The 72,089-nt window shown below is 38.1% G+C and overlaps 5 protein-coding genes across 6 annotated transcripts in view; 3 read left to right on the top strand and 2 right to left on the bottom strand.

Moving 5' to 3' along the window:
* The first annotated feature begins 6,939 nt into the window (after nt 1-6,939).
* Nucleotides 6,940-13,254, top strand: LOC110457148. The gene is made up of 2 exons (XM_021508259.1): nt 6,940-7,021; nt 10,662-13,254. The coding sequence occupies exon 2, from the start codon at nt 10,782-10,784 to the stop codon at nt 12,456-12,458; it is 1,677 nt and encodes a 558-aa protein (XP_021363934.1). The 5' UTR covers nt 6,940-7,021; nt 10,662-10,781; the 3' UTR covers nt 12,459-13,254.
* A 3,801-nt stretch (nt 13,255-17,055) lies between these two features.
* On the bottom strand, nt 17,056-21,322 carry LOC110457140. Its single transcript, XM_021508249.1, has one exon. It carries the CDS (start codon nt 20,860-20,862, stop codon nt 19,153-19,155), a length of 1,710 nt encoding a protein of 569 aa, XP_021363924.1. The 5' UTR covers nt 20,863-21,322; the 3' UTR covers nt 17,056-19,152.
* Nucleotides 21,323-27,874: 6,552 nt separating this feature from the next.
* LOC110457144 lies at nt 27,875-29,757 on the bottom strand. The gene is made up of 3 exons (XM_021508252.1): nt 29,021-29,757; nt 28,401-28,527; nt 27,875-28,162 (listed from the first exon to the last, which is right to left on the bottom strand). The coding sequence occupies exons 1-3, from the start codon at nt 29,755-29,757 to the stop codon at nt 27,875-27,877; spliced, it is 1,152 nt and encodes a 383-aa protein (XP_021363927.1).
* Nucleotides 29,758-50,463: 20,706 nt separating this feature from the next.
* Nucleotides 50,464-59,216, top strand: LOC110457146 (calmodulin-like). Its single transcript, XM_021508257.1, has 5 exons — nt 50,464-50,699; nt 55,928-56,110; nt 56,463-56,606; nt 57,663-57,920; nt 58,720-59,216. Exons 2-5 carry the CDS (start codon nt 55,948-55,950, stop codon nt 58,755-58,757), a joined length of 603 nt encoding a protein of 200 aa, XP_021363932.1. The 5' UTR covers nt 50,464-50,699; nt 55,928-55,947; the 3' UTR covers nt 58,758-59,216.
* Nucleotides 59,217-65,343: 6,127 nt separating this feature from the next.
* The window catches only part of LOC110457153 (CST complex subunit STN1-like), a 35,201-nt gene continuing 28,455 nt past the window's right edge, over nt 65,344-72,089 (top strand). Inside the window, exon 1 of one of the 2 annotated variants that reach the window (XM_021508267.1) lies at nt 65,344-65,431. The gene's annotated coding sequence lies outside the window, so the exon portion shown is untranslated. Of the gene's footprint in view, nt 65,432-65,948; nt 66,064-72,089 lie in introns of those variants that run through there. The other variant, XM_021508266.1, reaches the window with a different exon arrangement.

Here is a 72,089-nt window from a genome sequence, read left to right on the forward strand (position 1 = left end):
CTGCTTTAACACATATAAAGAGGCCATTGTGTCTACTGCTATGATAACACATATAAAGAGGCCATGGTGTCTACTGCTATAACACATATAAAGAGGCCATGGTGTCTACTGCTATGATAACACATATAAAGAGGCCATGATGTCTTCTGCTATAACACCTTTAAAGAGGCCATGGTGTCTACTGCTATGATAACACATATAAAGAGGCAATGGTGTCTACTGATATGATAACACATATAAAGAGGCCATGGTGCCTACTGCTATGATAACACATATAAAGATGCCATGGTGCCTACTGCTATGATAACACATATAAAGATGCCATGGTGCCTACTGCTATGATAACACATATAAAGATGCCATGGTGCCTACTGCTATGATAACACATATAAAGATGCCATGGTGCCTACTGCTATGATAACACATATAAAGAGGCAATGGTGTCTACTGATATGATAACACATATAAAGAGGCCATGGTGTCTACTGCTATAACACATATAAAGAGGCCATGGTGTCTACAGCTATGACACATATAAAGAGGCCATGGTGCCTACTGCTATGATAACACATATAAAGAGGCCATAGTGTCTACTGCTATGATAACACATATAAAGAGGTCATGGTGTCTACTGCTATGATAACACATAGAAAGAGGCCATGGTGTCTACTGCTATGATAACAGATATAAAGAGGCCATGGTGTCTACTGCTATAACATATATATAGAGGCCATGGTGTCTACTGCTATAACACATATAAGAGGCCATGGTGTCTACTGCTATGATAACACATAGAAAGAGGCCATGGTGTCTACTGCTATGATAACACATAGAAAGAGGCCATGATGTCTACTGCTATAACATATATAAAGAGGCCATGGTGTCTACTGCTATAACACCTATAAAGAGGCCATGGTGTATACTGCTATGATAACACATATAAAGAGGCCATGGAGTCTACTGCTATGATAACACATATAAAGAGGCCATGGAGTCTACCGCTATAACACATATAAAGAGGCCATGGTGTCTAATGCTATAACACATATAAAGAGGCCATGGTGTCTAATGCTATAACACATATAAAGAGGCCATGGTGTCTAATGCTATAACACATATAAAGAGGCCATGGTGTCTAATGCTATAACACATATAAAGAGGCCATGGTGTCTAATGCTATAACACATATAAAGAGGCCATGGTGTCTAATGCTATAACACATATAAAGAGGCCATGGTGTCTAATGCTATAACACATATAAAGAGGCCATGGTGTCTACTGATATAACACATATAAAGAGGCCATAGTGTCTACTGCTATAACACATATAAAGAGGCCATGGTGCCTACTGCTATGATAACACATATAAAGAGGCCATTGTGCCTACTGCTATGATAACACATATAAAGAGGCCATTGTGCCTACTGCTATGATAACACATATAAAGAGGCCATAGTGTCTACTGCTATAACACATATAAAGAGGCCATGGTGCCTACTGCTATGATAACACATATAAAGAGGCCATAGTGTCTACTGCTATGATAACACATATAAAGAGGCCGTGGTGTCTACTGCTATGATAACACATATAAAGAGGTCATGGTGTCTACTGCTATGATAACACATAGAAAGAGGCCATGGTGTCTACTGCTATGATAACAGATATAAAGAGGCCATGGTGTCTACTGCTATAACATATATATAGAGGCCATGGTGTCTACTGCTATAACACATATAAGAGGCCATGGTGTCTACTGCTATGATAACACATAGAAAGAGGCCATGATGTCTACTGCTATCTATGATAACACATATAAAGAGGCCATGGTGTATACTGCTATAACACATATAAAGAGGCCACGGTGTCTACTGCTATGATAACACATATAAAGAGGTCGTGGTGTCTACTGCTATGATAACACATATAAAGAGGCCACGGTGTCTACTGCTATGATAACACATATAAAGAGGTCATGGTGTCTACTGCTATGATAACACATATAAAGAGGTCATGGTGTCTACTGCTATGATAACACATAGAAAGAGGCCATGGTGTCTACTGCTATGATAACAGATATAAAGAGGCCATGGTGTCTACTGCTATAACACCTATAAAGAGGCCATGGTGTATACTGCTATGATAACACATATAAAGAGGCCATGGAGTCTACCGCTATAACACATATAAAGAGGCCATGGTGCCTACTGCTATGATAACACATATAAAGAGGCCATTGTGCCTACTGCTATGATAACACATATAAAGAGGCCATGGTGGCTACTGATATAACACATATAAAGAGGCCATGGTGTCTACTGCTAGGATAACACATATAAAGAGGCCATGGCGTATACTGCTATAACACAAATAAAGAGGCCATGGTGTCTACTGCTAGGATAACACATATAAAGAGGCCATGGCGTATACTGCTATAACACAAATAAAGAGGCCATGGTGTCTACTGCTAGGATAACACATATAAAGAGGCCATGGTGTATACTGCTATAACACATATAAAGAGGCCATGGTGCCTACTGCTATGATAACACATATAAAGAGGCCATAGTGTCTACTGCTATGATAACACATATAAAGAGGCCACGGTGTCTACTGCTATGATAACACATATAAAGAGGCCATTGTGCCTACTGCTATGATAACACATATAAAGAGGCCATAGTGTCTACTGCTATAACACATATAAAGAGGCCATGGTGTCTACTGCTAGGATAACACATATAAAGAGGCCATGGCGTATACTGCTATAACACAAATAAAGAGGCCATGGTGTCTACTGCTAGGATAACACATATAAAGAGGCCATGGCGTATACTGCTATAACACAAATAAAGAGGCCATGGTGTCTACTGCTAGGATAACACATATAAAGAGGCCATGGTGTCTACTGCTATGATAACCCATATAAAGAGACCATGGTGTCTACTGCTATAACATATATATAGAGGCCATGGTGTCTACTGCTATAACACATATAAAGAGGCCATGGTGTATACTGCTATAACACATATAAAGAGGCCATGGTGTCTACTGCTATGATAACACATATAAAGAGGCCATGATGCCTACTGCTATGATAACACATATATAGAGGTCATGGTGTCTTCTGCTATGATAACACATATAAAGAGGCCATGATGTTTACTGCTATGATAACACATATAAAGAGGCCATGGTGTTTTAGCTGAGGGCTGGCTCCTGCAGGGTAAAGGATTAAAAAGTCACCGGGCGTCGTCACTTCTGTATTAATTTCTTTTTCCTCTACAACAAGTTTAACTAGTGATAAACCCATTTTGACAGGAAAGCCAGCCCTTTTTAACGTTGTTATAGGGACATCGAAATTTTAGGAACATTATAATTAATTTTAACAGATATCCTATCTTGTAGGACGTTGAACGAGGGAGAAGGTAGTTTACTATGGACAGCATTTCAACTTTAACAGACACCATGCAATAGATCAATATTCCAAACCTCATGGTTCATTTGAATAGGTCGTTTGAAGGTTTTATTACATTTTAAATTCTTATTATTAGTTTTAAAAAAGAAAGCAATAATCCCAGCAAGCTTCATGGCAAATATCATGATGCTAACCATTATGATTAGTTAGATTTGAGATTTAAACCCATGTAACATTAAACATAAGTTAAGCTTACTTATTTTAACAAACATGACGTCACGTCGTCCTAGAAAGCTACAGGTGAGCTTTAATAAGCCTTTAAGATAGCGTTAATAGTAAGTTGTTGTTTGATTAATGAAAGAAACTTTACATTAAGATTCAAAAGCAAACGGGTTTTAATAACCCGTTTGAATATTTCAACATTATCTGATTGCCTTGACCTTTACTGTTGGTCAAGATATGTTTAAACAAATTTGATACCCCTGACTTTAAGCAAGATACTTGACAGAAATCATCGCTCTAGATCTTATGTATCTTTATATGGCGTTTAAAGTTTTAATCATATTTTAGCTAATGAGAGTTGGTCATGACAATTTACTTTTACTTTTCCTCACGACAAGCCACAAAGTAAAACTCACTATTCTAGGACCTATGGGCTTGTTTGTTTGACGTGTTTATTGTGTCATCGACACAAACTGGTACTTAAGAGCTAAAAACGATAAACAAGTAATATAATGGATCTTTAGAAATGTGTCGGGTGAAGATTTTATATTATTTTGACCCTTTTGACCTCGAAAGTGGGTCAAAGTTGTAAACATTTGCAAACTTGATGACACCTTTACCCTAGGAAAATACGAGCTCTGTAACCTTGAAATTCAGTACAAGTCACATATTTGATTATAGAACTTCGTATCAGCAAGCTACAAGCTAGATTGTTTTTATTGACTATTTAAACTACGTTGACTCCTACCCTATACAGACAGCCAAATGCAACCCTCAATACCTGCAAAGAGAAATATACAGCCATCATGTGTTATCAACATAAAACAAGCTTTTCAAAGAAAAAAATCTATAAATGGCCGGCATCACGACAAATGATGCATCATCGTATAGTTCACACGCAATTCGTGTCAGCTTAGATAAAACATTCACCGGCTATTTCTATAGCAATGAAAGCAAGCTTTTGAGAAAGTATCATACAATGAAAGTGCATACCTATTCTCATTCTGTCAGTTTATAATTTCTGCATTTCCACGGCTAGGTCAAACTGGGAACGTGTCGTAAATTCGGAGATATTCAATTGCCCAATACACATTTACATTTCTCTTGTATTAAATTCTGAATGATTAAATTGCCCAATTCACCATTACTATTTCTAGCTGTCTTAAATTCTAAATGATTAAATCGGCCAATACACCATTTACATTTCTATTGCGTTAAAATCTGAATTACCAAATCGCCCAATACATCATCTCTGTCTTTAGTCGGGTAGATAGCTACAGCACCTACCGTAATGCTGGGATGATCAGCAATTATTGTACCGTCACACTACTGGATGGGTGGATATGTCATTTATAGGTTTAAGAACATAGAACATAGATCTTCCACCTGGACATCCAAGAACTGGAAAACAAATTTGCTGTAAGTTGTGACATACATGGTCTCCTCCGACGTGTGTACCTTTCTCGGGTGTTGCTGTTCATTGTAATAGGGTGACATCGAAATCAGGATGACGATATGTGACTACTGCAAAACATATATCCATATCATCAAGTTAAAAAATTGTAAGATAGCACTTCAGCGGGTCACTGACACACACATCGACGACACGGGATGTGAGATTCATTTTCCTGTCAACCTCCTTGAAAAATCTACCCGGAATATGCCTTGATCCAAAACAGAAATCCTCAGGTTTTAAAAATGTGTCATCCCAGTTCAAAGTCCGGGACAAACCGCGACAGGCCATAATTGGTCAGCTGGATCAGCTTCTTGAAAAGGATCATCCTCTACATACATGTTGTCAAGCAGAAGAAAGGAACGTCCAGCCAATTGTATACCTCGTTCGCAGAGGCTAAGGTGTTTGGAGGTATTGCAATCTTCATGATTTATTATCTACGTATGTTCCACCATGCTTTTGTACTGGCCAATCTGACAGTAGCACCTTAACTCTCCTGGAAAGGAAGGGAAAATAATACAGGAGATTAAGCAAAATACCGAGGTTATAGACATAAAACCAACACACTGTCTGTGGATCTGTGACGAGGAAAGCAACATCACAGAGGACGACTGCTGCACAGATTCAACACCATGAAGGACTACGGTATATCCGAATCATAGAGAGTATGCATAACAAACACGTTTCAAAATGTAATACAAAAGGTTAATTATTTCATACTCCATCAGCTGGAGGAATTACGAACGCTTAGTTTATTCACCATATTCACAGAGGATTATAGAGTGTCCTGTTACTCAAAGAATAGGAATGATATTATGTACCATCGACCTGTCGGTTTTTTTTAAAATGCGTCTATATATTACAATATAGGTAAAAGGAACATTCTTAAATCGAAACATAAAGGGTAATAATGCAAACAAAATAACTATCTTCACAGAAAAACAAATAAGTGATACTATACAAATAAAAACTTGTATGACGGTGAATATGATAATATGACCATGAAAAAAAATATATTGATCTACGCTAACTTAACAGGTTCATATCACACCAACACCAAAAGCAAAAGTGAGGTACTGCCAAGGAAGGCATTAGGAAATGAACAGGTTGTTAGGAAGAAGAGAGAAAATAAAAGATCCCACATGTTCCAATGATTGTAATACCTTTGGTCACTTTTGGGTCCACAAGAAGAAGGCACAAAAGCAGATCCCCATTTCTGCATGCATTGGGCTCCGTCAGGTTACGAGAACATTTGAACAAAGAATATCAGCAAATTCTCATTTGTATGCTTATTGAAACATCCATAACGGATCTTACATGAGTTTTCATTTCACATGAGATTTATGAAACGAGTCTAATAAGTTTTCAATTAAGCGAGGTTTTGCGAGCTAAAATGACAAATTCGTGACAAGTTTGATGAATTTCATATGAGATGAAAACGAGTGTAAAACCCTTTTTATCACATAATCAAGATTTGTGGCAATTATTCGTGTAAAACGACAATTTGCATGCAACCTTGAAATGTAAAAAGCCGCAATGTTGACTCCAGTGCGTAAGTCTGTGACGTCACAATTGAAACAAGTGAAATAAACAAACCAATCACAGGACTGAAAGGTCATATTACATGAGTTAATGCGCAAAATATATGAGTATATTCAGTGGATAACACAGTACGTTATGTGGTCAATTAGAATATGTACTTGCAGTGCATTCTGTCAGCTTGTTAAAATTCTGCGGCAACGTCGCAGAAGCGGAAGGTATTTAAAATTCTCAATATTGAACAAATAAAACATTCAATACACCGCCCATAACTCCCGGCCAGCCTTTACACCTAAGATCTGGCCAGGTAATTTGTGAATACAGTCTGTTACGGTCGCCATACGGTGCTGTTGTATTCTGTATGTGGATGGCTTGGCATTAAATAGAAGGTGAGTAACTATATATGACTTCTATAATTTCTGTCATATGTTGTTTAAATTTTTGAAATATATGGAATGAAAACGTTTTCAGTAAACAAAATTAGATGTTTTTGTTGCCTTTGTTACGGTTCCATTCGAGAGATTGACTGTATGTCCGTTACAGATTTTCATCCCCTTCTATATCGAGTCCATCTCCCTGCCGGCCTATTTAATAACTGTCTTGGATACTGTGAAGTGTACCAAGTTCTATCGAAATCTACATCTGCAGTACATTAGGCTAGATAGTATGCAAAACAGGATTAGGTGTGATCTGGGTTTTTTTTATTTATCTGTAAACTCATGTGCGATGAGCCTAAATATCCCATTATACTATATCCTAAAGAATATGTTCACTTCATCTAAAATCTCAACCATTGCCACTCCGTCTGTAGTGTCACTATATCCCAATCCCCCATATCCATAGCCTCTAAGTCTGCAGTCTCATTATATTCCCCAAACCTCTCATCCATGCCCTCTTCGTCAGTGTATCACTATATTACCCCCCTCCCCCTCTCCGTTATCCATGCCCTCTCCACCTGCAGTGTAATATTACCATGTGCTCCCCTTATCCAGTCCCTTTCCGTTTGTTGTTTCACTATGAATCCATCCCTCCATCCTTATCCACGTCCTCTTAATATGTAGGTTCACCACCTTGTGCCCCCCTCAACTCTACGCCCGCCCCATTTTGATAAATATACATGAAGCTATGTCCCTTGATGTGTTCCAATCACTTCCTATACAGCTCATCATATACAACCCTCATTTATCAGAAAACTGGCAATGCGTCCTATCGCTCTATTTGTAATGCACCACGTGTCCTCTGTCTACCCTCTTTCCGCACATTTACCCCTCCTCGCTCTTATAGTTACAAGTCCCTTCTTAAATCAACCTACCTCTGTATATCCGTACCATCATATGTCCCTTCTCCTTATTCCTCTACCTTACTGTTATGTTGCCTTACAATCAATGCGTCACCAACCCTTATACCCCTACCCTACCCACCTGTAGCCTTGACATGATGTGTCCCTGCCCCTTATTCCCCTACCCTACCCGCCTGTAGCCTTGACATGATGTGTCCCTGCCCCTTTTCTCTCTATACTTACCCCTGTGTAGCTTTACCATCATGTGACCTCACCCCTTATTCCTGTACATTACACATGTGTGTAGCCTAACTGGCCTATGTCCCTACCCCTTAATAATATTCAGCGCTCCAACCCAATAATTATGGATAAACACTTGTTATGAGTTATCAGCAAGTCACAGAAATCATATTGACATCACTGATCTATAATAATGCAAGCGACTGTCTTGGTAGTGGAAATGATTATCAGTTTGTAGATCAAAGGGGTCTGTTTATGTTTGCAGACGGATGTGTTTTAACATATCATGAAAACAAATCAGCCATGACGGTGAAAAATATACACAGGTTATAGGACATTCAATCACATGAAAAAAATGCACCATAATACATTCACTAGTAAAATGCTACATAAAGTGGTTTTTAAATTGTACAACACAAATATAGACTTCTGAATAACGTTTTATTATTTTTAAGTTGATATCTATGGCCATTAGCAGATACATGTATTTATTATATAGACACCATTCCTAGACAGTTTTTAACAATTACTTAAAACATCCTAAGAGGAGACAGGGGTACATATGTAGGTGTCAGATAGTTATCTGTGCTGTATATATAAGTGTCTAAAAATAACTGTACGTACATAGGCCTATTATAGTCAACACTAGAGGCTCGATGGACATGAATCACTTAGCTGGTTTCATTCTCACACTTGTAACCGTAAAAGTAATTATGAATTTAAAAAACAGGACGACTTTGAAAATGAATCTGAAATTCCTTGTACTCAATTATACCTCGAAAGTAAGCCAGCGTTGAAAATAGGCTGTCCTTGAAATATACCTTCAATATGGTGTCAATTTCCCGTAAAAATGAATGAGCTGCCAATGTATTTGTCATATTTGTACATACCTGATTTACCAGGGATAATGCTGTTTCCAAGTTGTTTCGCAACAATAAACATGTAAATCGTTCTTTATATTTACACGAAACCATTAATATGTTTTTAATAGAAGATTGATTCAAATCAAAAGTAGGGTTTAAGGAAGAATATATTATATACACTACCATTGTAACTTTATATTGGCAAGTTGACAATAGTAAATAAATTTAAATTTGTGCAAATTTTGTATGTTTTTCTAATTAAAAGTATCACTAAGCTTACTTCATGTACATATATATGCATTAAATCAGAAAAAAACATGCAAAGTCCTTGCGATGGCTAAATATAAAGAAAACAAATGACAAGAGTTTCTTGGTACCTCCCTAGCGGTTTCACCTCTTTAGAGGTTCATCGGGGGAACCTATTCTATACACTATCATAATTCATTTTCAAAATTAAATCCCCTGATGAATTATGAAATGGGCTAAATTAAGCTAAAGGCAAAGTATCATCAACCCAGGCCATTTGTCTATTAAAGAGAGATTGTTTACTAGGATCACGGTTTTGAAAATGGGTCAAAGTCATTCATTTGAATCAGCTTTATAGGCCTTTAATTCAGCATACCGCTGGTAAAAAAACATCATGCTGGGACCTGTGGTTAAAGAGAAGTTGCCCTTTTTTAATTTTTAATAGGACAAATTATGGTATGGGGAGCGTCCATCCGACTACCCCAGGTTTTAGCAACATAACTTGCTTAAAAATCGTTCGATTTTGATGAAACCTGCTATGAATGTAGATGGTAAATAATAACACATTGTAAAATCTGTATATATGACCAATATAAATAGCTTTGGTTTCAATAGGTTGAGATGAATCGATAACTTGCAAAAAGGGGCAATTACATTTTCTATTTTAACGTTTTGAAATTATACAAAGGGAGACAATTCCTATGAAAATCAATTTTGCATATAAATTAGAAAAATTGAGAATTTACGAAGTTCATAAATCGGTCAAAATAAGAACAAATTGAACGATTTATCAGTGTGTCAAGATTAAGTTTACGGTTACTGTTATGAGTCAGTGTTTCACGCGGTTTTAGAACAATACAATACAATTCATCATCATACATGGAAGTTGCTACTGTGATACAAATCTAGATACTGTTGTCAAGAATGGCAGTGTTTGAATGTGGGGACCAAAGGGGACTTGTGATGTCATTTGCATAAACAAACAAAAGGGTTCAGATACAATCAACCGAATCATGGTCGTTTCTTCCATCTCTTTAAAAAATCTTCTTTACCTAGATCATGTTTGTGATTTACAATTTTTTTTATTAAGATATTATCATAATCTCATTTTGTATCTAAGTGCTAAAGTTGATAATGGAGTATGAAGTCATAACGCTTTGTTTGAATACATATAATTATATATTACGAACAATACAATTCATTGTCTAGATACTAAAAAGTCAATTTTGTTTGAATGTTTGAATACATATAATTATATATCACGAAAAATACAATTCATTGTGTAGATACTAAAAGGTCAATTTTGTTTCTGTTTCCCAAACAGTAAAATACATCCAGTAAAAAGCCAAACACTTCGAAATTACTCATTTGCATTCCATATTTAGTTTTGTTCTATTTCAGATATACAAGAAAGTATGGACCAGCCACTTGAATTAATGTGAACACCGGTTTTCTATCATGGTCCATGGTGCCGACACAAACTTTCCTCAGATACTGTTTTAATCAATTTCGGATACAAAAATGACGACATCCCAGTACAAAGGTCAGGTTCCTTTTCGGAACAAGGGTCAAACCACCTGTATACACCACAAAGGGACACAACTAGACCATTACTGTGAAGAATGTGAAGTTCCTGTTTGTATCAACTGTGTATCCACTATTCACAAGAGGCATTCGTTGTGTAGTCTAAAAGAAATTACTCCCCAAAAGAAAAAAGAGATTCAAAAATTTATAGACAAATCTGAGAAATTCGACCTGGTACAAATCGACAAGTATATCGCATCTACTGATAAACACCTAAAGGACAATGCCAGCCACTTTGAAGACCTTTCTCAGACGTTAACGATGCAAACAAACAAACTTAAAGACGACCTTGACCTACTTACAGCTGAGACTCTGTCTCGCTATCAGAAAATGGAGGAGGATAACATCAAACTATTGCAAACCTACAAACAGGACCTAGAACTATATGACAGACAGTTAAAACAACAAGTAAAAGAATGTAAGGTTGTACTTCAGCGTGGCTCTGACATACTAATCTACGACGCAGGATCTGAAATTCAATCTTCTGTCACACTCCCTGTAAAACCAACCCTGGGTACCGCTAGCTTCAGTCCGAACCGAAATCCTCGCGGTCACCTTGAACAAGCTTTGGGAAAAGTTAACATCTCAGATCAAGGTCATGGTCAAGCCTTACAAGAACAGGAGCGTTCAGTAGGATCATCTGCTGGACAAGGATTATTCTCTACACAACCTCAGTCAAACCTAAAGGTTAAGACACCCTCTACTCAACAGATATCAGAGCCACAAGGAAGAAAAGCCCCTGCACAGCAAATGACAAAAGGAACAAAGGAAGTGACCAGACCAGTACACACCCTGTTGTCTGAGACCGATATGTTGGAGGAGTGGACGTCTCAATGTGACATTATGTCTGTATGTCCCACGACTGATGGCCAGGCATGGACCAGTTACTCTATGAGTGGCACATTAACTCGCCTGGATAAGAAGGGCAGAGTATTACAGAAGGTCAAACAAAATACTGGGATCAGTGATATAAGTCTTTCACCAACAAAAAGAAACCTTTGGGCATGTGACTTGGAAAACAACATCACAGAACTCGTGTCAGGGCGACTAGTTAATAGATTCAGTACACACAAAACACCACTGTGTATCTGTATCACAGGTGATACTCATGTCATTGTGGGGATGACCAAACACATTTCAAAATTTACATCAAAAGGTACATTGGTACTTACTACGTTGGCTGCGCGGACTGGGAAATCATTGGTGTGTACACCACACAGGATCTCAGAGTGTCCTGTCACTCACAATGTCGCAGTGGCTGACATGGATATCAAACGTGATGGTGGTGAAGGAAAACCGCATGTTGTTGTCATGGACACAGATTTTAAGAAACTATTTATGTATGATGGTGGAATCCCCCAAAAATATCAACACACGCCACAGACAGGAGGTCGACAATTTGACCTCTATGGTGTGGTGTATGACAGTGTGGGTAACCTCGTCATAGGAGATCATGAAAACAACCGTGTCTTTCTTATCAGTGGGAGTGGTGAGTTCCTCAGACTCATACACTCTAGTGACTACAGTACATTTGCTATTGGTGTAGACAGGGAGGACGTCCTGTGGGCGGTGTTTAGGGGTAACAATGTCAAACTCCTACAGTACAGAAGTTAGAAGCATCTAGACATACTACAATGTCTATACCTAATTGCCATGACAACGATTGCTCCAATTAGGAATTTGTGTCATATAGTGTCGAAAATATTCCTTCATAAACTCGACATTGAGCTCTTCTGTCAACACAAAAGACTATTTCCTAGACAAAAAAATACCCTAACTAGTTTGCAAACTATACATTTCTTGACTTGCAGTAAATTTAAGGCACCCTTCAAGTAATTCAAGACCAAGTAAAATACGGCATTTAATGAGCTGAGAAATTGTTCCCATCACAATTCACAGCGAGTCAGATCGCTCAGACCCCGTGTTAGTTTTTTCTTATTTTTAGTTGACCATAATATTTACAACTCATATTAAAATGTTAGTAACAGCAATTCAATTATACATCTTGTGTAATCAATCGCACCCTCATCTCACGTACTCACCTCATATATTTAATTTCTATTTAACATTCTTCGTTTTTGTAGAAACGATAATAGTGTTTAACTTAACGAACCAGAAGAGTTATGTTTAGCATCAACATAAATGTATTAAGTTTTTATAATCATGACATTCCTACTGCAATGTATACTTTTTGTATGTTAAAGTTTGTATGTAGCATTCTTCGTTATTCTCAAATTACATTTTATTGAATAAGACAACTTGTTATGTCATACAAAGAAAGCAATCTGTTTATAATCATACTTATTATTGTATATTGGACCCATCATAAACCCCTTTATGATCAGGTCTGGACCATTTTCTAGTTGTAATGTATTTGATTACACATATCTTATGTGAAATAAAAATCCATTTCGTCCATCTACTTTTTTATATTTACAAAGAATGAATGGTTGAATTATTACTTCTACTTTAATTGTTTTGAATGTGAGAGTATGAATGCCTTTGAATATTTAAATCTGTAAAGGTTTAAGCAGAGCTGAGTAGATTAAAATGTTTTCTTTAGTGTTAAAACACTTTCTCTACCAGTTCACAGTAACATCGACCTTTGACCTAAACAAAAGTGTTAACATTTCCCAAAGGTTGACCGTGATGATCCTGGGAATTTTGGTTTGGATGAAGCTTGATGACCAAGGGAAGGTATTACAGGGAATGTGACAGGAGAATAAATCGCACATCCGGTTTCGTAGATTTGTATGTCAGATCCGCGCTGTAGTGCTATCTTACATTCCTGTATTTGTTGTTTAAGCTGTGTGCTGTACATTTCCAGGTCCTGTTTAAAGGTTTTAAGTATATTGTTGATATCATGTTCTGAGACAGAGTCTCAGCTGTCAACAGATCAAGAGTGTGTTTTAATTTTGTTATATATCTCTAACTGGTTTGAATGCCATTTCAAAGTTACTGGCGTTGTCCTTTAGATAAATATATATCAGTTGATGTGGTGTATTGTATTTGTACACGGTCAACTTGCTCAGTTTTGTCAATGTAGTTTTGAATGTCTTGTTACTTTTATGGCGTTGGGGTAATTATGTTGTAGAATATATTGTATGTATAGAAACCACAGTACATTTGTAGTCACGTATAATCACTCGCCTTCTTTTCTAGGTCATGCCGTCCAAAGACAACGAACGACAACACATTAATATCATACATACCCATAAAAGTAGACTATGCCTCAACAATATAATAGAAGTTGTCTGTTATTAGTTCACGTCTAGGTAGACATTTGTAAATCACATAACAGTGTTTATCCGGGCAGAATGTGGATGTTAAGGATCTTGCCGGTTCAATAGTACTAATACAATACAGTCAAGGCAGTTAAATTAGTATGATATGTATTCATCTCCCTAGCCTTACGATAGGGGTGTAATTATCTACCTGTCTATCTATAGGGGTGGTGTATTATAGGTGATTTAATAGATTGGTGTGCAGCAGTGCATGTAATAGTTCCTTGTTGTGCGACGCTGCCGACGACCTGCAAAAATGATCAGGTGACAGAATGTGAATAATCTGTTTACATAAAGAATGGTAGCAGCCGAGACTTTGTCATGGTCGTGGACTTTTAAATTTCAGATCTACTGTGGTCTACACTAAAATACAAACATAGCATGTTCTACTTATTACAAAGATAAATGCTGAATTGTTTTATGTGGGTGCTGGCCTCTTTCACCACTACTGGTGTATGGTTCTGCTTCACTCTGTATCAGTGAAGACACATTTTGCGTTGACAAATATACACATCTCACTTAGTCGATTCACATAAAACTTTTAAAAATGTCTCTTCCGATTAATGCATAACTTCACTTTGACATAATCCCTAAATCAGATTGAAAGATTCACAAGACGCAAAATTGTACATAGGCCCTCCTAATTTTAAATGCGTTCATTACATCTGACAATATATGCACTTTGTAAAGTTAGCCCACCTGACTTTAAATATGCTTATTAGATACGATGTGTGCACTTACAATCTACCTGTATATATCTGAAGGTCTGCAGCAATATTGCCCCATAGCTTGCAGTGTTAGATACTGAAGTATTAAATTACACAATACATCACTCCTGTATGTCACCGGGTAAATAACTACACCATCTCACCTTGTGTCCAGGTAAATAACTACACAACATAACGCCTGACCAGAAAGTTTGTGATACACCCACTTCAGTCCTGGGGAATACTAAGTGTGTGATATAAAGTTTTATAACAGATGTTAATCGACCTGTTATTTATTTAGAACTTGTAGAAAATGTGCAGCGTGTTGTGACCAATATACTGATGGACATGTATTTATCACATAATGTACGGTGTTATCCAGTGAATATATCCATGCCATATTTTTTTTTGCGTATCAACCCATGTTATATGACCTATCAAACCTGTGACTCATTGTAAGATTCAAATGTTTCAATTGTGACGTCACGCCCAGGATAAGTTCATGATGTCACAGACTTCCGTACTGGAGTCAAAATGGCGGTTTTAACATTTCAAGGTTGCATGGAAATTGTCATTTTACACAAGTAAAGCCACAAATCTTGATTATATGAGAAAAATATCTTACACTCGTTTTCATTTCATAGGAAATTTATGAAACTCGTCACGATTTTTTCATTTTAGAGGCTCACTAAATTCAAACAGACTGTATGTCCCTTTAGCAAAAACAAATATGTTTAAACGCTCTTTTAGCTACAGTTGCTCAGTTTTATGGAATGCACTTAGCGATGTTATTAAACAGTCGTGCAGTGTAGATGTTTTTAAAAAGAAATACATAGAAATGTTTTACAGTAAGTAATAAGTGTGATACACAATGGTATATGTGATATTTATCAATTTATATATGCATCATTTATTAAGATTGTATTTATTATCATTCTACTATTATAATTGTCTTATTAAGTCTGTACATATATGCATAACAGGGCCGTATTGTAAACTAAACTATGTCTAAATATGTAACCCTGTAAAAATAAAAGATATTATTATTATTATTATTAAAATTACTTAAGACTCATTTCATAAATCTCATATGAAATGGAAACTCATGTAAGATTCAAGATATATAACGTGTTGTTGTTAGTCGTGTATGGTCAGCCTGATATTGAAAACAAAATGAGTGATTGTGTTACAGTGTTTCACAATATCGAGTGTTCCCCATAATTAATCAGACGGACGAAGTTGAACTACTACAACAAACCCAGTTTTTTTTCATTTATATTAGTTTTCACACTACATAATAAACTACATGACATTATATAAATATTACTGTGAACAGTGATGTCAGAATTTCATATAATATGTTTGGCGTCAATTGAAGAGATTATCTTTGTTTCATTTCCTGAGAAAATTATTAGAGTCCCATTCCTTCCATCTCGTTCCAGATCAAACTCCCTCCACATGCTGATTGTACCATTCTGTGGTAACCTAGTTGTATTTTCGCTCCGTTGCATTGTCGAGGTGCTCACTGTTATTAAATGTCGGTACATTCACGATGCTATATTTCTATAACACACTAAATAAATTGTCAAATATTGCAATTTATGTCTAAATTTGTATCGAGTTATTATTTATGATTTATTACATTTTAAGGCAAAAACAAGTAACATCGACTTTTCAAAGATGTTAACCTGACCTGTACAGGCAATTCTCTGAACTATCAAACAAAGAATAAGCAAATGCAGGCCTTCTTTTTTTATAAAGGTACTTCAAACAATACTGTGACGGTGACAACAAGTAGGACAATCAAAAGTAGTCTATATAAGCAGGATTATATGGGGCAAAGAAGTAATTCCAACAGTGTGGACAAGGTTAGGTTGTCAAATTTCGGAGCGATCCACTCCTTTTTCAAGACACAGTGAAACAGAACAGTTTCATGTACATATACATCATATTACAAGAAGATAGAATTGATATACTATAATTGAAAATATAGCTATTATATAAAATCAATAGTCCCCTCGGCTAAAGACAGCCGAAGGCAGCAATTAAGCTGAGAGCATCGCGGACAAGGAACGCTGGTGTAGAGGACCTATTCTTGCGCAAGATGCACTGTCATATAAAGCAGGATTATACTCACACATCTCAAAAGGATTGTCTGATATCAGGATTATACTCACACATCTCAAAAGGATTGTCTGATATCAGGATTATATACACGGCTAATAACAATATCTAAGAAACATGTTTCTGATTTGGCCTCTGTAACTCACAAATCAGTTTAATATATAATAATGACGATATAACAGATATTACTTATTTTAAAATATTAAATGAAAGCGTTGTTAGTCCCGTAAAGTGCTGGTAACCGGTTACTTGAACAATCTTCCGATCGAGTAACCGTGCCGTAATATGTGTACTTTTCAGATTATATTTACATCTCATATGTAAAAACGAGCTCTGAAACTTGATATTTACACTTTTGATTGAGATTGTTTATGGTGTTAGCGGCCTCTCTTTGCCAATTTTAACAATAGAGTACAAAAACAATACTTACAGGTCAGCATGAACACTGCTTTTATAACAAAACTGTCCGATTTTTGTCGCATCTACAGATAATTTGTTGGTGTACGTCAGGGTAACATGGGGCATACGAAAGGATTAAATAAATGTCCAACTATTCTGCCTTCCGACCGAGAAACCGGCTAACCGGCTTACCGTTGATAACCCTTCTAAATAACAAGTATCTCAAGATATTATATTTTTGTTTTTATTTCATTTTCAGTGCTTTAAGGGACTAATTACAGAATTCAGTGAAATCTCCGGATCTCCTAACTACATGTGGAAACGAAATGTTGTAGCTTTGGACACAATACAAAGCTGTAAATCAGCGTGTTTCGTCACTGAAGAACCCACCATATAAAACCGATAGTCCTGAATGGTTTTACACTACATTAACACGGCCTTACCTCTGTGCAAAAGTCAGATCCTTTTCAGAATTAACGGTGAAACCATTTGTACCCACTCAAGGAGAGATGAGTGAAACTACAAAAATGATGTAAGAAACTTCTTCTCAATGAATGTCTATATAAAGTAGTCATTCTTTGACAATTTACTTCATATCCGAAACGAAGTTTAGGGGAAGTTACTGCTTATAGAAAACACAGCGCATTGGGGCAGGGATCCTTAAGATAATAAATCTATTTTTTAATCATAAAAAATAGAGGAAAATAAAGATCTACAAATATGACTTTTGAAAAAGTATTTTATTATCTTTGATATTATATTATTTTTCAAACTTAAGTTATTTGCTACAAAGGGCATATAGTGAGTCTTATGTTGAACTATGCTGAATTCGCCAGAATGTGTGTAAAAGAATGATGATAATGATAATGTGTAAAATAAATCATAAGTGTTAGTTATAATTACGTCTGTGTTATAAGTATATTTGAGAATCACATTGTGGATCCCTTTAAATTGCTTAACAACCATCGCAGACCAGGAACTACTTGGGGCTAAGGCGTCCCCCAGAGCCCCGGCCGAAGAAAAGGTACCTTCTATATTCTAATCAATTGTTTTTATCCACATTTCAGGTCACACAAAGTATTTTACAATTGTCAAATGACAATGTTTAATGAAACCTGATACCTTGAGTAAGGATATAAAAGTTGCCGGGATGAACTTTTTGAACATAAACGATTTTCAATATAATTTTCACTATGGGCTGTAAATTGGGATACTAGAATAATTATTTCACAAAGACGATAATCTATTGTTAATTGAATGATAACAATCTGGGTCCTTTACTATACTGTTATATGAGTAAATAGACCAAACAAACAGAATAGCTGATCAGTAAAGTTACCTATCAACATGTAAAATACATATATACTGAATAGATTATTAAGATTATAAATACATAAAATATATAGATTTCAAATATATTGCAAATGCAAAATGTATCACACGACAAACAGTATAACAGGAGCATTTTCGCACCCCAAAAATATACGCTTTTACAGTAAAGAATATTGACCAAGAAAAAGAAAAAATACGAAGTCAAACACTTCAGACTGAATTTGTTTTTTTCCCTAATAAATTAAACACTATTGTCAAACATAACTATTTTTGGTTATGGTGATGTTTCTTAGTTATTTTTTATCATTATGATATGTTGTTTTTATTGTCTGTTGTGTTGATACACTTCCCAGGTCCGTAGTTTATATCTGTTGTTAAAGTTTATTAAGTGATCCTGACAACTTCCATAATCCTGTCAGTGTTAGTTGTCATGGTTACTATATATACACATTGTAGTTTGTGTCACACACTGCTGTACCGTAGTAGTTTGATTACGTAACCCCCAAACACTGCCCACAGGACATCCTCCCTGTCTACACCAACAGCCTCTGTACAGTAGTCATCTGTGTGTATGATCCTGAGGAACTCGCCACGCCCACTGATGAGTAGGATACGGTTGTTGTTACGGTCCGCTATGACTAGGTTACCCACACTGTCATACAACACACCCTGGGGCTTAAATGGTGCACATCCTGACTGTGATGTTGATTGATATGTATGTGGGACTTCACCATCATATACAAATAGTTCCTTGAAATCTGTGTCCATGACAACAACATGTGGTTTCCCTTTAGCATCACCCTCACTATACCAGGCAGCCACTGCGACATTTTGAGTGAAAGGACACTCTGAGATTCTGTGTGGTCCTCCAACTGATGTATTATGTACCGATTTACCTTTTGTTGAAAATTTTGAGATGTTGTTCATCATCCCCACTATGACATGGTTACTAGCTGTAATACAGATACATCGTGGTTCCTCCCTGGTGCTAAATCTGTGAACTAGTCGTCCTGACACGAGCTCTGTGATTTTGTTTTTCTCGTCACAGACCCACAGTGTGTTGGTTGTAGGTGACAGACTTATGTCTGTGATCCTATTATTGTGTTTAACCTCCTGTGTTACATTGCACTTCCTGTCCAGCAGAGTTAAGGTGTCACTGTTATGGTAACTGGTCCACACCTGACCATTAGTGGTTGGACATACAGAATATAGAAGACATGGAGACTCCCACTCCCCCAACACCTTGGTCTGAGACAGCAAGGTATATACTGGACTGGACACTTCCTTTCTCCCTTTTGATCTCTGTTGTGTTGAGGATGTCCTTTCTTTTCTTTCTGACCACTGTTGTGAAGGTGATGGTCCAGCAGATGTTCTTGGCAGAGAACGACGTACGCCAATTATATAGGGTGTCCTTCCTTTTGGTTCTGACCACTGTTCGAAAGGGGATTGTCCCTGTCCAGCAGATGATCCAATTGACCGATCATGACCTCGTGAAGCTTGACCCTGACCTTCACATGAGGTGTTGACTTCTCCAAAAGCTTGGTCAAGGTGACTCTGGGGATTAAGGTTTGGAGTGAAGCTAGCAGTACTCAGGGAAGGTTTTACAGGGAGAGTAAATGAAGATTGAATCTCACATCCTGTGTCGTAGATTTGTATGTCAGAGCCGCGCTGAAGTGCCATCTTACATTCTTGTACTTGTTGTTTTAGCTGAGTACTGTACATTTCCAGGTCCTGTTTGTAGGTTTCAAGTAGCTTGGTGTTCTCCGCCTCCATTTGCTGATAGAAAGACAGAGTCTGAGCTGTTAGCAGGTCCAAATCTTCTTTTAATTTGTTTGTTTGTGTCTTTAACTGGTGTGAATTTTTTTCAAAGTTGCTAGACTTGTCCTTTAGTTGTTTATCAGTAGCAGTGATGTACTGGTCAATTTGTACCAGGTCAACTTTCTCAGTTTTGTCAACGAAGTTGTGAATGTCTCGTTTCTTTTCAGAGGCAATTTCACTAAGTCCACACAAAGGATGACTATTGTGTACAGTTGATAGACATTTTATACAAGCAAGTTCTTGACACTTTTTACAATAAAGGTCCAGTTGTCCCCCTTTGTGGTGTAAACAGGTAGTCTGACCTTTGGTACGGAAAGGAATCTGACCTTTAAATTTGTATAGGGATGTAGCCATTTTTATAAAACAAAATTCAGAGTTCAGGATTATTGACTTTAGAAAGTTGATCTCACAGTGAAGCAGTTTGTTGTATAGCTGTTTTAAAAAGTTTGTCTCTACATCAGGAATAAAAAGTATTCTCAAAATCCTTAGTGTCTACTAATACTCTTTGTTTCACTAAATCCAGTGGTTGGCGGTGTGGTTATTACCCGTTAGGGTAATTATGTTGTAGAATATGTGTATGTAAAGGAACCACAGTACATTTGTAGTCACGTATAATCACTCACCTTGTTTACAATGTCAGGCCGTCCACAAACAACGAACAACACTTTAATATACACATCCATTAAAGCAGATTGTTACGATAGAGTTAATGTCTTGGTAGAACTGTTAAAATTTGTTATTAACATAACAGTATTTACCCGGCCAGAAGGTTGGTGTTTTATGATCTACCTGGCCAGAAGGTTGGTGTTTTATTATCTACCCGGCCAGACAGTACTATGACAACACAATCTAGCCAGGCATGAGTGTGTATTGATCTCCTTATCCTGACGTTAGCGGTGTAAGTATCTACCTGGCTATCTATAGGGGTAGTGTATTTTGGAGGATTTACTAGATCAATAGTTCCTAAATGTGCGACGTTGCCGACGATCTGCAGAAATGATCAGCTGACAGCATGTGCATGTTAAGTTTACAATAAGTATGGACTTTGTCATGGCCGTAGACTTTTGAGTTTTAGATTTACTGTGGACTACATTAACATTAATGATTAGATTTGATATAAATTACAGACATTGCATGTACTACTAATTACACAGGAGAATTTGTAACGAAACCCTGTGATCTGATCGCTGTCTCGAGTCAGTCTGAATATATTTTATTGTTGGGACGAAGTGACGTTTTTTTTATTTTTTTATTAGTCCATTTCGTCCTTCGCGAACATCTAGTCAACTGAACAGTGTAAACTAACTACGTTTTGTCGATATTACGTCACCACATCCAAACGTCAACCTCTAATATAACCTATCGTGCCTGCTTTAACTCTGGAGGTCAGTTTTGTGTTTGCCGCCATTAAACAAGAAAGAGCTCTTCAAAGGCCAGTAACTCTTGTCCATCAATAGTTTATCTCTTCATTTTTTTATATTTTTTTTTAATTATCAAAACAATTGTTTGGAGTTAAAAAAACAAAAACTCATCGCATTCATTTACAAATAATTTACATATGAAACAAATATAACAAAAAAAACAAATATCTTTATTGTCTTGCTCATATCCGGTTACTTTTTCTAATAAAATGTGGATCATAAAACGAGTGCCTGTAAATCATGTTCCTCTGAGTCTAATCCCCCACCCTCTACAATGTAAAGGTCCATGACAACAACACATGGTTTTCCTTCACCATCACGTTCAATATACCAGGCAGCCCTTGCGACATTGTGATCCTCTCTATCTTTGTTGATAGAGAGATAGAGTCTTAGATGTAAGCAGGTCCAAATCTTCTTTTAATTTGTTTGTTTGTGTCTTTAACTGGTGAGAGAGTTTTTCAAAATTGCTACAATTGTCCTTTAGTTGTTTATCAGTAGCAGTGATGCACTTGTCAACTCTTACCAGGTCAACTTTCTCAGTTTTGTCAATGAAGTTGTGAATGTCTCGTTTCTTTTCAGAGGCAATTTCACTAAGTCCACACAAAGGATGACTATTGTGTACAGTTGATAGACATTTGATACAAGCAAGTTCTTGACACTTTTTACAGTAAAGGTCCAGTTGTCCCCCTTTGTGGTGTACACAGGTAGTCTGACCTTTGGTACGGAAAGGAATCTGACCTTTGTTTAGGGATGTAGCCATTTTTATAAAACAAACTTAAGAGTTCAGGATTATTGACTTTAGAAAGTTGATCTCACAGTGAAGCAGTTTGTTGTATACCTGTTTAAAAAAGTTTTTCTCTACATCAGGAATTAAAAGGATTCTCAAAATCCTTAGTGTCTACTAATACTCTTTGTTTCACTAAATCCAGTGGTTGGCGGTGTGGTTATTACCCGTTGGAGTAATTATCTTGTAGAATATATATGTATGTAAAGGAACCACAGTACATTTGTAGTCACGTATGATCACTCACCTAGTTTACAATGTCAGGCCGTCCACAGACAACGAACAACAACACTTAAATAGACACATCCATCAAAGCAGATTGTCACATCATAACGATAGAATTTCTGTGTTATTAGTTAATGTCTTTGTAGATCTGTTAAAATATGTTATTAACGTATTTACCCGGCCAGAAGGTTGGCAGGTATGAGTGTGTATTGATCTCCTTATCCTGACGTTATGGTGTAATTATCTACCTGGCTATCTATAGGCATGGTGTATTATGGGGGATTTACTAGATCAGTGTGCAACAGTGAATGTAATAGTTCTTACTTGTGCGACGTTGCCGACGATCTGCAGAAATGATCAGCTGACAGCAGGTGAAATCTATGTTTACATAAAGTTTGATAGTAGCCGATACTTTGTCCTGGCCGTGGAACTTTAAAATTCACATTTATTGTGGACTACATTAACATTAATGATTACATATATAAAATACAGACATTACATGTACTACTAATTAAACGGTATGTTAGATGAATGGTTATATTTGTGTGTCGGCCTATTTCACCTCTACTTGTGTATCGTTCAGTGTCACTCAGTTAAGTCACATTGAGTGTTGAAAAATATACACAGAATCAAGTTAATTGTCATCGAACTTTTAAAATCAATCAAAAATTAAGAGTATATCTACCATCAGATAACAACTTTTGTATTAAAAATAGCCCTAGGTGACTCGCATAGAGACGAATAGTATTGTATCTCTCGACTGCTATCAATTTGGTATATGTGACCTTATAAAGGGTGCAGGTCAAAGTATTGAAATAGCTCAAGTTATTTTAAGCACTATGGGTCTTTTTTTGAAGATTTTATTACTTGGTACTTTACACTTTAACTTCCTCTACAAAAACCTTTAACTATATATCAGGCCTTCAGCGATGGTCATTCAGATCCATCACTTCATGACACTTTACACCATTACGCCAACTGATTAGTCCTTGGTTTCTTAGTTATCCAGTTTAAGACTTTTAAATGTTAAACACAATCGACTTCTGTGACCTTGAACATGTGTCAATGTCATGCGTCGGAACAAACTTGAAAAACATCTAATCAGGCAAAATATCATCACGCTAGGACTCATTGTTATTCGGAAGAAGTTTTCCCCTCTTATTTAACACCCATGGGATCCCACTGATCAGTTAATTGATAACTCATCGGGCAATGATGTTCCAGATCAAGTTTGGTCAAAATCCACTCACCGGTTTAGGACAAGGCCTCGATGACAGTTTTCCGGCTGGCGCCTGATAAGGCTTGCTCCATAAGCTCCTGACATATTTGCTAAATCTGATATAAGTCCGAGATCAGTTGGCGTCTATTTGAGATTAAAACTTATTACGTCATTTTTTCGGTTTTTTAATTTCGTACGTCTGAAGACATAAATCTGATCACAGGGGAACGTTACAAATGTCTAATATACTCATATGCTATACTGGTATGGGTCACAGCACACATAAATATGCACGTGTGCTTTGACCAATATCAGTATAGCATATGTGTTCTTCAGACATTTATAACGAATCCCTGTAATCTGATCGCTGTCTCGAGTCAGTCTGAATATTTTTTGTTGTTGGGACGAAGTGACATTTATTTCATTTTTTGAATATGTCATTTTTCAAATTTTCGTCTTTCGCGAACGGATGCCCGTCCAGGTGTTTTCTGAACATTTAGTCAAATGAATAGTGTAAACTAACTACGTTTAGTCGATAGTACGTCACCACAACCAAACGTCAACCTCTAATATAACGAATTGTGCCTGCTTACACTCTGGAGGTCAGTTTTGTGTTTGCCGCCTTTAAACAAGAAAGAGCTCTTCAAAGGCCAGTAACTCTTGTCCATCAATAGTTTATCTCCTCATTTTAAATGTTATCTTTTTGAATTATCAAAACAATTGTTCGAAGTTATAAAAACCAACAGCTACATCGCATTCATTTACAAATAGTTTACATATAAAACAACAACATAACAAATATCTTAATTGTCTTGCTCAGATCCGGTTATTTTTTCTAATAAAACGAGGATCATAAAAACGAGTGCCCGTGTATCAGGCTCCTCTGAGTCTGAGCCACTACCCTCTACAATGTAAAAAGGAAAAAAATAGTTTTGTAGTTTTACATTGGTATAAAAAAATGATAAAACATAGGTACCATTTCGGGGACTTGGAATCAATTAAAATTCGTATTTGTCAAAACAACAACTGTAGTACAGTTAAATTTAATTAGTGTACTTATACAAGTGTTGAATTTTCTGCTTAAATAACCTATTTGTATCTGTAAGAGTAAGTTTCCGATATGCTTTGTGACATGGTCACTCCATTTTTATTAAAAATTATCATAAAGAACAATGTTATTTATGGATGTTTCTACTAACTAAGAGCTATATAGAAATGCCCATTATCCTTGAGATTATAATTAATCTATGTTATTAAATGCTTCATTTTAGCCACTTAAATAAAAAAACTTTTAAATGAAGCACACTCGTAAAAATGTGTTCGATAGCGAAACCCATAAACTATTTTAAAACAACGCCACGTTGCGGTGTGGAGGGACCAGAATTGGTTTTGTTGACGCCATAATTAAATAAGGCGGTGTTGAAGATCAGAGAAGATTTTGTTGGCGCCCTATGGCGCTGAGGAGGACCCAGAGCATGGCCAGTATCATCCAGCTAGGCAAAGGTCTAGCTTTTAAAATAATCAAAATTTCATTTAACAACATTATCAAATAATAAGGTATACAACACAAGGGAAGTTATAGCATTTACATGTAAAATTATATGATATCAGAATGAATGTTTCGAATTCTATTTGAAATCCATGCATATACGATATTTCATTTTAATAAACCACATTGACCTGTAAATTTGTTACACCTTTATTTGGACCTCGTACCGATAGCGCGTGATAAGCAACACCATACAGGTGTGCTCGATGGGATTGGTTCCCATATCAGGTATCCTTGTTCAACTTCCTCCTTGAAAAGGTATACTATAAAACATAGTCTGGTTCGTATATTTCTGAACATTTTCTTCAGGTTGGTAAGTGTGGATTATGAAAAGTTCTTTTTACACAACCAATAAGAGTTTCTATGTGACGTTTACAGGGGTTCGTATCATTCACTTCCACTGGAGATCTCTATTGTCTATACTACAAGTAGATGTTATTTGAGCTATACTCAGTGCAAATATATACAAATAGAGTAACTTGCTTAATCAATATAACAGTAAGTCCCTCTGAGTAATGAGTAATATACAACACTATGATCTAACAACTTCAATACCTATAACAAAATGAGTACTCAAAATGAAATACTGAGTACTCCCTAGACAATAAATGACTACTCCCTACCTGGGGTGTACAATAATTCACCTACTGTAAATTAGCAATTTGACTTTTATGACAATATGATAAAGATGAAATAAAAGGAACGTAATCAACTTTTATGATAATATGATAAAGATGAAATAAAGGGAACGTAATCAACAATAGTGTTTTGTGTATAAAATAAATCAGCGGGGATACCCCGGGATTCGAACCAAGCACTTAAGACTGTGATACTATCGCTGTTCCCAACAGAGGTAGATGGTCAAATGAAGTGTGCTGGGCCAAATGTGCGACACTTCATATCCAAAACGAAATTCGGGGGAGGTTACTGCTTATACACAAAAACCCACATCGCATTGGGACAGGAATCCTTAAGATAATAAATCCATTTCTTAATCATGAAAATAAAGGAAAACAAGGATCTGCAAATATGCGTTTTGAAAAGTATTTTATTGTCATTGATATGATTTTATTTTTTAAATCTAAGTAATTTGTAACAAAAAGCATATTGTGAAGTGTTCTGAGGTTGAAATATGGAGAAATTCTTCAGAATGCATGATGATAATGAGAATGTGATTATTATAGCATACGTGATAGTTATAATTACATAAGTATATCTGAAAATTAGGTCCCTTTAAATGGCTTAACAATCGTCTCAGACCCGGACCTGCTTGAGGCTTGGGCGTATCCCAAACCCCCGGCCGAAGAAATGTCCATATGTAGGAGAGATACATACACTGTTTAGACCCCTAAGACGCAGGGTCATGTTATTTAGTACGCAGCTTGCTAAGATAAAGGGCTATAAATAGCTTCTTTTTTTTTTTAAGGCGGCAGGAATCATATACGCTAAAATGGTTTGTTAAATCCACATAGCCATGAATATTGATACTTCATATGTAGGTAACCTATCAAGAAAGGTGCCACGAACGACCTTGACCCACATTCTGGGTCACAGGGGTCAAACGTCATGCAATTTTAACATAACTTCCGATACACTATGAAATCTAGGGTCCATATTTGATCTGTAACTGGCTTTTGTACCTGGTGATCATGTTTTTTTCAAATCGAATATCTTGACCAACATTAACATTAACATTAAAGGTTGGGTTAGGGTTACAAAATAAATTACAATTGTTAAATGACAATATTCAAGGAAACGTACTACTTTGAGTAATGATATGAAGCTTACTGGGATGAAAGGATGGTATAATTTTTTAACAACTTTTAGTTTGATGTTCACGATATATATAAATATAAAGGTTTCAAACATATTGCCAATGAGAAAATGTCCACACTACAAACATTATAATAGGAATATTTCCTCAAGTCAAAAGCATTTACTTTTATAGTAAAGATATTTACTCAGAAAAAGAAATGTCAAGTCAAATATTTCAGTTTGAGTTGTTTTTCTAAATTAGTCCAACAATATTGTCCAAAATCACTCTTTTGATGTTTCATAGTAATTTTTCACATTGTTACATATTTTATTGTCTGTTGTGTGGGTACACTTCTCAGGACGGTAGTTTATATCTGGTTTTCAAGTTATACACATTGTAGTTTGTCTAGGTGTCACACACTGCTGTACTGTAGTAGTTTGACATCATTAAATCCAAACACTGCCCACAGGACATCCTCCCTCTCTACACCAACAGCAACTGTACTGTCGTCATCTGTGTGTATGATCCTGAGGAACTCACCACGCCCACTGATGAGTAGGACACTCTTATTGTTAAAGTCCCCGATGACGATGTTACCCACAGTGTCATACACCGCACCACAGGGGTCAAATGGTTTACCTCCAGACTGTGATGTTGGTTGATACGTATGTGGGACTTCACCATCATATACAAATAGTTCCTTGAAATATGTGTCCATGACAACAACACATGGTTTTCATTCACCATCACGTTAAATATACCAGGCAGCCCTTGCGACATTGTGAGTGACAGGACACTCTGTGATCCTGTGTGGTGTAGACACGAATCAAGTCCCTCCAACTGATGTAGTAAGTAACAGTTTACCTTTTGTGGTAAATTTTGAGATTTGTTTGTCCTTCCCAAAAATAACATGGTTACTTGCTGTAATACAGACACACATTGGTGTCTCCCTGGTACTGAATATTGTTTTCCTTGTCACAGACCCACAGGGTGTTGGTTGTTGGTGACAGACTTATGTCTGGGATCTTAGTATTGCATTCAACCTCCTGTATTACTTTGCCCTTCCTGTCCAGGAGAGTTAAGGTGTAACTGTCATTGTTACTGATTTGTATGCTTTATATCTTTTGGAATACTGACGTTAAAGGTTCTGCGGTCTGGAGGGGGTGTCCTTTCTTTTCTTTCTGACTCCTGTTTTGAAGTGAATGGTCTTTGTCCAGCAGATGATCTAATTGGCAGAGAACGACGTACGCCAATTATAAAGGGTGTCCTTCCTTTTAGTTCTGACCACTGTTGTGAAGGGGATGTCCTTCCTTTTGATTCTGACCACTGTTGTGTAGGGGGTGTCCTTCCTTTTAGTTCTGACCACTGTTGTGTAGGGGGTGTCCTTCCTTTTGATTCTGACCACTGTTGTGTAGGGGATGTCCGTCCTTTTGATTTTGACCACTGTTGTGAAGGGGATGTCCGTCCTTTTCCTTCTGACCACTGTTGTGTAGGGGATGTCCGTCCTTTTGGCTCTGACCACTGTTGTGTAGGGGATGTCCGTCCTTTTTATTCTGACCACTGTTGTGTAGGGGATGGTCCTTGTCCAGCAGATGATCCAATTGACCGATCATGATCTCGTGAAGCTTGACCCTGAAGATGACCTGATGTGCTAATTCTTCCCAAAGCTTGTTCCAGATGACTCTGAGGATTAAGGTTTGGAGTGAAACTAGCAGTACCCAGGGTAGGTTTTACAGGGAGAGTGGTAGAAGATTGAATCTCACATCCTGTGTCGTAGATTTGGATGTCAGAGCAGCGTTGAAGTGCTATCTTACATTTTTGTACTTGTTTTTTTAGCTGAGTACTGTACATTTCCAGGTCCTGTTTGTAGGTTTGTAGTAGCTTGGTGTTATCTTCCTCCATTTGTTGATAGAGAGACAGAGTCTGAGCTGTTAGCAAGTCCAAATCTTCTTTTAATTTGTTTGTTTGTGTCTTTAACTGGTGAGAAAGTTTTTCAAAATTGCTACAATTGTCCTTTAGTTGTGCATCAGTAGCAGTGATGTACTTGTCAACTTGAACCAGATCAGCTTTCTCAGTTTTGTCAATGAAGTTTTGAATGTCTCGTTTCTTTTCAGAGGCAATTTCACTAAGTCCACACAAAGGATGACCATTGTGTACAGTTGATAGACACTTCATACAAACAAGTTCTTGACACTTTTTACAGTAAACGTCCAGTTGTCCCTCTTTGTGGTGTAAACAGGTGGTCTGACCTTTGGCACGGAATGGAATCTGACCTTTACACAGAGATGTAGCCATGATGATAAAAAGACTTAAAGCAGTTCAGGATTATTGACTGTAGAACGTTGATCTCACAGTGATGCAGTTTGTTGTATAGCTGTTTACATTGTATCTAATACCGATAAAAACGACAACAAAGAAATGTGTGTCTCTACATCAGGAATAAAACCCAAAATATTCTCAAATCCTGAGTTTCCACTTCATTCTTTGTTTCACTAAGTCCTGTGGTCACGTATAATCACTCACCTTGTTTACAATGTCAGGCCGTCCACAGACAACGAACAACAACACTTTCATACACACGTCCATCAACCAAGGTTATGTCACAATATAATAACAGAAGTTCTCTGTTATAAGTTAATGTCTTGGTAGACTGTCAAAACTTAAAATCACATAACAGTATTTACCCAGCGAGCAGGTGAGTGTTTAGTAGAAATGTGTATTGTTCTCCTCATCCTGACGTTAGGGGTGTAATTATCTACCTGGCTATCTATAAGTGTGGTGCATTGTTGATGATGTCATTGATCAGTGTGCAACAACAGTGCATGTCATAGTTCCTGGTTGTGCGACGTTGCCGACGATCTGTAGAAATGATCAGCTGACAGGATGTGAATGTTATGTTTACAATAAGTATGGACTTTGTCATGGCCGTGGACTTTTGAATTTTAGATTTACTGTGGACTACATTAACATTAATGATTATATATACTATAAAGTACAGACATTATATGTACTACTTATTACACAGATAAAACTGAATTGTGTGTTGGCCTATTTCACCTCTACTTGAGTATAGTTCAGTTTCACTCTGTATCATTTAAGTTACATTGAGGGATGGCAAATATACACAGTAAATTGTCATCAAACTTTAAAAAAATAATCATATTTATATTAATACATAACTTCATCATGAAATAAACCTTACTGTAAAATATAAAATTTAGTGTATATCTGCCATCAGATTTCAACTTCCGTATTGAAAATAGCCCTAGGTGACTCGTATAGGGACTTATAGTATTGTATCGATTGCTGCTATTCCTTTGGTATCTGTGACCTCATAAAGGGTACAGGTCAAATGTATTGAAATCATTGAAGTATGGCTATTTTAAACATTATGGGTCTTTTTGGAAGATTTTATTACTTGGTAAGTTATTCTTTATAATTCGCTACAAAAGACTTTAACTATAAGATTTGTTTTATCTAATTTTACACACATGTTATCACAACTTGAAAGTGGATCAAAGTCATATATTGGAATAAACCCTAACCCTAACCCTACTAAGCTAGGGGTTGGGCGAAATATGAGGTGCAACACCTGAAAAGAGTCGGACATTACGGGTAGCTCAAACAACCTGGAAACGGGTCGAAACATTTTATTCAAAAATATTTTACAATACTTTTTTTGCAGCACTGACATACTCCAACATGTCTGTAACACATCATTATAGTCCTATATTCACCATTGACTGTTTGACAGGCTGTTCTGCTTTTCCTTTTCCAGATCATTCATAAAGGTTTGCGAGTCAGTTTCTGATTTAGCAGTTTTTGAACACTTGCATGACTTTTTATATATATTTGAGGTCCATGGTTCGAATCTAGATCTAGTTCCGTTGTGGGGTTTTTCACTCAGAACACTGTTGATTTTGTTTTCTTTCTTTTTTTTCCTTGTTTTCTTTGGATTGTCTCTTCATACAGAATTAACTCGTTTGATTGTGAGACAGGGTTGTCTAAGTGGTCAGTTTTTACCCTGACAAGCAATGTACGAAATATAAATACTATGCGTCTCGTAATCTATTATAGTAGTAGATTTTCGATGGTTTTAACACAATACAACATTATAAAGCATGTCAGATCGAGCAGTTTATTTGAACAACCTAGCCATGTCTTACCTAGCAAGCTACATGGTATATGTATTCTCTATCTAGACTTATGATTTATTAGATATGGTTTTAAGACTTTAACATATAATATCTTAATCTATGAAATGGGTCAGACTAAATCCAAATTATGGACCGACTTGCGGTAAAAACAAGCAAATTTGTACATACGCCCTCCTAATTTTAAATGTGTTCATTACATCTTACAAGGGGAAAATATGCACTGTGGAAAGTAAGCCCTCCTGACTTTACTAAGCCCAACATGGACGTTATATTACTTGTAGTGTTAGATACAGAAGTATTAAATTACACGATGTTATTTATTATTTATTTAGAACTTGTAAGAAAATGTGTAACGTGTTGTGATCTATATAATGATAGATATGTATTTATGAAGTGTTGTTCGTTGTGTTTGTTGACGGCCTGATATTGAAAACAAGGTGAGAGATTATATTACAGTGATTCACAATATATAGTCCCCCCCCCCCCCCCCCCCCCCATGAATAACCAGACGGACGAAGTTGGACAACTTAAATAAACCCAGGAATTTTTCATTTATATTATATTCACACTACATACTGTGTAGCGCTTTATATTCGCAGGGAATAAATTTCGCTTTGCACCCGAATCCCATGTGTCGCGCAAAGTAGTTTGAGTGTCAACACTTAAGGGCCAAACCTCCATATACAGGTAAACCGTTTGAAAACACTGATCCAGGGCGTCGTCATCCGTCAGTGACTTTACGCGAAAGAAAATCAACTGATGATATACCTTTGTACGACTGTAATCAATTAATCACCTACTGTGTACACATTAATATGTTGTGGCCACTTATATGTTAGTGTTGTTCTTATAATCTGATTTGAGTTCATTTAATCTGCATAACAGGTTGGGTTATAAGTATTTTCAACATATTGTGATAAGGTCCGTACAAGTGGTTAACACTTTCGATAATTTCGCTGGTGTTTAGAATTCGCGGATATTAGTCAAAGCGCGAATATAGCAAAATTAAAGCTCCCGCGAAATATAACTGCTATACAGTAATAAACTACATGACATTGTATAAATATTACTGTGAACAGGGATGTCAGCATTTCATATAATATATTTGGCGTTTTCGCTCTGCTTTTCTTTCCACTCATTTGAAAGATTGTCTTTGTTTCATTCCCTTAGAAAACTATTATTTCCCATTTTTTCTACCTCGTTCCAGATTAAGTTTCCTCTGCGCTGATTGTTCCTTCCATTCCGTGATAACCTAGTTCGATTTCTTGCTCCGTTACATTGTCGAAATTTTTATTGATTTTAAACCATCTCTACATTTTCTGTAAATTTTAGCAATTAATGTAATTATTTCGAATTATTAATCATGATCTATAATAATTTCCTGTTAAACACATATAACATCGACCTTTCAACGAAGGATGATTCGCTGACATATACAGGCTAATATCTGAACTTTAAAACAAAGACCGATATAAACAAATGCAGGCCTTCTATTTTGATAAAGGTACTAAACAATATTGTAACGGTGATAACTAGTAGGACAGGTATAATGACTGTATATCAGGATCATAGACACATCTAACAGACTGTCAAACTAAACTATCGAACAAACATTGACATGTTTTATACTGTAACGGTGATAACTAGTAGGACACTTATAATGACTGTATATCAGGATCATAGACACATCTAACAGACTGTCAAACTAAACTATCGAACAAACATTGACATGTTTTATACTGTAACGGTGATAACTAGTAGGACACTTATAATGACTGTATATCAGGATCGTAGACACATCTAACAGACTGTCAAACTAAACTATCGAACAAACATGGGACATTCAATAGAAGTCTATCAAAGCAGGATCATACTCACATCTCAAAAGGATTGTCTAATATCAGGATTCTATACAACGCTCATAAAAATATCTAAGAACTTGTTTCTGATTTGGCGTCAGCAACTCACAAATCGGTTTGATGTATAATAATAACGATATAACTGATAGAATACTTATTGCTTGTTTTAAAATATTAAATGAAAGCGTTGTTAAACCCGTCAAGTTTTGGTAACCGGTTACTTGAACAATCTTCCGAACGAGTAACCGGGTAATCCGTCAATTTGGTCATCAAGCAATAAACAACGACACTACACTATATGTTAAACAAATGTTTTATTTAAAACGTATTCACACACATACATACACGTATATATTAATAAGCATATTTCAGCCTAAACGCAGGAAATATATTCAAGTATCCTCAGAAGGTATACCCTGGTACATGTATTTCACAACAAATGTCGGAATACAGTAAGACGGGATTCAATTACACTAATCTGTACTCGCAATCATGTGCTGTTATACTGTTCTTTGGAACCAATTTGTTCGACAAACGTTCTAATACATGCTTGCCCATTCAGCTGTGTTGTAGCGGCACGATTTCTCATCCCGACCGGGGGGGAAATCGTGCAGATAAATCGTGTCGGGGGGAGAAATCGTGTTGCGAACGAAGCATTTTTATCACGATTTCTCACCCGGCTGACAAATCGTGTCGGGGTGAGAAATCGTGCCGTAACATGTGTACTCTTCAGATTATATTTACATCTCATATGTAAAAGCGAGCTCTGATATTTACACTTTTGTATTCTGGCTTTCTTTTATAACCTGTTCAGATTGTTTATGGTGTTGGCGGCCTCTCTTTGTCAATTTTTACAATAGAGTACAAACACAATACTAACAGGTCAGCATGAACACTGCTTTTATAACAAATTGTCAGATTTTGGTCGCAACTACAGAAAATTTGTAGGTCTACGCCAGGGAAACATGGGGCTAGCGAAAGGGTTAAATAAATATCCAACTATTCTGCCTTCCGACCGAAAAACCGACTAACCGGCTTACTGTTGACAACCCTACTAAATAACAAGTATCGCAAGATATTATATTTAAGTTTGTAATTTATTTTCAGTGCTTTAAGGGGTCACTTATAGAATTCAGTGAAATTTCCGCATCTCCTTAACAGATGTGGAAACGCAACTTTGGACACAATACAAAGCTGTCAATCAACGTGTTTCGTCACTGAAAACCCCACCATCTACAACCGATAGTCCTGAATGGTTTTACACTACATTAACATGGCCTCACCTCTGTGCAAAAGTCAGATCCTTTTCAGAATTAACTGTTAAACCATTTGTATCCACTCAAGGAGTGAAACTACAAAAATAATGTGAAAAACTTGCTTTCAATAAATGTCTATATCAAGTATATCATATCCGAAACAAAGTTAAGGGGAGGTTACTGCATATAAAAGACACAGCGCATTGGGGCAGGGATCCTTATGATAATTAATCTATTTTTTAATCATAAAAGAATAGAGGAAAATAAAGATCTACAAATATGACTTTTGAAAAAGTATTTTATTATCTTTGATATTATATTATTTTTCAAACCTACGTTATTTGTTACAAAGGGTATATTGTCGAGTGAGTCTGAGGTTGAACTATGCTGAATTCTGCAGAATGTGTGTTAAAGAATGATGATAATGACAATGTGTAAAATAAATCATACGTGTTAGTTATAATTACGTCAGAGTTTTACGTATATCTGAGAATTACATTGCAGGTACCTTTAAATTGCTTAACAATCACCTCAGACCCGGAACTGCTTGAGGTTTAGGCGTCCCCCAGACCCCCGACCTAGGAAAATGTACCTTCTACAATCAATCTAAAAGTACCTGTTGCCTTAGAATATATTGAAACACTATCGAAAGAATGAAGGGGTCAAGAGCTATGATATTCGTAGACCAGTGATATAAGTCTTTTTCTTAGTTATTGGGTCATAACTTGATGATGGTTCAGATGTCCATCATTGAATTGTATATATGCTTACTTGGCATTGGAAACAACAAGAGTGCTGACAGGATTAGCTCAGGAATCTTGTCCTGCCCGTGGGGACCTATGTTCTGGTCTTGCATGGAAATGAACGAGACCTCAACCATGTAACCATATACATACATGTATACGGATTTCATTCATATTGCTATGCAGATAGACGGAGACCAAAATGGGGGAATTATTTGTAATACTACGTTTAAAACTTCTATTCTACTATGCTTGCTGATGTTCGGGTGAATGATGTATGAGAGATGCATACACTTTGTAGATCTCTAAGGTGTTAGTTCATGTCATTTAGCATGCAGCTTGTAAGATAAAGGGCTATAAACGGCTTTGATATTTTTTAAGTTGGCAGGGATCGAATACGCTAAAATAGTTTAATAATTTCGTATGATGAACTACAGAGCCTCGAATGATGACACTTCGTATGCAGGTAACAAAGACCTTTCAAGAGAGTTGATACGAACAACCTTGACCTAAATCCTTGGTCACAGGTGTCAAATGTCATGCAATCTTATACATAAAATCTGATACACCATAAAATCTAGGGTAAACATATTTGACCTGTAACTAACTGTGGTACCTGGCTATCACAAATATTCTAATCAATTGTTTTTATCCACATTTCAGGTCACACAAAGTATTTTACAATTGTCAAATGACAATGTTTAATGAAACCTGATACCTTGAGTAAGGATATAAAAGTTGCCGGGATGAACTTTTTGAACATAAACGATTTTCAATATAATTTTCACTATGGGCTGTAAATTGGGATACTAGAATAATTATTTCACAAAGACGATAATCTATTGTTAATTGAATGATAACAATCTGGGTCCTTTACTATACTGTTATATGAGTAAATAGACCAAACAAACAGAACAGCTGATCAGTAAAGTTATCCTTCAACATGTACAAAACATATATACTGAATAGATTATTAAGATTATTAATACATAAAATATATAGATTTCAGATATAATGCAAATGCAAAATGTATCACACGACAAACAGTATAACAGGAGCATTTCCGCGCCCCAAAAATATACACTTTTACAGTAGAAAATATTGACCAAGAATAAGAAGAAATACGGTGTCAAACACTTCAGACTAAATTGGGTTGTTTTTCCTAATAGATTAAACACTCTGTCAGATATAACAATTTTTGGTTATGGTGCTGTTCCATAGTTATTATTTTCAATATCATTTATTGTTTTTATTGTCTGTTGTGTTGGTACACTTCTCAGGTCATTAGTTTATATCTGTTGTTAAAGTTTATCAAGTGATCCTTACAACTTCCATAAACCTGTCAGTGTCAGTTGTCATGATTACTATATATACACTTTGTAGTTTGTCAAGATGTCACACACTGCTGTACTGTAGTAGTTTGACATCATTAAATTCAAACACTGCCCACAGGACATCTTCACTGTCTACACCAACAGCCTATGTACAGTAGTCATCTGTGTGTATGATCCTGAGGAACTCACCACGCCCACTGGTGATGATACGTCTGTTTTCAGGGTCCGCTATGACAATGTTACTCACACTGCCATACAACACACCACAGGGGTTAAATGGTTCACCTCCTGGCGGTGATGTTGGTTGATATGTATATCGGACTTCACTACCATTTACAAATAGTTCCTTGAAATCTGCGTCCATGACAACAACACATGATTTCCCTTTACCATCAAGTTCACTATACCAGGCAGCAACTACGACATTTTGAGTGAAAGGACACTGAGATACTATGTGGTCCTCCAACTGTTGTATTATGTACCGATATACCTTTTGTTGAACATTTTGAGATGTGTTTGACCATTCCCACAATGACATGGATACTTGCTGTAATACAGATACACCGTAGTTCCTCCCCCCCCCCCCCCCCCACCCCCGGTGCTAAATCGGTGTACTAGTCGTCCTGACACGAGCTCTGTGATGCTGTTTTCCTTGTCACAGACCCACAGTGTATTCGTTATAGGTCATGACAGACCCATGTCTGTGATCCCAGTATTATGTTCAACCTCCTGTATCACTTTTTTCCCAATTCCTGTCCGGAAGAGTTAAGGTGTCACTGTCATAGTCATTGGCCCACACCTGGCCCTCAGTGGTCGTATATACGGCGAGTATATTGAGTTCTTGGTATAAGTGCAAGATATGCCCTTATTTTTCTTTCTGACTTCTGTTGTGAAGGGGATGGTCTTTGTCCATCAGCTGATCCAATTGACCGATCATGAACTCGTAAAGCTTGACCCTGACCTTGGCCTGAGGTGTTAACTTCTCTTAAAGCTTGTTCCATGTGACCCTGAGGATTTTTGTTTGGACTGAAGCTAGCAGTACCCAGGATAGGTTTTACAGGAAGTGTAACTGAAGATTGAATCTCACATCCTGTGTCGTATATTTGTATGTCGGAGCCACGCTGAAGTGCTATCTTACATTCTTGTACTTGTTGTTTTAGCTGAGTACTGTATATTTCCAGGTCCAGTTTGTAGGTTTCAAGTAACGTGGTGTTGTCCTCTTCCATTTGTTGATAGAAAGACAGAGTCTGAGATGTTAGCAGGTCCAAATCCTCTTTTAATTTGTTTGTTTGTGTCTTTAACTTGTGGGAAAGTTTTTCAAAATTGCTAGAATTGTCCTTTAGTTGTTTATAAGTAGTAGTGATGTAATGGTCAACTCTTACCAGGTCAACTGTCTCAGTTTTATCGACGAAGTTTTGAATGTCTCGTTTCTTTTCAGAGGCAATCTCACTAAGGGCACACAAAGGATGACTATTGTGTGCAGTTGATAGACACTTTATACAAGCAAGTTCTTGACACTTTTTACAGTAAAGGTCCAGTTGTCCCCCTTTGTGGTGTAAACAGGTAGTCTGACCTTTGGCACGGAAAGGAATCTGACCTTTGTATAGGGATGTAGCCATTTTTATAAAACAAAATTATGAGTTTGGGATTATTGACTTTAGAAAGTTGATCTCACAGTGAAGCAGTTTGTTGTATAGCTGTTTAAAAAAGTTTGTCTCTACATCAGGAAAAAAAGTATTCTCAAAATCCTTAGTGTCTACTAATACTCTTTGTTTCACTAAATCCACTTCACTATACACATCCATCGAATCCAATGATATCACAACAACATGATAGAAGTTCTCTGTTATAAGTTAACGTCTTGGTAGATCTATTAAAATGTGTTATTCACATAACATATTTACCCGGCCAGAAGGTTGGTGTTTTATGATCTACCCGCCCAGACAGCACTATGACAACACAATCTAGCCATATATGAGTGTGTATTGATCTCCGTATCCTGACGTAATGGTGTAATTAGCTACCTGGCTATCTATAGGGGAGGTGTATCATAGGGGATTTAATAGATCAGTGTGTAGCAGTGCATGAAATAGTTCCTTGTTGTGCGACGAAGATCTGTAGAAATGATCAGCTGACAGCATGTAAAATCTATGTTTACATAAAGTATGTTAGCAGCCGAGACTTTGCCATGGCCGTGGATTGTTTAAATTCACATTTACTGTGGAATACATTAACATTTCTGATTATAGATACTAATTAAACGGTATGAACGATAAGTTGTTTTATTTGTGTGTCGGCCTATTATAGTTGTGTGTCGGCCTATTATAGTTGTGAGTCGGCCTATTATAGTTGTGTGTCGGCCTATTATAGTTGTGTGTTGGCCTATTATAGTTGTGTGTTGGCCTATTATAGTTGTGTGTTGGCCTATTATAGTTGTGTGTCGGCCTATTATAGTTGTGTGTCGGCCTATTATAGTTGTGTGTCGGCCTATTATAGTTGTGTGTCGGCCTATTATAGTTGTGTGTCGGCCTATTATAGTTGTGTGTCGGCCTATTATAGTTGTGTGTCGGCCTATTATAGTTGTGTGTCGGCCTATTATAGTTGTGTGTCGGCCTATTATAGTTGTGTGTCGGCCTATTATAGTTGTGTGTCGGCCTATTATAGTTGTGTGTCGGCCTATTATAGATGTGTGCCGGCCTATTATAGTTGTGTGTCGGCCTATTATAGTTGTGTGTTGGTGTGTCGGCCTATTACAGTTGTGTGTTGGCCTATTATAGTTGTGTGTCGGCCTATTATAGTTGTGTTTCGGCCTATTATAGTTTTGTGTCGGCCTATTATAGTTGTGTGTCGGCCTATTATAGTTGTGTGTGTCGGCCTATTATAGTTGTGTGTCGGCCTATTATAGTTGTTCGTCGGCCTATTTCACCTTTACTGTAGTTCAGTATCACTCTGTATCAGTTAAATCACATTGAGTGTTGACAAATATACACAGCACCAAGTTAATTATCAAAAAACATTTAAAATTAATCATTATATTTATATTTATGCATAACTTCATTATGATATTAACCTTACTGTAACATATAAAATTAAGTGTATATCTGACATCAGATNGATTAATCAAAACAGATGTAATCAATTTTAATTCATATTTGCCGAAACAACACATGTGGTACAAAATCAAGTTGAAATTAATACATGGACTTTAACAAGTGTTGTATTTCTGTTTGAATTACCTTTTAACATCATTGCCATTTTAAACCGACCTATTAATAAGTATAAGGGTACATGTCCGATATGCTTCGTGACGTGGCCTATTTTCATCACAGTTTAACCATAAGTCAATAAGTCAAATTAACTATAATAACCACTAAGAACAAATTCGCTAAAGTCTGCTTAAAGGTCATGGCGGGACCAGAACATATTTAATTGATAACCACGTGGCGATGTGGAGGGACCAGAACATATTTAATTGATAACCACGTGGCGATGTGGAGGGACCAGGACAGATTTAATTGATAACCACGTGGCGATGTGGAGGGACCAGAACAGATTTTGTAAATACCACGTGGCGATGTGGAGAGACAAGAACAGATTTAGTTGATACCACGTGGCGATGTGGAGGGACCAGAACAGATTTTGTTGATACAACGTGGCGATGTGGAGGGACCAGAACAGAGTATGTTGATATTCACGTGGCGATGTGGAGGGACCAGAATAGATTTTGTTAATACCACGTGGCGTTGTGGAGAGACCAGAACAGATTATGTTGATATTCACGTGGCGATGTGGAGGAACCAGAACAGATTATGTTGATATTCACGTGGCGATGTGGAGGGACCAGAATAGATTTTGTTAATACCACGTGGCGTTGTGGAGGGACCAGAACAGATTTTGTTAATACCACGTGGCGATGTAGAGGGACAAGAACAAATTTAGTTGATACCACGTTGCGATATGGCGGGACCAGAACAGATTATGTTGATATTCACGTGGCGATGTGGAGGGACCAGAACACATTTTGTTGATATTCACGTGACTATGTAGAGGGACCAGAACAGAGTATGTTGATATTCACGTGGCGATGTGGAGGGACCAGAACAGATTTTGTGAATACAACGTGGCGATGTGGAGGGACCAGAACAGATTTTGTTAATACCACGTGGCGGTTCGGAGGGACCAGAACAGATTTTGTTAATACCGCGTGGCGATGTGGATAGACAAGAACAGATTTTGTTGATATCACGTGGCTGTGCGGAGGGACCAGAACAGATTTTGTTAATACCACGTGGCGATGTGGAGGGACCAGAACAGATTTTGTTAATACCGCGTGGCGATGTGGAGGGACCAGAACAGATTTTGTTGACGTCATGTGGCGGTTTGGAGGGACCAGAACAGACTTTGTTGGCGCACAAAAATTAGGCATGAACACAGAATCCATGCTTGAGCATGATAACAGTTTCATGAATATGGGCCCAGGTTCTTATTTCGGTTCAAGTGTTACCGGTGTCTCTGATTGGAGTCGAAGCCAGGACAAAAAATTACCTGACCAGTCAGACGCGTAGCTGCTTTGTAAACAAATAACTAGTTGCAAGCACATCAACAATCCCCAGATATACACTAAACATTGTGTTTATCATGTGTGGTCCGAATAATAAAAAAATGTGTGTACGGTTTAAAAGTAACATTATATATATATAGTATGACGTTTTCTGTCCATTAAAATAGCCATAGTTTTGAATAACGACCGTCAACAATCGGTTTTGCGTATTCGGAATCTAGGATAGACAGTAATGGGTGACAATTTTATCATAAGTAATTTTATAGTGAAGATATTTTTCTGTCATATCAATAACGATAACAATTCATCCACATTTTTGTTTGTTTCAGAAATTATAAAACGCAATTACAAGATACAAGATACAAGAAACTTTATTTAGTGTCGTATATGGCATAACATTGATCATTAGCTCTGTGGAGCTATTTTTATAACAAACATAAATATAAAAACAGAGTAATAACAAGGTAAAAGGCATGCTAGTAGAAAAGGAAGGATTTTGCAGCAAAACTATACATTGAACTACTAAAATAATCAGAAAACAGTTTGATGATAGCACATGCATGTTAAAGGCAGGAACAGTACTAATTATAACATAAGCATAAATCATAAGCATAAAACCTATAAAAACCTGTCAGATTTAGCAAGCACATATTTCATATATATCACAGTTGGTTAATACGGTACTTTATATTGGAAAATGATGGAATAAAATACTCAGACAGATTAAAGTAAAGTAAGAAGCAAAATAAAAGCAAAAATATCCAATAAAAATGGGGGATCAATAAGATGAAAGTCACGAACATATAGAACACTGGCAGAGGTCACCTTCCCAGGTGTGCAACAACCAAAAACAAATGCAAACGGACAAGATAGTACCACAAAGCTTCAAGATTTGAATAAAATATCCGGGGAGGGGGGAGGGGGGAGGGGCTATCCTAGGTACATCGATCGTTTACAGTCCAGCAAGCTAATATAAGCGCCTGTCAGCCAGTTCGCTACCAAAAGAGCTAAAGGGAAACAACCCATGCCACATCAATGACTAGTAAGCGACTAGATCGTTCGCCATTGTGACAGGTACATGTATATCCTTTGTGATAAGGTCATTCAGATATAAAATAATGAAGGCTATTAGAAGGTTCAAACTCAAGATATTTGGGACGCCGGGTCACGCATTCATGTTGAATTATAATATGTGATAAGGCAACGAAATGTCAAATCAAATTAATCGCATCAATTGAAATTTAAATATAATATGATAATTGTTTATATCGTGGTCATTCTGATAGTGATATAGCAGAAAATTGTTTGATACCCTAGTTTCACTTGATCTACCGTGTCAGAAGATCAAACTAAACGCTAATATATCCGTGTCACGTTAGGTGATAATGGTACATTTGTATTTAGATTTGACAGCTTGAGATAAAAATATCTTTAACGATATCAAATATTTAAAGTGACGGAAATGTACTGAGGTAAATATTTTATGGAGCTGATATTATCATAATTATTAAAAACATAAACACAAAACATCAATGTTCTCGGACTAAGAATGATCACCTTCAATATCATATATACACACATACTAGTGAATCTTTAAACAGCCAAGAAGGCCGGAGTTCGATTTCCCGATCGGACGCGAACAGGTACTTCTTATAATAAAATAATTTCCCGATCGGACGCGAACAGGTACTTAATATAATAAAATAACGTTTCATCTATTTCTAAATTTGATATTCGTGTAATAAGCACAATAAGTCAGTAAATTAATAGTATATTTTTCACTGTTGTTTGTAAGTAACTACCATTAATAACCGTAACAAATAAAATCTCCACAGTCTAATGTCGTCCGCCATAAATGTTGGTACTTACACCACCCATACAAGTCGGGGATTGAGACATCAATTCGCCCGCTATTACCCACTTCATGTTTTAAGGTGCGACTAAAGCGGGGCTGCTCTCTCTTCTTTCAGACTACCTTTGTTTCCCGGCGCGGTTGTAGACAGCAAGACCTCGCTTGTTTCCCGGCGCCGTTGTAGACAATTGCAAGACCTCGCTTGTTTCCCGGCGCCGTTGTAGACAAGACCTCGCTTGTTTCCCGGCGCCGTTGTAGACAAGACCTCGCTTGTTTCCCGGCGCCGTTGTAGACAAGACCTCGCTTGTTTCCCGGCGCCGTTGTAGACAAGACCTCGCTTGTTTCCCGGCGCCGTTGTAGACAAGACCTCGCTTGTTTCCCGGCGCCGTTGTAGACAAGACCTCGCTTGTTTCCCGGCGCCGTTGTAGACAAGACCTCGCTTGTTTCCCGGCGCCGTTGTAGACAAGACCTCGCTTGTTTCCCGGCGCCGTTGTAGACAAGACCTCGCTTGTTTCCCGGCGCCGTTGTAGACAAGACCTCGCTTGTTTCCCGGCGCCGTTGTAGACAAGACCTCGCTTGAACGTTTACCCAAGGGAAGAATGTCGCAAGCATATCACTACAGTGGTAATTTTTATTGATTTAGATATGCGTTAAATAAAAAAATGCCTGTATCTTTGATTGCTGACACCTAACCGAGACAACCCGAAATCCTTAAAACTACGCAAAGCCTTCAACTTAAAATAGTCGTCGGTAAAGACAGATTATCTTGTTGTGACTGGTGGAGAGTAATGCTACGTGTCCAGTTATGACCATTGTAGTAATATGGAACTTTAACGTATCCTTGAAATTCCGAAGGGTTCACTCACTTACGTTCTCTGCACCTAGAATTATGTCACGACGAAATTGAAGGAACGCGGTTAGCTAATTGATTGGATTCAGATCAGTAAAAACTGTAACAGTTAAGGAATTCGAGGGGAAGATGCGGTAAAACCTGGGGACCAGCTCACTACATTTTTGTAGTTCAGCAAATTGGTGACCGCCCGCAAGTTACAAAACTGACCACTCGCTAGGCTGATGCCTATCCTTTGAAAAAAGTCAGTTAATCTAACCGTTTACAAAGGATCAAATCAGTCTACTTGTATAATCCACAAGGAGACGCAAACAGAGTGTGTGATTCCCGGGGTACAAAGAACGTAAGGGAGCGTAACTCCTGTGTGCCCGGGGTTCAAAGAACGTAACGGAGCGTAACTCCTGTGTTCCCGGGGTACAAAGAACGTAAGGGAGCGTAACTCCTGTGTTCCTGGGGTACAAAGAACGTAAGGGAGCGTAACTCCTGTGTGCCCGGGGTTCAAAGAACGTAAGGGAGCGTAACTCCTGTGTTCCCGGGGGACAAAGAACGTAAGGGAGCGTAACTACTGTGTTCCTGGGGTACAAAGAACGTAGGGAGCGTAACTCCTGTGTGCCCGGGGGTCAAAGAACGTAAGGGAGCGTAACTCCGGTGTTCCCGGGGTACAAAGAACGTAAGGGGGCGTAACTCCTGTGTGCCCGGGGTACAAAGAACGTAAGGGAGCGTAGCTCCTGTGTTCCCGGGGTACAAAGAACGTAAGGGAGCGTAGCTCCTGTGTTCCCGGGGTACAAAGAACGCAAGGGAGCGTAACTCCTGTGTTCCCGGGGGACAAAGAACGTAAGGGAGCGTAACTACTGTGTTCCTGGGGTACAAAGAACGTAAGGGAGCGTATCTCCTGTGTTCCCGGGGTACAAAGAACGTAAGGGAGCGTACCTCCTGTGTTCCCGGGGTACAAAGAACGAAAGGGAGCGTAACTCCTGTGTTCCCAGGGGACAAAGAACGTAAGGGAGCGTAACTACTGTGTTCCTGGGGTACAAAGAACGTAGGGAGCGTAACTCCTGTGTGCCCGGGGGTCAAAGAACGTAAGGGAGCGTAACTCCTGTGTTCCCAGGGTACAAAGAACGTAAGGGAGCGTAACTCCTGTGTTCCTGGGGTACAAAGAACGTAAGGGAGCGTACTTTATTCCCGGGGTGCAAAGAACGTAAGGGAGCGTAACTCCTGTGATTCCCGGGGTGCAAAGAACGTAAGGGAGCGTAACTCCTGTGTTCCCGTGGTGCAAAGAACGTAAGGGAGCGTAACTCCTGTGTTCCCGGGGTACAAAGAACGTAAGGGAGCGTAACTCTTGTGATTTCCGGAGGAGCGTGACTTAAAGGGGCTCCATCATTCATGGACAGCGTCTTCATATGACCTTAGTTTATGTGAGGACGTTAAACTCCAACCACACAAACAAACAAAACCAGTTGCAAAGTTACCTTTCAATCCATGAATAACACCATTAGCTATTTAGACAAAAACTCATATTTTGTGAAAATAGAGCTAGTGTGTCATTACGGGCCCTCGAAATAAACCTTCATCGTATGGTATTACTGTTTTAACCATAAGATGTTTAGAAATTACATTTAAGATAGACAGCAAAATAATATTTATTGGTGAAATATTTTCTTATAGCAAACTTTTGAAAGCGGGAGTACCATAAGGATCAGTGTTAGGGCCATTACTGTTATAATCGTCATAAACAACATTACAGACACGTTTATTAATGTTCCTCGGCTGGTTACTGATAGCAGGTCGTCTATAGTATACCGCTCTGTGTTATTGTAGATAATTCAAAGATTATGAATAATGACTTATAATGTTTGCGGGAGTTGTCTATAAAAGTGGTGTATTACATTAACCGAAAAAACCACCTTTAGAACTTGTAAAAATCCATCGCTACTGATAGACCCTCTTCATGAGTTAAATTGGGATATTGAAAATATATACATTACTGCTTTAAAAAGGAAAAAGACATTAAAGCAACTAACACGTTATCTGGATAAAACAACTTTACCGTAAATATCACATACTCGAGCTTTACAAACTTTACCGTAAATATCAGCTACTCGAGGTTTACAAACTTTACCGTAAAAAATCACCTACTCGAGCTTTACAAACTTTGCCGTAAATATCACCTACACGAGCTTTACAAACTTTACCGTAAATATCACATACTCGAGCTTTTCAAACTTTACCGTAAATATCACCTACTCGAGCTTTACAAACTTCACCGTACACATCACCTACTCGAGCTTTACAAACATTATCGTAAATATCACATACTCGAGCTTTACAAACTTTACCGTAAAGATCACATACTCGAGCTTTACAAACTTTACCGTAAATATCACCTACTCGAGCTTTACAAACTTTACTGTAAATATCACCTACTCGAGCTTTACAAACTTTACCGTAAATATCACATACTCGAATTTTACAAACTTTAGAATTGCTAATATGAGTATGGGGTATTTGTGTTAAATCCGTATGGAAAATATACAGAAACTTGTACGGGTTTACCTTCATATTCCAGCAGAGAATCTTTACAATAAGTGAAAAGACAGTGAGACAAAAGTTCACTTTTGAACAAAATGCAGCCAGCTTACAATAACGCCTATATTATCTGTATTCAAAAACTTGTTTCACTGATCTTAGAAAATAACCACAAAGAAATAGTGAAAAAGATCTGCACTTCTATTTTGTAGAGTATCACGATTCAAGTAGTCTTTTAATCAGCAATTTTGAAATATATGGGAACATCTCAAAGCAAATATAAAAATAGTTTTATTCTATCTGTTAAGTTAAAAAAAGCAACAACTCAAATGTCACCTAGTTCAAACCGTCTGAAGACTTATATTGGTTGCACTGCGTTAAAAATAGATTCCATGTTTTTGAAAGTCTCCCATGCTAGTGCGGAAAGTCACGTAAGACGCGTATCACTTTTGTATGCGTCCATTATATGTGGATGCAAGAGTGAAAATGTTTGGTAAACTAAAAACGCATAATATAATCAATTTGGAAGTATTAAATTTTGATAAGGAAGTTTCCGAGTGAGAGACAAAATGTTTTTTGTTCAGGCCCACATAAAAGTAAACGATTTTAAACATGTATCTATAAATAAACATGTATCTATAAATAAACATGTATCTATAAATAAACATGTATCTATAAATAAACATGTATCTATAAATAAACATGTATCTATAAATAAACATGTATCTATAAATAAACATGTATCTATAAATAAACATGTATCTATAAATAAACATGTATCTATAAATAAACATGTATCTATAAATAAACATGTATCTATAAATAAACATGTATCTATAAATAAACATGTATCTATAAATAAACATGTATCTATAAATAAGAAATAAACTGAACGAACAGATTCCTCAATCTTCCTCCATCTCTGTTGTCTTTGTCTGTCGCTTCTCCCTCTCACACACATTTTCTCCCATTCTCCCTCTATTTCAAACACCTTTTTCTAACTTAATCATTCAGAGAAGTTTATTTCGTGTTTACAAACGTTCATCTTAATTTCGTCGAAATATTAATATGTATAGTTGCTATAATAATCAATCAATCGATCAATCAATATTTTAGTATAGTGTCACTCATCATTAAATTCACAAACAATCATTCATAAAATATCATATACAGCGAGTTTATAAAAGATGCCCAGCCGATATCGGCTTATGAGACACTTATAACTATTTATATGTACATCATCTGTAAATTGAAAGTGAAGACCTAGCATGTATGCATATAAAATATCCTCATAGAGTATTACATGTCAAAACTGATAGAATAGTAGAATCACATATCTTTCTTCATCACATTACAGTTAAATCAATATTGCGATACATTATAATTTATAATTGTATATTTACACATTTAAAAGCGACCGCCTCCGTCTCATCATAAAATAAATTGTTTTAGAAAGTGAAATTGAAGCGCATTATCCTGCAATAAATAAAACAACTTTTCAGTTGAAGTAAGTTCATTAAAATAACTAAAGGAGTTCACTGTGTTTTTGAATAGAGCATATCTGATAACACTATACACAGGACAGTCACAAAGGAAATGAGACTCATCTTCCACTATATTTTAAGCAAAAAGGGCATTACTTTGCTCTACTGACAAGTTACTGTAACGTCCAGTTTCCAACATTAAGGGGAGACAACCGAGTCTGAGTTTAGCGAGGTGGCTCCGACAGTGACGTGGTAGAACTGACGTTATATAATGTTCCGTTAACTTGTCCTTTTGATATCTTCTGTATGTTCTTAGTTTACTGCTTGAAATTTTGTCGTTCCATAATTTCGAGAACCAACGTGTTTCGTCATTCCTGTTAATGGACCCGGTAATTATACCAGAGACGTATGTTACAGAGATTGGCAACTTGCTCTTGGCCTTACCATTGGTCACTGGTAACCGGATGTCATTTCGCGAGTTACGCTTCACCTGCGCCATATTGCATATACGGTTCGCTGCATTAAATAATCATTTTCTGTTCAAAACATAATTATGCCATGAGAAAACATTGAAAATCAACGTAATATTAAACCCGTAGCTAGCTGAGATTTCCATGCGGTTTGGGAGTGCTACATTGAATGTAAACTTAAATTATTAAGTTTAGAAAACACCAAACATCGAAAGATTGCACATCGTGGCTGTGTTTACATATCGGGAATGATTCTGGCTTCAGGAGAACACGAACTTCGTTTTTGTTCTTTAGACAATTTCAAAAAGGTTTTTTAGAAATTAATTATTAGTTAATATTTCTAACCAGGAAATTAAAATGAGGTTGTTACAATACTTGCAAAGTTTCATAATTTAGCTATGAACATACAGTTTTTCTGAGTAAACAAGTTAAAATGGCGGCTTTGATGTGTGAGGGTTATTTCTATCATGACAAATTAGAATACGAGCTCCGTTTTTGTTCTTTAGTCAATTTTAAAAAAGTCTTCAGAAATTACTTATTTTATGATATTTCTAACCAGGAAATTAAAATGAGGTTGTTACAATACTTGCAAAGTTTCATAATTTAGCAATGAAAATACAGGTTTTTAAGAATAAACAAGTTAAAATAGCGGCTTTGACGTGTGAGGATTTTTTTCTTTCTTAACACATTAAAACACGAACTCCTTTCTAATTCATTATTTAATTTCAAAAACATATGCAGATATTTATTCAAACATAAAATTTCTAGACAGCTTTTTCAAATAAGGTTTTTACAATACTTGCAAAGTTTGATAATTGAGCCCTGAAAAAACCGGCGGCTGTGATGTGCGATGGAATTCCTTTCATAACACCGGCACTCCTCTCTCGTTCGTTAATTTATTTCAAAAACGTATTCAGATATTACATTATATTTCTAACAAGCTTCTTTATATGAGTCATATATCTAGGATATGTGACATGTTGACACGAACTAACGAATACACGATCGAATTATCATAGGTAACTCACTGACCAGACTATCGTCACCAGGATCGATAAGCTGTCAAAACAAACACTCATGCCGCAACCCAAGTCTCGCAGCGTTTCTCAGGGATGCATGTTTTTGCGAGATCTGCGTGAGTTGCCAATCTCTGTATTATACGTCTCTGATTATACGTAGTTTGGTTTTAACAGATACGCGAGTGTTAAGTATATTTGATACCTATAATAATAATCATAGCGAGTTGTAAAATAACTTGAGGAGAAGGCTTTAACGATGTTGTCAAAACTTATGTTCGCGATTCTATTGCTGTATTTAAAACCAATTGAATAGCTAAAATCAACAATCAAGTAATCCCAGCTAGGATATTTTTACTGGCTTCTCAGAGTAGAAATCTTTTGCGAAAAAGGTACGCGTCACAGTATGGTACCGTTTATCCTTAAGCTTGTGTACTTATATATATAATTAGTCTGTACAGGTGTGTTACACAGGTAGCTCACCACACAGACCGACCAGGTAGCCCAGACTTCAATGTAAACCGATTACTGATGTTCATTCTTCCAAAATGATTTAAATATTATGAACATAGAAATATCATAAACATCTGCTTCAAACAAGAAATTGAAAATCGATTAATAAATATGTTATGATTGATAGTGGGGTTTTTTTTCAAAAAAGAGGGAGGGGGCGGAAAACTAATTAATTTTCGTATTAAATCGGTCAACCTTGACCCCCGGAATGGAGTGTATACGTTCATGTGTACAGGTAACACTTTGCTACATTTCACATATAACCGGCTTTGTACCAGGAGCTCATTGGTTAATCCTCCTACCCTTAATCCAGAATGAGTAGTGATTCCATCAAAGAAAAGTAGAGTCCATTTCTAGAGCGAGGGTGGACATGTAAAGTGTCATGTTGTTAAGTTTATCGCATGTTTGAAGAGGATCGATTAGGACTTAGTGGCTATATTTATCGCAGATAAATACCGATTTGAACAACAGTTTTGACCAGCGGTAAGTCCTTATTTAGACAACCGTGGAGATATTGACGCAGCGGACTTGAAATTGACTGTCCGGCAGATGGGAGCCACACGAAACCACCAGTAAACAAACTGACCACTGATGTAAAACAACTGACCGTAGCATGGTATGTACATTATATATCATTGTGAAACAATTGCTTCTATACCACTTATTACGTCTTTGGTTGCTGATACAGCGGTCAGTTTTCAATGTCCCGTACCTCATATTGACGTTTTGTGGCCGTATTTACCTATGTTTTATCAGAGACGGTCAGTTATCAATGTCCCGTACCTTATATTGACATTTTAGGGCCGTATTTACTTATGTTTTATCAGAGACGGTCAGTTTTCAATGTCCCGTACCTCATATTGACGTTTTAGGGCCGTATTTATGTTTTACTACTGACAAAAAAAAAAAATCACATTAATCACTCTTGTTGACCCGGATGGAAACGTGTAGTGTAGGGTCTCAATGTAGGAGGAAACCAGAGTACCCGGATGGTAGGAGGAAACCAGAGTACCTGGATGTAAGCGTGTAGTGTAGGGTCTTACTGTAGGAGGAAACCAGAGTACCTGGATTGTTGGAGAAAACCAGAGTACCCGGATGTAAGCGTGTAGTGTAGGTCTCAATGAAGGAGGAAAACAGAGTACCCGGATGGTAAGAGGAAACCAGAGTACCTGGATGTAAGCGTGTAGTGTAGGGTCTCAATGAAGGAGGAAAACAGAGTACCCGGATGGTAAGAGGAAACCAGAGTACCCGGATGTAAGCGTGTAGTGTAGGGTCTTAATGTAGGAGGAAACCAGAGTACCCGGATGGTAAGAGGAAACCAGAGTACCCGGATGGTAGGAGGAAACCAGAGTACCTGGATGTAAGCGTGTAGTGTAGGGTCTTAATGTAGGAGGAAACCAGAGTACCCGGATGGTAAGAGGAAACCAGAGTACCCGGATGGTAGGAGGAAACCAGAGTACCTGGATGTAAGCGTGTAGTGTAGGGTCTTAATGTAGGAGGAAACCAGAGTACCCGGATGGTAAGAGGAAACCAGAGTACCCGGATGGTAGGAGGAAACCAGAGTACCCGGATAGTAGGAGGAAACCAGAGTACCTGGATGTAAGCGTGTAGTGTAGGGTCTTAATGTAGGAGGAAACCAGAGTACCCGGATGGTAAGAGGAAACCAGAGTACCCGGATGGTAGGAGGAAACCAGAGTACCCGGATAGTAGGAGGAAACCAGAGTACCTGGATGTAAGCGTGTAGTGTAGGGTCTTAATGTAGGAGGAAACCAGAGTACCCGGATGGTAAGAGGAAACCAGAGTACCCGGATGGTAGGAGGAAACCAGAGTACCCGGATAGTAGGAGGAAACCAGAGTACCTGGATGTAAGCGTGTAGTGTAGGGTCTTAATGTAGGAGGAAAACAGAGTACCCGGATGGTAAGAGGAAACCAGAGTACCCGGATGGTAGGAGGAAACCAGAATACCTGGATGTAAGCGTGTAGTGTAGGGTCTTAATGTAGGAGGAAACCAGAGTACCCGGATGGTAAGAGGAAACCAGAGTACCCGGATGGTAGGAGGAAACCAGAGTACCCGGATAGTAGGAGGAAACCAGAGTACCTGGATGTAAGCGTGTAGTGTAGGGTCTTAATGTAGGAGGAAAACAGAGTACCCGGATGGTAAGAGGAAACCAGAGTACCCGGATGGTAGGAGGAAAACAGAGTACCCGGATAGTAGGAGGAAACCAGAGTACCTGGATGTAAGCGTGTAGTGTAGGGTCTTAATGTAGGAGGAAAACAGAGTACCCGGATGGTAAGAGGAAACCAGAGTACCCGGATGGTAGGAGGAAACCAGAGTACCTGGATGTAAGCGTGTAGTGTAGGGTCTTAATGTAGGAGGAAACCAGAGTACCCGGATGGTAAGAGGAAACCAGAGTACCCGGATGGTAGGAGGAAACCAGAGTACCCGGATGGTAGGAGGAAACCAGAGTACCTGGATGTAAGCGTGTAGTGTAGGGTCTTAATGTAGGAGGAAAACAGAGTACCCGGATGGTAAGAGGAAACCAGAGTACCCGGATGGTAGGAGGAAACCAGAGTACCTGGATGTAAGCGTGTAGTGTAGGGTCTTAATGTAGGAGGAAACCAGAGTACCCGGATGGTAAGAGGAAACCAGAGTACCCGGATGGTAGGAGGAAACCAGAGTACCTGGATGTAAGCGTGTAGTGTAGGGTCTTAATGTAGGAGGAAACCAGAGTACCCGGATGGTAAGAGGAAACCAGAGTACCCGGATGGTAGGAGGAAACCAGAGTACCTGGATGTAAGCGTGTAGTGTAGGGTCTTAATGTAGGAGGAAACCAGAGTACCCGGATGGTAAGAGGAAACCAGAGTACCCGGATGGTAGGAGGAAACCAGAGTACCCGGATAGTAGGAGGAAACCAGAGTACCTGGATGTAAGCGTGTAGTGTAGGGTCTTAATGTAGGAGGAAAACAGAGTACCCGGATGGTAAGAGGAAACCAGAGTACCCGGATGGTAGGAGGAAACCAGAATACCTGAATGTAAGCGTGTAGTGTAGGGTCTTAATGTAGGAGGAAACCAGAGTACCCGGATGGTAGGAGGAAACAAGAGTACACGGATGGAAGCGAGCAGTCAAGGGTCTTACTGTAGGAGGAAACCAGAGTACCCGGATGGAAGCGAGCAGTGTATGGTATTAATGTTGGAGGAAACCAGAGTACCTGGATGTTAGGAGGAAACCCGAGTACCTGGATGGTAGGAGGAAACCAGAGTACCCGGATGGAAGCGAGCAGTCCAGCGTCTTAATGTAGAAGGAAACCAGAGTACCTGGATGTTAGGAGGAAACCCGAGTACCCGGATGGTAGGAGGAAACCAGAGTACCCGGATGGTAAGAGGAAATCAGAATACCCGGATTATAGGAGGAAACCAGAGTACCCGGATGGTAGGAGGAAACAAGAGTACCCGGATAGTAGGAAGGAAACCAGAGTACCCGGATGGTAGGAGGAAACGAGAGTACCCGGATGGTAGGAGGAAACCAGAGTACCCGGATGGTAGGAGGAAACAAGAGTACCCGGATAGTAGGAAGGAAACCAGAGTACCCGGATGGTAGGAGAAAACCAGATAAATTGTAAACTTGATCAAACAATGACCCTATGGTAAATCAACTGGTTGCTTGTTCAGGTTTTAGATTTGCATAAATCAGATTTGGAAAAGCAAAGATCAATATAAACAAAAATATACTATACAACTTTTATAAAATGTATATTATCGGATTTTTAATCAAAATATTTCTTCCACGAGTTACCATAATTTTCGCAATGAATACTGGCTTTAAAATACAAAAGTACACCAAAATCGTGTCTCCGTGTTATAGTCACCTAATTGTCACCCGGGGAATTAGTTCATTGTAAAACCTACAGTTGTAAGCAGGGATCTGTTGCATGTCTTTCGTAGTAAAGATTAAAGAGAATATAATTATGTTAAACACGTTTAATATATGTTATTGATTTAGATCTACATATATTGACTCAAAAAATTACGAACGTGTTTTTTAATCGGGGATTTGTCACAAGTGACTACAACTTATACAAGTTATCTCCCATATGTGTATAGTCTTACCTTTGACCTGCTGACATTTAGATAGGTACAATCATTACTATATGATACGTAAACGCACGATGTGGAATGATTTACTTTTAAATCAAATTCAAATCCTACATCGACAACACGGACACACCATACAACTACGGACCTTCCGTAAGGAGCGTATCCGGAATTGATCAATCCGAAAAATATGATAATTATGCCATACCGTTAGGTAGACCATGAATGTGAAAAGAGCGTAGAAAGGTCAATATGTTATACAATGTTGTATTTATGCTAAATGGAACAGACATCAAGAACACGACTTTTGAAATTGACGTGCTCATTTTAAGGGCATGCAATGAGATTTAGGATGAGTAAATTGACGTGCTCATTTTAAGGGCATGCAATGAGATTTAGGATGAGTAAATTGACGTGCTCATTTTAAGGGCATGCAATGAGATTTAGGATGAGTAAATTGACGTGCTCATTTTAAGGGCATGCAATGAGATTTAGGATGAGTAAATTGACGTGCTCATTTTAAGGGCATGCAATGAGATTTAGGATGAGTAAATTGACGTGCTCATTTTAAGGGCATGCAATGAGATTTAGGATGAGTAAATTGACGTGCTCATTTTAAGGGCATACAATGAGATTTAGGATGAATAAATTGATATGTTCATTTTAAGGGCAGACAATGAGATTTAGGATGAGTAAATTGTCCATGCCTTATTTCTAATCAAATTCTCTCCTTGTATCAAAAAGTATCTGTCGCAAATCTGTGTCTGGAGACGACGGGTTCACCATCCATTTAAAAAAATGTAAATATGTTTGTATGTCCACAGTAGCGCACAGCTAATGAATGATAATAAACTGCGTCTGACATGAAGTGTACACATTGATCTCTGACTATGTCATCTTTCTCTGCTCTGTAATCCACCAAGTCGACGCCTCCCTGCTTCCCGTCGTCATAGCTGTCAGCGTCCAAGTTTCTTCTTTCTCTCTCACCCCTCTGTAATCCACCAAGTCGACGCCTCCCTGTTCCCCGTCGTCATAGCTGTCAGCGTTCTAGTTTCTTCTTTCTCTCTCATCCCTCTGTAATCCACCAAGTCGACGCCTCCCTGTTCCCCGTCGTCATAGCTGTCAGCGTCCTGGTTTCTTCTTTCTCTCTCACCCCTCCGTAATCCACCAAGGCGACGCCTCCCTGCTTCCCGTCGTCATAGCTGTGAGCGTTCTAGTTTCTTCTTTCTCTCTCATCCCTCTGTAATCCACCACGTCGACGCCTCCCAGCAGCTTCCCGTCGTAATAGCTGTCAGCGTCCTGGTTTCTTCTTTCTCTCTCACCCCTCCGTAATCCACCAAGTCGACGCCTCCCTGTTCCCCGTCGTCATAGCTGTCAGCGTCCTGGTTTCTTCTTTCTCTCTCACTCCTTCTAGCACCAGATTCCCTTTCTCTGTGTAGCCGGACAACTCGTTCACTTTTTACACTTTAAACTTTTTTGTGCGTATGCTGCTTCACTGGTCATATGTCCGATGAAGGTGACAGAGTACATACCGTACTAGTCATCGACACGCCACATAGACGCTCTGATCGGTTGTGTAACAAGGCATGATCCAAAGTGGGAGTTGAGAGATTTTTGTTAGAGGCACGATGGCATATGGAAGTTCATCAAATACATTTACAGACTCGCCTTGTATCTATCTTATTTAAAACAGCTGCGAAATATTTTGAGTGATATTATTATCAATTGATCATATTTCCTGATATCTATAGTTACAGGTGAACAAACAGTCATGGCTAGTTTAAATGACCCGGATGTAGACCAGGACAACGAGGCTCCGGAATTACCGCCACTTAGCGGGTTTACAACACAGCCGAACCCTAGGAAAAAATTTAGTCTTAAGCCAGAGGATGGGGAAAAACCGTCCAGGTCTTTGACGGGCGATGAGTTGGCAGGTAAAAATTCTTTCCAAAAGGTACATGGTACCTGACTGAAAAACATATCGTAGTTTTTCTACTCCCCGCTAGGCTTTTCCTCAAAACTGCAATTCAATGAGCAGCACTTAGTGGAGAGAACTGGTACAAGGAAACGTAATCAAGTCTTACTATGATAAAGTACTGTTTAGTTACAATTTTTCAATTGATAATATATGATCACAAACTAATACCATACCAAATTGGACTTTTGTCAGTCGCCAGTGGCGACTGTAAGCTTGTATAGTTATATTTTCTTACCGATCATAGATCATGGGTTGTGATATAGACGAAAATGATGACGTCATCACTTTGAGTGTTGTTAACATTTCAGAGATCCGCAGATCATTCTCGATTATAGACGCGAATGGTGACGGGAAGATAACTTTGGAGGAACTAAAGAGTGCCGCCTACTGTCTGGGCATGAACCCCACAGAGGAGGAGGCCCGCGAAATGCTGGAAGAGGCCGACCTCGACGGTAGGAGGGGAGAGAAGGGGAGAGGGGCGGGAACTGACGTCACGGTTATATCAAACTATGTTATAATTAGGGCTGCAACGATATGCATACCTCATGATACGATGCTTACGATACGGTACGTATCACGATACACGTATCCGATCAGAAGGTCAACTTAATAATGATTGAGTGCCGGATTTTACAGACATTTGTTATATACTTAATCATATGCGTATAATAAATCCTGTCAAAATGTATTTGTGTATGATTTTTAGTACAGTGGGCCACACCTTCACTACAGAATTCCAAAACAATAAGTAAGCTCCTAAACAGAATATTGATACTTTCATTACCCTTTGTGTATCGCGATACAGGCAAACAAAACAATTCGAAACGATACATAAGAAAGTATCACGATACGATACGGTACGATATATCGTTGCAGCCCTAGTTATAATGAAAACAAATTCTAACTTTGGGGCATAGTAAGATAAAAAAAAATGCCATCGAGAGAAACAGGTGTCACCATATTTATTCAGGAGCCTATACGTCACTCCGTATCCAAAACCCTTGCACGTCCTTAAATTGACCATAGCTGTTAATAGTACGTAAACAATAAACACTCAAAACCAGCATTCACTCTTGTCTTTCGGAGTTAGCTCCCTTATTTATTACTTTGTCGTAACGGTTTTGTCGAACGATGACGAGTACACTAAAGACGGGAATATTTCGACATACACTAAGACGAAGTCAATCATATCACGGAATTGACTGTTCATAACGTGTTAGAAACAGTTAAGATTGCTTAATACTGAATGACGATTTTTGTCATATCGTTGGGTCAATCGGGAGCCGTCGGCACTTTCCGTAAACGAGAAACATTTTCTCGTTTACGGAAAGTGCCGACGGTTTCCAATTGATCGTGGGTTGTGTTTGCAATTCCGAGAGAGGGGTTCTGTAATGACGGGAGGTGACAAATCGTACAAGAAAGGGTAGCTATGGCGTAACAGGAAACAGGGAAAACAAGCTTAAGACTGCTTCAGGGAAAATTAGTATTGATTATGTATATATCCGTAGGTGACGGCTGTATCGACTTTGAAGAGTATAAAAACTTGATGATGTTCAACTACATATCAATTGACATGGAAAAAGAGAGTATGATCGCCGCCTTCCAGGCGCTTGACAAGAACGGTGACGGGTTCATCTCCGTTGACGAGCTCAGGAAGGCGCTTATGTTCAAGGACCCGAGATTTTACCCCGGAAATGACGACGAGGCGTTGATGTCCGTTCTCTTTGAGGCTGATGCTAACGGCGACGGCAGGATAGATTATATCGGTACGTATCGGAAATGCACGGCCAGACCAGGGTTCGAACCCGCGACCACCGAACTCTAGACGGACGCTCTAACCAATTGAGCTACTTGGTCGCCGGCGATCGACGCAGTCCAGTTCCGCTAGAATGATAAGTGTTTTAGTATACAGATGCTATCAACTGGACACCACCTTTAAAAATGGAGGCATAAATTTCGCAATTGTACAACCTACTACTTCTCCAAAATCGTTATAATTATTCAACTTGATTAGTAACTCAACTATAATTTTGACTCAATTTTCAGTAATGGATTTAACCAGTCAGGTCAGCGAATCAATATCAATGTATAATGATGCTACATGCGTGTTGGGTTGTCGGGTGGCGAAGTGTATGGGTTCACCTGCCCGACCACGTGGATTTTCTCCGGGTACTCCGGTGTCCTCCCGCATTAAGACCATCTGTGCGCTATAATTAGTTCAACTAACTTGTTTCAAAATTCAAAATTAAATCAAGTTTATATTTACATACGTGTACATCTAGCAGGGGAGATAATCGCAGTAGTTTCCCTGATTTCCTCGTGCGTAATTAGGTTGGCGATGTTTACATACATCTTTGGAATGATTGAAAATTGCTTGTTTTCTCGAGATGTTGGTCAGATAAAAGTAAAGGGTACTGAACACACATAACTATAATGGAGTTGCCTCCCTTATCAATCATAATTCCTTCGTACTCGATATGACGTTATGGTCAGATCTGATCAAGAATGTTTCCTAAAAAATCTGGTGTTTGTGTTAATTTCATGTTTTGTTTCGTATTTTTTCAGAATTTGTGACATCCAAAATGTGTTCCAAGGTTTTCTAACATATTAAAGTTACCGGGGAAATAAATGTGCTGGAACACCAACACAAAATGGCGGATATGTTATGAACCACCGTGATCCTTCGAGATGTTTTGACACTGATGATAATGATCTTCTATATCGACAGATGTGTCATTTGTCTAGAGAAAGACTGTGTCAGAGCTTGAAAATATAATCAGCTACAAAAATTCCAGGATTCACGAAAGAAGACAATATTTCCGTTCGGAAAACGTTTCACATTTCATAACATTTCAATATTAGCGAAATTCAATCGGAATGTATGACGTAACTCTGGTGACGAACATGCCGTAACGTTACTGTGGTGAAGAAACATGACTATATAATCCACTAATGTGATACAAATATGGGGATGCTGATTATATGACGTCATTCAGCTAATGTGGACGAAGTAACGTCTTTATTGATGCAAATAAAATGATTCACTATTATGATGAAAATTACATGACGTGTGATGTTGATGCAATTTACTTGGCGTCGAATGACGTCACTCAATATACCGGATAATTCAGCGCTTTATATATTCTACATCGTTTATTGTTTTACTTCTGATTAATGTCTCCTCATGTATTACTTCAAAGACAAATTGAATATGAACGGAATATATGCATATTTAACTTCTAATTGTACTAGTTATCTCCCCTACTAATTGATGTCTTTATATCATAAAATTGCATCTTCTGTAACGGGTTGAGTTAACTGTATCTAGTGGGGACTCGCTTGGCAGAATATTGAGTATAACATAACACACAACCGTTCATTTTCGTGATCTTCACTTTTATTCCCTGCCATTAACTTCCATTAAATTAAAGAGTTCCCTTCAAGGGAGAACATGCATGATGTTACAATTGGCAAATGATATAATCATAATTGGAGTTACTTCCCTTACACCAAAAACATACAAATGTAACTATAGTACTTATGTAATATTAATTAATCACACAATTAATAATAATAATAATAATAATAATAATAATAATACTGGACGCAGGCAATATGCCTATATATCCAGATCTGGAATATCGTCAGACACTATGCTGACGTCCCGGCAATGAATAAGTTCATTATTGTCTATCTCATGGTTATAGAAACAATCAGGTTGTCCCCAATACTTATCCAGACGGGATGGATGGTTCACAATAATATATGCTATATATAACACTTCCGTAAAGATGTGGTAAATGAATTTAATGGAACTATAATTGAAAACTTTGATATTCTTACCTACACTCCTGAAAAAGGGAGGTAGCTCCTATTAATTCCCATGCCTCGTATATTCGCGACATATCAGAAAACGGGAGCGATGTGAAGATATAATTTTAATTAGATTGATTTAACACAGTGTGTTGGATTCATTTAAACAAATCACATGACCGGAGACGAAAGTAGATCTCCCGGCAGTCTGTGCTAAAAGTTGACTAATCATCATAGATTCCGGTAATGCGTGCCCAGTCTCTCATTTGGTTTTTGTATATAAACACTTTATGTCGTCGTTTACCATCCAGCTTCACATAGCTATGCTGTTGTTGTTTTCAAACTAATTTTCTTTGTTTAGGTGTTGTGTTGATCTATATTTTTTTTTATAGAAGTACAAAACCTAGTCATAAAATCAAATCTATATTGATATTCTTTGGGAAAAAACAACATTTTCTTAAATGTTTAAATTATTCTTAAAAAATGTGTAAGTGCCGATTCGCGCGTTATTTGGCTTGTACAGTTTATTCTTTGTCTTCAGAAATCAATGACTTTACATTGTATATAGATGCCTTTATGAAATAATATAAAAACTCGTAATACTGCCATCATCTTCTCAGCAACGTTTTGACGTCATAAAGAGGATTTACGGCGTAACTTTGAGAGGCAAACACAGATATCTTATTAGAAGGGGGGAAAGTGGACGTATATACATGTACTAGCAGTGAAGAGTTTTTATATCAAGGTATTTAGATAAAGTACTATATGGAAGTTTTGCTGTTAGATATGACTCTCTACAGACACACTGTACATCTAAGTATCTTCATGTTTTAGCAACTGTTGTTATGGTCCCATAACACACATTGTTATTGATTACAAACTTAATAAAGCCCGACAGTTTGTCAGCGATAGAAATGTGTGTTATAGGACCATAACAACATTTGCCTTCTCGATGCAATTGCAATGGAGGGATGCAGAGCACATACATTTTTTTTTTTTAGTCTTTGTTGTGTGTATGATAGGGAAAGGTCTCTAATACATTTATCTAAACTTCAATTTACCATTCAAAATGTATTATAGTTCACAGTTGTCCAACTAATCAATACAATTCAGACAATAAGACAGTTGGTTTGTAGTTGTGTGGGGGTTATCCAATCAATTAAGTGTTTAGATGTTCAAACAAATATCAAATTTATTACACATAAACATTGTCCTCGCGACATAACACATTTCTACTCTCAAATTCATTTTTCCTCGTTGATACAACTCTCAATTTCAACACATTTTATTGGACGAAAAAATATTGAACAATTGGATGAGACAACAGGCTTAGCCTATATAAGTCTTCTCCTATCCGGTATAGATGGACAGAAAGCATAATTAAATACATAGATCAACAAGACACACTCATATACACTTACAAAAATATAGGCTAGATCATTCAACCAAGTTACAATTATAAGAAAGAAAAAGAAACATTATTTGATGACATTTGAAAACTTATAAAATACTTTCTTAGCAAATCATGTCTATGTTTGTACAGTCGGACCACACTCCGTAACACACATATATAGATATCGTTGATACAACAGCGTTAAACAAATGATAATACTTGTATAGCCTACATCGAGTCGTCACAGGAAATCTTACACGGACAGCTGTTCAGAACTAATTTTCTTTATAATCAACACAGTGGCGGATCCAGAGACCTATCTGGGGGGGTTCCAAATTTCCTGGGGGGGGGGGTTTCCATGTGGGGAAAAACTGAGGAAAATGGTGAAAATACATGATTTTTAAAGAAAATTCTCACGGTGGGGGGTTTCCTGAAGCCCAAAAAAACCCTCTGGATCCCCCATTGCAACATAATCAGTATTGCCTTAAAATGATTTGTTTATTTCTTTAATCCGACAGGCCATAAGGCCCACTTACAGGTGGATAGCAAATAACAGTTCACAATAAACTACATACACCAATATCACAGACCAAATGAAAATTATCAACCAATACATACATGATACCTCAAATACAAACAGACGATGTGGAACGAATTAAAAAACAAATCTGTTTCGTTTCTGATTTAAACGTTTTTGGTTTACATCACCACACCGCTTAATGTCATTTTCATGTTTAATATCATGTTTTCGCGAAACACTTTTTACCTTTTCATAATTTTTGTAATGTGATTTCTGTTTATTTCACTCTCTTTGATGTCTTCTCCGCTTCAGAACACCTCATTTTGGCCACTATCACAAAACAATACAGGTAATTGAGGAAAAGAAGCCACGGGTTTTAGCCTTGGGATGCGGTGTGACACCTGGGCGCGTTATGTCATTAATGTTATGGTCTAATTTGGTCTTTTTCACACCTGGCCAACTTTCGAACATCAATTCTCTATCAATACGTCTAATGAATAAAGGTACACAGTGAACCTATGTTATCAAAACATTTCAACAATTAGTGAAGACGAAAAGTATTTAATTGGTTACACGGACACAACGACAGCTTATATAAGTTGATCGTGAAGGTAAGTGTTGATTTTGCGAGGAGTAAGTGTTGTTTTTGGAAGGAGTAAGTGTTGATTTTGCGAGGAGTAAGTGTTGATTTTGAATAACTATCCATCAAAGAAATAATTTATGCTCCCGGTTGAAATAACGACGGCTTGGTTAAATACCGTCGTATTTATAGGTAGGTGTTGTTTTTGTGAAGAGTAAGTGTTGTTTTTGGTTAAGGAGATAATTAGGGCACACAGCCTAATTATAAACAACTTAAAATATGAATAGTTGTCATTATCATAGATGGCCCTATATATACGGGTTATTTTCTCGTTCACCATTCACCACTCCAGCGATTCATCCATCCACTACTAACATAAACATGACGTCAAAGAGGAAGAGAAACGACCTATCTCTCACACAAAAGTATAAGATTGTAGCTATGTTAGACCAGAAGATGACACAGAAAGAAATTTCCGTCCAGTTAGAATGCTCCGCTTCAACTATTTCCAAGATAGCTTCGAAGAAGGAGGAGATACGCTCATTGTTCAAAACAACCTCCAACACACAGCGCAAAAGACAACGGTCGGGGACAGCAGCGGACGTAGAGACGGCACTCAGCACGTGGGTCAACAACGCTATAACGAGCGGTGTCCATATCAACGGACCAATACTGACCGACAAGGCCATTGATATCGGCAAACAACTAGGCCACAACGATTTCAGCGCATCATCAGGAAGGCTAGGAACTCCATCCGTTTCCGACGACAACCTGACGGGAAGAGGGAGGCCGATGATGCACCAACTGTTAAGCGTGACCACGACCTGGACGTCAACGCCTCTTCTCCGGACGTATGCGATGCGATCCTCTATCAGACGTCAAGAGACGCTACCAACAGCGATGACGACGATGATGATGATGAAGAGAACAATACAGTTATACCCGCTACAGCAGCTGTCGTCAGAGAGTCTCTAGCATACATCCGACGTTACCTAGAGGAGAACAACTGCACTGATTTCGGACCCTTCTACGACCTAGAAGATCAGGTAGACTCTTTAGCCGCGACATCACGCCGACAGGCCAGAATCACGGAGTTCGTCAACTAATTACCGAAGTGTCTAGTGTATTGACTGACAACAATATTTAGTTCTGTTTCATAGCAGTTGTTTCATCAATGATCCTGAGTGATAGTGCATTGCTTGACAGTGAGTTGTGTTACGTATCACACATATATGTAAGCTACATCTTGAATATACTGTGTACATTTCGATGTCAAAGATATTGTCTAACTGATTTATTGTTTCATGTTTCGTGTTGCTGAATATAGATCTGCTTATTATACGGAAAATGCCGACGGTGTCCGATTAAACTGGAGTACAGTTTTGCATTTTATTTGGTCCAAGGAATACCTCCATGTTTATCGTTTGTTCATGTAAGATATCTGTCACATTTTCACTAAAGTGTCATTGATTGTAGTGCTTTATATGATAAATGTGTTATATGTACGTAGTGCTCCATTAACCCACTAATATACATTTTCATGCTGAACCAACACACTTTGTAATTGAGAATGAGTGACAGTTTTTTTTATGTTGAACCAATACACTTTGTAATTGAGAATGAGTGACAGTCTATTTCATGTTGAACCAATACACTTTGTAATTGAGAATGAGTGACAGTCTATTTCATGTTAAACCAATACACTTTGTAATCGAGAATGAGTGACAGTCTATTTCATGTTGAACAATGATAGTCTATTTCATGTTGTACCAATATCCTTTGTACTTGAGAATGAGTGACAGTTTATGTTGAACCAATACACATTGAGAATGAGTGATAGTTTATTTTCATGTTGAACCAATACAATTTCAGAATGAGATAATAGAACTGCACACTGAGAATAATCGACTTGTGTTTTTATTACAAAATGAAGGCATCCAATAAAATGCCACGTTTCAAAGAGTTAACGGTCAATCACACGATGGCTACATAGACTAGAAACATTTGTCACCAGTAACCCGTTAGGTTGTCTCACACATTCTTCTTAAGATGTAATTATATAAGTAAAAAGTATTGAGAAGAAAAAACCGTCCAACAGGTTCAGTATCATATTGGAACATTATGACGAAGCACAGGCGCCACTAGCGGAAGTGCATCTCTCTCTGGCATATGTGGATAACGTTATCAAAGGTTTGTTGGTTTTAATTAACGTCATGCATCATATCATTATCTATAACGTAACAAAAATTGCCTTTAACCCTTGGCCACCCAAATTAATTAGGCTTTATATTAGAATTATTAACGGTATCGGCAGTATCTGACAGTGACTGGAAGACGAATACCTGTACGAAATAGAGAAAAGGACTCGCCGGTGCACGTTTAACTCAAAAACGAATACCTCGGACCAGAGACATAAGTAGTATATACGTCTCTGCTCGGACATCCAAATCCAAGACTTCCGCTACCGATATGAGTGCTGAGCGTGTAACCCCTGGATTTCGAAATGTCACAGAGCATCATCCATCATTGTATCAACAACAGATCGTGTCCACATTCTCATTCGTTGTCATACGCTTAAGGTAAAAACATGCACTTTATTACTTCCACGTACAATTTTCTACAGTATACCATAATCCCAGCCGGTATAACAAAAGTACTGGTTTACTTTTTATTAATGAAGTAAAAAATGATAATTTCAGCTTTCCATAGAGGTATAAACATGTGCCTCTAGGTGACCGGAATAGTTTTATATGATTCTTGGAATATGAAGTAATTCAATGTATTTTTTAGAACCTTTCCTGATAAAACATATAATTGGGACTACGCATAAAATGTCGACGTCATAGTAAAACGACGTCATAATAGTACATTTGAACGCTGACAGCCTGACAGAAATTTCGCTGTTTCCACTAAAATCTACTAGGTGTGCTACTCCAATTGATCTGCTATAAGTAAAGTGATCAAATAAATAGTAAGTATCGAGACAAACAAAAAAACCCGATATAATTCAAGAGCTTGAACTTCCAATTTAATCTAGAGTTTATATTACTAGATTAGTAGGCCTATAAGTCATTTAACTGTACATGTGTATATCTCTGCCACGAATTGTGATGATCGCACTGTTAATATTCCATATCTTTGTTGGACATGGTATACAATAGCTCGATACATTATTTGTTATTCAATTTTTCGGACGCTACCAGCGCACACTTGTTCCGCTAATTATAAGCTTTGCATAGGATTTTAATTTATTAGATGATGACGGATTAAGTTCAACAGCCAGTGCTGTGGTACTAGATATAGATTGCACAGATGCTTGACACACTTACATGCATATGCTAGGTATAAACCTCGAAAAAAATCATGCATAAAATTAAAAATCGGCAGTGCACCTACCCACACCGCTGGTATGCTATATTTCGAATACTATCGTACGTTGGACCAGGGTAACTGGCCCTTGAGGAACTCTTTTGTATTAATAATGGCGGCAAGCACAAAACGGACAGTGTCGTCACTCCGTTTGACAGCCAGAGTTTAGAAGTCATGTTTATTTACATCAGAGAGTGACATTTTGTTATGGCGACGTAAAATCGACGATACGAAGTAAGTTTATACTGTTCAATTAATTACGTGAAAGGAGCAGTGTCCTGTCCGTGAAAATAAAACCATAATTATGAGGTTGGGATTGGGGCACAGCCACACGATTCCTGAAGTATATCCGTGTATCCACTAATTATCGAGAAAAATGTAAGAAAATGTGTCAAATCTCAAGAATGATGGCATCTATTTTGATTGGATATTTTACAATAATTCATAAAGCTAACAAGCTTTAAGGCTATTGATCAAGTCAAGCCAGGTTACCTGAGATAAATGCGACAATGCTTATTATAACAGTGATGTGTGATACCTAAATTTATCACATATACTCCAGAACCTGAACACCTGTGTTAATTTGTTAAAAACAGGTTAATAAATCTTCTATTTACACTCCAAAATGGACGGCTGCTGATTAAGGCCTTAATTTAATACCTCTAGCGAATCAGCTGTGACTGTAGATGCATGGTGGATGACAGCACACTTAATCATACATCTTGTGTATTATTTGTATTTCTGTAGTAGGACGAGGAAAAGTGATAAAGATAGTGCCTTGGCTGGGGCTCAAACCTGCAACCCTTGGCTCTCCAGCCCGATGCTCTACCACTGAGCTAAAGGGAAATTCCATACAGCTGATGCTTGTTAGCCAACCTAGCTTATCAATGCACATCTTATAAACTTTAGACATTTATGTTAACTAACTAGTTCAGACGATTAAACGAATTCCTTTGAGCTTCAGAACCAATCAGATTGTAATGAATGCTACTGTTTTAGACATTCATTCCAGTTTAACATAAGTTGACATCAGTCAGAGTTCATTTGCCTCCTGTCTTCTGGATTTGTTATATTGAATGTAATAAGTTTAAGACAATACCTGTATATAACTGATATTAGAGTGTACAGGTAGTTCAGCTACGGTCAAGGATCAAGACTCCTAGATCATGTGGATCACACAGATTTAGATTATCATTTCTCCCACAACCTGTAGGGTCCCTCACTCCGAACACGTTTGATAAACCTTTTTGTTTACCCACTAGTGGGTAACACCCTGGACATGATTTCATAAGTCAATCTTCTAGTTACAAAGTAACAATGCTTTGCCACATTATCTTCAGTTGTGACTTGGTAGTTTATGGCAAGTGTTTCCCCAATCGAATACAGAAATCCTGTCTCTTCCCAAAACAAACATTTGGTTTTCTATGATACTTGAACGTTGCAGGAGAAAAGCTCCAACAACCTGATGGTTGATTCTCATCATGACATGTTCATCAAACTCTCATTAGATAATTCAAATTGTAAAACACACTCGGAAAACCACACTTCTGTAATACAATTTGATAATGAACTATTTCGAGTTAGATAAACATGATAACCAGCCACCACTCGTTGGGGAACCTCTCCCTCCACATTGTGACAGCCCTAGTCCTATAATCTCATCCCCTCCCTCCCCTTTGTGACAGCCCTAGTCCTATAATCTCATCCTCTACCTACACATTGTGACAGCCCTAGTACTATAATCTCATCCTCCCCCTCCACATTGTGACAGCCCTAGTCCAATAATCTCAACCCCTCCCTCCACATTGTGACAGCCCTAGTGCTATAATCTCATCCTCTCCCTCCACATTGTGACAGACCTAGTCCTATAATCTCATCCTCTCCCTCCACAATGTGACAGCCCTAGTCCTATAATCTCATCCTCTACCTACACATTGTGACAGCCCTAGTACTATAATCTCATCCTCCCCCTCCACATTGTGACAGCCCTAGTACTATAATCTCATCCTCTCCCTCCACATTGTGACAGCCCTCGACCTATAATCTCATCCTCTCCCTCCACATTGTGACAGCACTAGTCCTATAATCTCATCCTCTCCCTCCACATTATGACAGCCCTAGTCCTATAATCTCAACCTCTCCCTCCACATTGTGATAGCCCTAGTCCTATAATCTCATCCTCTCCCTCCACATTATGACAGCCCTAGTCCTATAATCTCAACCTCTCCCTACACATTGTGACAGCCCTATTCCTATAATCTCATCCTCTCCCTCCACATTGTGACAGACCTAGTCCTATAATCTCAACCTCTCCCTCCACATTGTGACATCCCTAGTCCTATAATCTCAACCTCTCCCTCCACATTGTGATAGCCCTAGTCCTATAATCTCATCCTCTCCCTCCACATTATGACAGCCCTAGTCCTATAATCTCATCCTCTCCCTACACTTTGTGACAGCCCTAGTCCTATAATCTCATCCTCTCTCTCCACATTGTGACAGCCCTAGTCCTATAATCTTAACCTCTCCCTCCACATTGTGACATCCCTAGTCCTATAATCTCAACCTCTCCCTCCACATTATGACAGCCCTAGTCCTATAATCTCAACCTCTCCCTACACATTGTGACAGCCCTATTCCTATAATCTCATCCTCTCCCTCCACATTGTGACAGCCATAGTCCTATAATCTCAACCTCTCCCTCCACATTGTGATAGCCCTAGTCCTATAATCTCATCCTCTCCCTCCACATTGTGACAGGCCTAGTCCTATAATCTCATCCTCTCCCTCCACAATGTGACAGCCCTAGTCCTATAATCTCATCCTCTACCTACACATTGTGACAGCCCTAGTACTATAATCTCATCCTCTCCCTCCACATTGTGACAGACCTAGTCCTATAATCTCAACCTCTCCCTCCACATTGTGATAGCCCTAGTCCTATAATCTCATCCTCTCCCTCCACTTTGTGACAGCCCTAGTCCTATAATCTCATCCTCTCCCTCCACATTGTGACAGCCCTCGACCTATAATCTCATCCTCTCCCTCCACATTGTGACAGCCTTAGTCCTATAATCTCAACCTCTCCTTCCACATTGTGACAGACCTAGTCCTATAATCTCAACCTCTCCCTCCACATTTTGACAGCCCTAGTCCTATAATCTCATCCTCTCCCTACACTTTGTGACAGCCCTAGTCCTATAATCTCATCCTCTACCTACACATTGTGACAGCCCTAGTACTATAATCTCATCCTCTCCCTCCACATTCTGACAGCCCTAGTCCTATAATCTCAACCTCTCCCTCCACATTATGACAGCCCTAGTGCTATAATCTCATCCTCTCCCTCCACATTGTGACAGCCCTAGTCCTATAATCTCAACCTCTCCTTCCACATTGTGACAGCTCTAGTCCTATAATCTCAACCTCTCCCTCCACATTGTGACAGCCCTAGTCCTATAATCTCGACCTCCCCTTCCACATTGTGACAGACCTAGTCCTATAATCTCAACCTCTCCCTCCACATTATGACAGCCCTAGTGCTATAATCTCATCCTCTCCCTCCACATTGTGACAGCCTTAGTCCTATAATCTCAACCTCTCCTTCCACATTGTGACAGCTCTATTCCTATAATCTCAACCTCTCCCTCCACATTGTGACAGCTCTAGTCCTATAATCTCAACCTCTCCCTCCACATTATGACAGCCCTAGTGCTATAATCTCATCCTCTCCCTCCACATTGTGACAGCCCTATTCCTATAATCTCATCCTCTCCCTCCACATTGTGACAGCCCTAGTCCTATAATCTCATCCTCTCCCTACACATTGTGACAGCCCTAGTACTATAATCTCATCCTCTCCCTCCACATTGTGACAGCCCTAGGCCTATAATCTCAACCTCTCCCTCCACACTGTGAGAGCCCTAGTCCAATAATCTCAACCTCTCCCTCCACATTATGACAGCCCTAGTCCTATAATCTCAACCCCCCCCTCCACATTGTGACAGCCCTAGTCCAATAATCTCAACCTCTCCCTCCCCATTGTGACAGCCCTAGTCCTATAATCTCGACCTCCCCTTCCACATTGTGACAGACCTAGTCCTATACTCTCAACCTCTCCCTCCACATTGTGACAGCCCTCGCCCTATAATCTCAACCTCTCCCTCCCCATTGTGACAGCCCTAGTCCTATAATCTCATCCTCTCCCTCCACATTATGACAGCCCTAGTCCTATAATCTCAACCTCCCCCTCCACATTGTGACAGCCCTAGTACTATAACCTCATCCTCTCCCTCCACATTGTGACATCCCTAGTCCTATAATCTCAACCTCCCCCTCCACATTGTTACAGCCCTAGTCCTATAATCTCATCCTGTGCGTCCTCAGATCTTGACTGCTGCTGCTGACGAATCAAGCAGCCTAGTCCCACTGCCTCTCCCTCCAAATTGTGACAGCCCTAGTCCTATAATCTCGACCTCCCCTTCCACATTGTGACAGACCTAGTCCTATACTCTCAACCTCTCCCTCCACATTGTGACAGGCCTAGTCCTATAATCTCATCCTCTCCCTACACATTGCGACAGCCCTAGTACTATAATCTCATCCTCTCCCTCCACATTGTGACAGGCCTAGTCCTATAATCTCATCCTCTCCCTCCACATTGTGACCGCCCTAGTACTATAATCTCAACCTCTCCCTCCACATTGTGACAGCCCTAGTCCTATAATCTCATCCTGTGCGACCTCAGATCTTGACTGCTGCTGCTGACGAATCAAGCAGCCTAGTCCCACTGACATTGGTCCTGTCTTGACAAGCTGAACAAATTATCATAGGGATCCAGAAATATATTCTATATATTTCCATTAGCCAAGGCAGTGGGTCATTTCACCTATATAGCTAGTACTTCCAAACAAATCTGAGATAAAACATGATTGATCATTTTAAAATTTCTAAATTGAATTGTTATCGTGTGATAGTAAAAATAATTGACTTTGACTGTGAAAACTGCTTAGTGAGATTAATCAGGAAATGAAAAAGTATCACATTTTCATGTACGGTGATGTATGTATGGTTGTGTTGTTCTTGGAATTAAATGGTGTTAATAAAGTAAAAGTTTCAATTACTTCCAAATTAACTGAAATTTCCAATTGAAATTTGCGAAGTTTTCATAAAATCACAATATAAACATGTCAATAAACACGTCAATATAAACACATCAATAAACACGTCAATATAAACACGTCAATAAACACGTCAATATAAACACATCAATAAACACGTCAATATAAACATGTCTATAAACACGTCAATATAAACACATCAATAAACACGTCAATATAAACACGTCAATAAACACGTCAATATAAACATGTCAATATAAACACATCAATAAACACGTCAATATAAACACGTCAATAAACACGTCAATATAAACACGTCAATAAACACGTCAATATAGATGATACACTGAACTCTACCACTCACATTTTTCTAAGGATCACTTTTATTTTTGGGCATATGTGAAAATAAATATTTTATTTGGTTTATACTGAAATTATTTTTGAAAAATTGATGGTTCTGTTAAGTCATCAGCATGCAAAAATTCCAAAAACATTCCAGTCAGAAAATGAGCCACAGGAAAAGGGTAAATACCCTTAAAATTGGTAACAACGAGGTATTCACTAAAAAACTTAAATTGAACAAAACTCTAAATAAACAGAAACTGTTTTAGTATCGAGTGTGACGCCCATGAGCATTAATTACAGCTTCACAACGTCTGTGCATGCCCCGGAATGAGATCGCGTATCCGGTTTTGTGGGATAGCGTTCCACTCAGCTACCAAAGCTGTTCCTAGCTCCTAGAGCGTTCTTGGCTGAACATTTCTGGTAGAGAGAGCTGTCTGCAGCATGTCACACACATGCTCCGTGGGATTTAAATCCGGTGAGCGGGCTGGCCAATCGTTTCGTTGTTTAGTCTCTTGCTGTAGATGGCCTAGCATTATCGTCCATAAGGATGAAGTCAGGGCTGATAGGGTCTGACATAGGCATCAAGGGTTTCATCACCGTAAATCCAGGCCGTAACGGTACCATTATGGAAGACATGGAGGGTATTTTTCCCACAAAGGCTTATGCATCCCCACGTCATCACTGAACCTCCGCCATATCGGTCATGTTCCACAACTTCACCTATGTCCCTATTCATTTCACCGTCATTTAACTGTTGTCTGGTTCATCTTTGTGCCATATTAAAACAAAAACACG

This window comes from Mizuhopecten yessoensis, unplaced genomic scaffold (assembly GCF_002113885.1).
Source record: "Mizuhopecten yessoensis strain PY_sf001 unplaced genomic scaffold, ASM211388v2 scaffold9031, whole genome shotgun sequence".
Taxonomy (NCBI): domain Eukaryota; kingdom Metazoa; phylum Mollusca; class Bivalvia; order Pectinida; family Pectinidae; genus Mizuhopecten; species Mizuhopecten yessoensis.

Coding starts and splice junctions, on each gene's coding strand:
- LOC110457148 (XM_021508259.1), top strand. CDS start 10,782: ATGACGACATCCCAGTACAAAGGTCAGGTTCCTTTTCGGAACAAGGGT.
- LOC110457140 (XM_021508249.1), bottom strand. CDS start 20,862: ATGGCTACATCCCTATACAAATTTAAAGGTCAGATTCCTTTCCGTACC.
- LOC110457144 (XM_021508252.1), bottom strand. CDS start 29,757: ATGGCTACATCTCTGTGTAAAGGTCAGATTCCATTCCGTGCCAAAGGT. Junction 28,528..29,020: donor CCATCCCCTACACAACAGTG/GTCAGAATAAAA, acceptor TCTCCTGGACAG/GAAGGGCAAAGTAATACAGG. Junction 28,163..28,400: donor AGTACCAGGGAGACACCAAT/GTGTGTCTGTAT, acceptor ACATATTTCAAG/GAACTATTTGTATATGATGG.
- LOC110457146 (XM_021508257.1), top strand. CDS start 55,948: ATGGCTAGTTTAAATGACCCGGATGTAGACCAGGACAACGAGGCTCCG. Junction 56,111..56,462: donor GACGGGCGATGAGTTGGCAG/GTAAAAATTCTT, acceptor TTAACATTTCAG/AGATCCGCAGATCATTCTCG. Junction 57,921..58,719: donor CGGCAGGATAGATTATATCG/GTACGTATCGGA, acceptor GTATTTTTTCAG/AATTTGTGACATCCAAAATG.